This window comes from Callospermophilus lateralis, chromosome 11, assembly GCF_048772815.1.
Source record: "Callospermophilus lateralis isolate mCalLat2 chromosome 11, mCalLat2.hap1, whole genome shotgun sequence".
NCBI lineage: Eukaryota > Metazoa > Chordata > Mammalia > Rodentia > Sciuridae > Callospermophilus > Callospermophilus lateralis.
This window is the reverse complement of record NC_135315.1, coordinates 100,982,636-101,054,724: the sequence shown is the minus strand read 5'-3', so window position 1 is coordinate 101,054,724 and position 72,089 is coordinate 100,982,636. Positions and strand designations below refer to the sequence as shown.

The following is a 72,089-nucleotide window of genomic DNA, read 5'->3' as shown; positions in this document are numbered from 1 at the left end:
GAGGCCCCATGGGTTCAGGGCTCACAGATCAGCACAGGGTGCTCTGTGAAAGCCCATGCCAGCCCAGGCTGGGGTCATCTGGAGACACTTTCTTGGGCCCCTTGCACACGTTCTTGGCAAATTCCTCACCTCCACTCACTGGTGGCACCGAGAAGCAATTGATGACTTCTGGTGCCAACAGGAGTGTGTGCCCACTGTTCTAGCAGCGTCCTCATGGCTCAGGCCATGCTCTTGCTGTGCTCCTCCATAGCTGTCCACACTGAGAATAGAGTGAAAAGTTGAGGTCATTCCACTCAGACCACACACTGGTTTCAGTGTCTAGGTGAGATGTGGAGAGGTCAGTTGAACAGATGGGCCTGAAGTTCAGAGGGAAGATCAGTCTGGAAACAGGCAGTGGGGAATCGTCAGACCGCGGCCAGGTAGTGAGCACAGGTAGGAGGGGAGGGCAGGTAGAGAAGAGGGTAGGCAGCTGCAATGCACTTGAGTGAGGAGACTCACCTGTGTGAAATACTGCTGGCAGGTCACCTCAGAGGAGGACTCTCAATGGCCCCTGAGATTTGCAATGTGGAGTCTTTTAATGAACTCCATAGAAGCAGTTGTGGCAGAGTCATGAGAATGAAACTGATTGAAGTGGGTTTGAGAAAGAATGAGAGGAAAAGAAGTGGAGTCTGAGTATAAATAAGTGCTTTGAAGAGGATAGATATAATATGGTGGTGAGAGGAGGCTTGAGGTTTTGGGTCAAGAAGGTTTTTATTTTTTTATGGGGGAGATTTTAGTACACATATATGATGATTATGGGGATGATTCAGTGAAAAGACAAAAATTGTTTCTGAAGGAGAGACAGAGACAAATTGATGAAGTAATGTGGTTGAGTAGGTACAGGACAGGATCCAGGGTGTGTGATGGGGGCTACACCTAGGAGCACACCCCACTCATCCTTCCTACTAGGAGGAACAGGGGTTATGATACAGTTGCACATAGTTGCAGTGATCCTTGAAGGCGTTTTTTTTTTTTTTTTTTTTTTTTACTTTGTATCAGGAATTGAACTCCAAAGCCCTTAACCACTGAGCCAGATTTCCAGTCCTTTTTAATATTGTATTTAGAGGCTGGGTCTCTCTGAGTTTCTTAGGGTCTCACTAAGTTGCTGAGGCTGACTTTGAGCTCCTGATCTTCCTGCCTCAGCCACTGGGCTTACAGGTGTGTGCCAGTGAACCTGGCTGAAAGTGTGGTTTTAAAACTGGGAGTTTTGTTCTCAAAGGCCCAGAAGATTTTTCTCAGGTCTGAAAATGTATTATCTCAAAAACAAATGTCATTATAATTGTATCTTTGACTCTTCCCTATTCTTCATCTTCCACATCCAGATAAGTCATTAGGTGATGTGATTCCACCTGCCCCAGGGGTCTTGTCTGTAGTGCCCCTGGTTTTCCTTAGCTCAGTAGCATGGAAGGGCTCCTGCTCAGCATCTGGATGACCTGATTAGCAGATACTTGATGCCTGTTTGGGGAGCTTGTGAGCAAGTGATGTAATCTCTTTCCCTCCTAAACTCGGGTAAACTCAGGATAATAATGGTACTTACCCTCTCAGTCCATTAAAAAGATTAAATTAAGTAACAGTGCCCAGTGCTCCGCACTTGGTGGGTATCAAGTTTGAGCGGTCTATATTTTTATAGACCCTCACTCTGCATTTCAGGTTGAATTTGCATAGTGTGAATTTCTGCTCTAGAATCTCTGATGCATCCTGTGGGTCCCCCAACTCTCCTGCGTGGCGTCCTTGCCCTTTTTTGTATTTCAGATGCAGAACAAACCCACCATTCACCAACCCATATATTTCCATTTGCTTTTACAAATTTACCAAAGATACTGCTTCTCACATCTTAACCTGGAGAAATCGTGCACATTCTCTAGGCTTCATTGAAAAATACTGCAATATTTCCCCTGACCTTTCTTCCCAAGCCTGGCTGGTCCCTTCTTGCCTTGCTCCTTATTTCCAAGTTTGCCCCTTACTTCTAAGTTTGCCTGTCTGTACTCCCATGGGACTATATGCTCCTCGGGAGCAGGATGACTGTTTAGTTCCCGTCTTTATTTTTTTTGGTGCCTTGAACTAGTACCAGGACAAATCAAAGCTCGGAGGAATGAAGGGGTTAGTTATTTCCTCCTTGATATCCATCTCTTTCCCAGCTCTTTGTGATGCACATTGAATTACCTGTTGATCATCTATCTTCTCCATCATGCCATGACTGCACCGAGAGATGAGATGTTCATTTTATTTCCCCCCCCAGAAATAACGATCCTAACACACAGCAGTGTCTATAAATGTTTATGCATAAAATAGAATGAATGGACCCTCCTCCCGTGCCACAATATCCCTCACCCCGCCACCACTCCAAATGCAGGTGGGCATCCCAGCAGATATAGCGGTGGCCTCCAGGAGGCGCCCGCCTCTCGGAGGTGCTAGGAATAGCAGGCGCCCCTTCCTGGCAGGCGAGCGGGTTAGTTACAGCCGCACCAGCCCTGAGCAAAGAGATGGGGACCGCACGATTGATGTGCCGCTTCCCCCACGGAGGCGCAACTTGTGTCAGGGATGCATCTCCTTTCTGTTCTTCTAGGCCACGGTGCCAACATTTAAGGAAAGTTAATTGAGGGTGGGATGTGGGAGGCTGCCATCTTCCCGTGCTCCTTGGGAGATGCTAAGCCTATGCTGCGGATGTGACAGCTACAATATGCGCACATACAAAATGTTCTTTATCTGTCATCAGATGATAACAACAAGTGCATGGCATGTCTAGCACTATCCTAAATTCTTTATACATCAACTGAAAGGCACATAGTGAGATAAAAAAGTATAAATTCCCATCTTGTTAGAAAAATTAGATGCAGTGGGATTGAATTCCTCACAATATGGCCCGATTAGCAATAGCTGAGGCAAGGTTAGAACCCCGGCAGTTTGTACCTGAGTGTGCAGCAGGCTCCCAGCTATCCACAGCCACCTGCTGTCTAGCCGAGAGACCACTGAGCTGTCTTGCCAGCTAGGACCCAGATAGCCAGATAACAATTTTAAAGGTCTACTATGTTCCAAGTGGCTTGCTTTGCATTGAGTATCAGCAGGTAAACAAGTGACCCTTCCTGAAACATTCAGACTGATAGGGGAGACCAAAATGTTGGGAGAGTGATGTGGCCAGTGGGAATGATGGGCAGAGCAGTAAGTGCCTGGGAAGGAGCCAGAAAAGGAGGTACCAGCCTTTTCACTGCCTTCCCAGGCAGCCCATCTGGGTTCCTCCCACCACTAGTGCATTATAGTTATACATAATATTGGGCATCATTTGACATGATTATACAAGCATGAAATATAGTTGGCGCTGATTCCATCTCTAGGCTTTTCCTCTGCCTGTCCCTTTCCTGTTTCCTTTCCTCTGTTCTACTGGTCTTCTACTTATTTATAGTTTTTTGATTAGCACTTTAGCGCTTTATGGATATACATAAAGGTGAAATTCACTGCGGTATATTTATATATGTACATAGGATAGTTTGGTCAATTTCATTCTGGTGTTCCTCCCTTTTCCCATTCATTCTCCACCCACCAAATCCCTTTCTTCTACTTCAGTGATCTCACTTCTATTTTTATGGGGTCCCCTCACTATTTCCTTTATTTTTCTCTTTTTGGGGAGCTTGTGAGCAAGTGATATAATATGCCCCCACCCCTTTTGGTAAAATCAGGATGAGAATGATAGCTTCTATATTTGAGAGATAACATTTGACCCTTGATTTTCTGAATCTGGCTTATTTCACTGAGTATGATGACCTAGTTTTATCCATTAACCAGAAAATGCTATAATTTCATTCTTTTTTTTTAATGGCTGAGTAAAACTCTGTTGTGCACATATAATACATTTTCTCTATCCAGCCATCTGTTGACAGGCGTCTGGGCTGGTTTCATAAGTTGGCTATTGTGATCTGTGTTTCTTTAAACATTGATGAGGCTATACCACTATCATATGCTGATTTTAATTCTTTTGGTTAGATACTAAGGAATGGGACAACTGGGCCATATGGTGGTTCCACTCCTAGTTTTCTGAGGAATCTCCATACTGTTTTCCAAAGTGATTGTACTAATTTGCAGTCTCACCAACAATGTATGAATGTAACTTTCTCCCTATACCCTTACCAGAATTTATTATTATTTGTATTCTTGATAATGGCCATTGTGATTTGAGTAAGAAGAAATCTCAGTGTAATATTGATTTGTATTTTCATGATTGATAGAGTCGTTGAACATTTTTTCCCATGTGTTTTTTGGTAATTTGTCCTTCTGTTGAGAAGTGTCTGTTTAGTTCTTTTCCCCATTTATGAATTTTTTGTGTTATTAAGCTTTTTGAGTTCTTTATGCATTCTGGATATTAATCTTCTGATTGAGACATTAGTGGCAAAGGTCTTCTCCCATTCTGTAGTCTTTCTCATTGTGCTGGCTTTTTTGCTGGGCAGTACCTTTTTAATTTGATGTCATCCCACTTATTGGGGTGGTTTTATTTCTTGTGCATTAGGCACCTTGTTAAGAAAGTTGGTGTCTGTACTAAGATGTTGGAGTGTTGAGCCTACATTTTCTTCTAGGAGTTGCAGAGTTTCTGGTCTAATTCCTAAGTGTTTGATTTACTTTAAGTGGAATTTTGTGCAGGGTGGGAGATAAAATTTTTACCCCAGTCTTGTTATTGACCTTCTTTTTGGCAGCTGGTGCTCTGGTCTTTGTGCTGGAAACCTGTCTGTGCCCTAGTCCCTCTAGGGCTTGGATAAACCCCCAGTCTCTACCAGTCCAGTCTTTTTTTTGATATTTATTTTTTAGTTATTGGCAGACACAACATCTTTGTTTGTATGTGGTGCTGAGGATCAAACCCAGGCCGCATGCATGCCAGGCTAGCGCGCTACAACTTGAGCCATATCCCAAGCCCTACCAGTCCAGTCTTGTCCCCAAATCATTGCATGGTGGCTAGAATTCTTGTCCTTGGTGATCAACTTATTTTGTGCTTCCTTCCTGCTTAGATTTCTGAATAACAGGGACTGTAATTTGCTTGCTTATTGGACTGTTACCAATTAGACCCCTCACCCCCGTCTTCCCATGCTTTTCCATCCCCATGTTGGCCCCATCATCAACAGTATGAGCTTGCCTGAGCCTCCACTAGGCTCTGCATTTCTAGGCCTTGGCCCAGCTTTCCCATCTATTCTACCTCTAAAACCCTCCTTACCTGCTGGCTTAATCACACCTCTGCCTCCCCTCCAACAACTGCTGGTGTCTATAAGACCAACAGACTCTAGACTCTCCTTTTCCTCTGACAGTTTCTCAGGCACAAGAAGTCAAGTGTTCCCAGGGTCACTCAGGACTAAAAATAAGAGTCCACAGCTGCCCAGGGTCCCTGGGGACATCTCAGCCCCAGGGCAGGCTAGCAGCTTTTCTTCACCTCTCACAGACTGGGTAGTTGAGGCTTGTTATTGGCTGTTCTAGAGGTGAGCTTTTCAGTCACAGAACTGATGTTACGATGGACTGGGTGATACTTGCCTCTGGGCTCTACCCTCTAGATGCCAGAGGTACCCTTCCCTCAGTTGTGGTGGTGAAACCATCTCACCATTGCCAGTCACCCCATTACCACTTACACAGAACATAGGGCTGGGGGGTCAAGTGGCACTAGAGAAAGGATCATGCCACAGTGACATCCCAGCAAAACTCCATGAAAGGGATATCCTCCCTGTAGCAGGGGTTGAAATGACCCAAGGAAGAGGAAATGCTGACTGAGAGGGTCTCCTTGCAAGTGGAGCTCCATCTTTGAGGACCTGAAGCCCTCTGTGTCACAGTCATTTCCCTATTTCTAATTCTGTTCATCTTGTCCCACGTGGGTTTCACCTCCTCGACTTCTGAGAAATCACAGTGTTCATGTCAAGGAGTCTCAAGGTTTTTCTAGTCACCGAGACACAAAAATTGTTGTGGGTAAAGATTTCAAGAGAAGGTGGCTGAGAACCGGACAGGAAGTTCTGAACCCCCTTGAGTTCTCCTTTCCTTTCAACCCATGATTAAGAGTAGATGAGCACATACAGATGCTTCCAGACCTGTGAAGATCAACCCATCTTAAATTTATTTACTTATTTTTAATTTTTTTATTAGTTGTCGATGGATCTTTATTTTATTTACTTATCTTTTTATATATGGTGCTGAGAATCATTCTCAGTGCCTCACACATGCTAGGTAAGAGTGCTACCACTGACCCAGCCCCAGCGCCCCCATCTTGAATTTAAAATACCCTAAGTTGAAAATGCATGTCATGCACCTGACTTACTGACCATCACAGTTTGGCAACACAGTCCACTGCAGGGTGGGGGCTCTTCCCCCATGATGGCTTGGTTACTGGGAGCTGGGTCTCACTGCCACGGCCCAAATTGCAAGTCTGTTGTAGTGCATATCGCTGGACCAAGAAAAGATCAAATTAAAAAATTGCAGTACCTTTTCTGCTGAATACACTTACTTTTATATCATTGTAAAGTAATATGTGTGTGTATACACACACACACACACACACACACACACACACACATATATATATATATATATATATATTGTGTCCTATGGACTGGGAGGTCACAGTCCTCTCTCTGCCTCTTCAAGGGGCCTTGGGCAAGTAACTCATCTCCAGACTAAAATTGTACAGTCCCCTTGAGCTCTTGTCCTCTTGGGCCCCCTTTGGTTGTTGGAAGAACATACAGATGTTAAGGTGACACATCATGAGATGCTATCTTAGCACCAGGCTAGTGATTGACAGAACTGGGTTGCAAATCTAATGTTCCACCCAGGGGAGCTGGGAGGGGATGTGTCACCAGGTGCCATGCCCTGTGAGTACACATGCCCTTTGCTGGCCTTTGACAGGAAGGAGCCTCAAGATTTCTGTAGTGGCCTCTGCCTTTCCAGGTATTGTATAATATCGTTTTCCTCTATGCCAAGAAGGAGGAATGGAAGAAGGCTGAAGAACAACTTGCACTGGCCACCAACATGAAGTCTGAGCCCAGACACTCCAAAACTGACAAGGCTATGGAAAACTTCTGGGTAGGTGTGTTGGGGAGGGGGAGTTTCCACAGTTTTCACTGTGTCAGCGCTGTCTGTGTCTGGGCAGCCCTGCTCCACGCTCAGCATGAGGCCATTTAAGTTCTTGAATCTGGGCCGAGAAGCCAAGGGCAAGAGCACAGGGTGGCAGAGCCCTTGAATCCCTTGTAGTGAGGATCCTTGGCAGCCTGGCACCCCTGGGTGGTAGGATGTTAGAGGATGAGCAGTGCTGTGAGGGCATAGGCTGCTTGATTTTGAGTCTTAGCATCCTGGCATAAAGCCAGGTACAAATGGCCCTCCACAAAACATATTGATTATAGGAATAAAAAGAAAAAGTAAACAATAATCTGAGCACTTTGGGAATGAAGTTTTAAATAGGATGTTTTGGTGTGACAGGTACTGTGGATTTAATCCAGGAGCACTTTACCATTGAGCTACATCCCCCAGCCCTTTCTTTCTATTCTTTTTTTTTTTTCTTGTTTTTTGTTTTTTTTTTTTAATTTTGAGACAGGGTCTCCCAAAGTTGATTAGGGACTCTCCTTTTCCTTCTATACACCAGTCTGCTGCTGGCTTTGCTTCCTTTCCCATCCCAGATACAATATAGTTTGATCTCTTGAACCCTTTACTTGCTGGTTCCTCAACTTTTCTGTCTCCATGTAAACAGCTGTGCGGGATGACATCCCTGGCTGGATCAGCTTTCTGTCCTTCACCTGGGATGCTCAGGGGTGCTGCATTTTACACAGTTGATGGGTTATTGCCAGGCTGGACTGGCTACCTGACTTGTGGTGTCCAGTGTGAAATGAACATCTAGGGCTCTTGTTTAAAAACTTCAAGAATTTCAAAATGGTGACAGCAGGTTATTAAACCAAGTGAGGAACGCTTTTAAGCATGGGTTCTTGTGCTTGATCATAAATGTGGCCCCCACCTTCACACAGCATCCAGGACTATGCATGTGATCATCCTGGAGTCTCAGAACTGCCAACTCCTCTGTCCTCCCCATGGGCCTGCCACCACTTCTGTCCTTAGTTATCCCTCTCCACCCCCTCCTCACGTGCATGCTGGCAGGCCCTCTCATGTGGAAGGGAAAGATTGGGTTTCCCACCATGTGAAAGCCACCAGGAGCAATGTGGCATTGAAGCCAGATTTAAAATAGGTAGTTAGTGTAATTAGGTTAAATGGGGTCTAATATCGAGTAAAATCAAAAATGAAGGCCAGAATGAAGGCCATATTGAGAATGGAGCCCAGGAAAGCAGAGCAGCACTTGGGGAAATTGAAATGTTAATGTTCCCAAGACCCAGAGCCCATTCTAAGGAAATGTTAATGAAGCAGCTCCCAGCAAACAGGGAGGTGCTAATAGAAAGCCTCCCAGGCCCTTCTTGCCCAGATTACTCCTCTGGCCCATCTGTCCTTCACCTTTGGGCTTTCCTGCCTACATTCTAACACTGCAAGATAACAGAACAAAGGACAGGAATGCTGACAGGAGTGCAGGAAAGCTGAATGAAGACCTTAGCTATAAAAAGAGGGAAGACCTCCCCCTTCCAAGGATTTTACCTCTTAGGTCCCCTTCTTCCTCCAAGAAGTCTTTTCTGCTGTCCTTTAATAAAGCTTCTACTTTCTACTCTAAAGTGGCCTCTGTGTGCTTCTCTGCTGTTATATTACTGCATGTGGGAAGTAAGGGCTCGTCACCGGTAAACAGCGGTAACAGCGTGGTAGACAAGGACCCAGAATCTCTGTTATCAGTGGTCCTTTTTGTGGCTGGATCTTCAGCTGCACATAGTATGATAAAACTACCCAGCTTTTGAGAAACAAAAGTTGCTCGGCTAATCTCTGACAATCCCTTTTTACTTGAACTTCATCATTCTCTTTCTGTGGGCAGGAGTGGGAGAGAATTTTGTTCCTCTTGCTCAGTGCTAGCCCCATGCTCCCTGGGCATGCCCGACTATTTCTTTGCCCAGTGGAACCTTTAACACCCTTTGGGTCCTGGTCTCAAAGGTAAGGTTACTGAGGCACTGAGTTGAGACACACAGTTAAAAAGCTAGTCAGATCCTTGCATTTGAATCCAAGGATCTGACCCGTCAACACCTGAAGTAGGACAGTCCCCAAACTTCTCCAATTGACAGGATCCCCTACCTAGATTCCAAACTGGCCAAAGTGGTGATAGTGGTACATTAAGAGGTGAAAACATCACTCAGAACCCCTTAAAGAAAGGCCTCCTCCAACAAAGAGTGACTTCCAAGCATCTCTCCCTGTAAAAAGAAGGCCAGAAGCCCCTGGACCCAAGGTGGGACTCCCTACATGGCTTAAAGGGTTGTGCATTGATATCGATATCCACAGGTTCAGGAAGGGAGCTGGAAATAATGAGGACAACCACTTCTCCACAACTTCCCCCCACAATGCCCTTTCCAGTATCAGGTCTGTAGCATCCAACTTTCAAAATATCCCCCATCCTTTATGCATATCCCCATGGTGGTGGTGATATGGCATACTTTTTAAAAATAATAATTGTTAGAGTTATACTCTGAAATATTAATGGGGGAATCAAAATGGCACTTGAGGATTTTTCTTCAATTAATATGGTGGATGGTGGCGGAGTTAGATAAAATAAGACTGAATGTGAATGATTGCTCTGTCTTGCTGATAGGTGTATGTGAGCTTGCTGTATTATTTTGCCTATGTTTGCATCTATCTGAGTTTCTCTGTAGTAAAAGATTTTTAGCAGACTGTGGTGGCGTGTGCCTCTAATCTAGACATGTGCTGGCAGGCATGACAGGCAATGGCAAGAGTCACTTGTTTACTCAACAATAAATAAGGCAGATTATTTTCTGCATTGGCTTTGGGACTGCCCCACACAAATTGGATGGCTTGAACAATAGGAATGGGTTGTCTCATAGTTCTAAAGGCTAGACATCTGAAATTGTCATGTTGGTCAGGCTGATTTCTTTTGAGGGTTCTGAGGGAAGGATTTTCCTGAGTTTGTAGATGGCTGTCTTCTTAGTCCCGTGGGATTCTTCCTGTCTGTGTGTCTGTCTCCATTTTTCCCCTTGTTGCAGGGACACCAGTCATATTGGATTAAGGTTCATATCAGTTTTGTTTGTTTACTTTTACTCTTCATTTTACTTAATCATCTCTCTAAAGACCTTCCATGCAAATAAGGTCACATTCTGAGAAACTGGGGTTAGGACCTCAATGTGAAATTTTGGTGAACATAATTCAGGGAGGGATTAATATTCCTGAGAATTGAGGGTAGAGGATTCTCCAACCCCTCAGATAGGAAAAGTCTTCTGGATAGACAAGAAAATCCTTCTCAGTAGAAAAGTGTTGGATTTCTTTGAGTCAAGTCCTGAGTAAATTTATTCTAAGGTCTCCAAAACAGGAAGATAAAATAAAAACAAAAAGGAGTTATCATTGAAGGAGATGTGCTTTGCTAGCTTCTAGTGGCAGCAAGAACAGTGTAGTTCCAGTGGCCAAGGTCACCCTGGCTGCCTTCTTCAGGGGGCATCAGGGCTAGCGGCAGAGGCAAAGTGGGTTCTGAAACCAGAAATACACAAGCATCTTCGCATGATGTTCATGCTGCAGATTTTTTTTTCAATCCTGGCAACTATGAAAATTTTTTTATGGAGTTTTGCTTGCAAATTCTGCTGACAATAAAGTTCTGTAGGAACGAAAGTTTAATGGAAATTATTAGGTAAGTTAGTGGGGGACTGTTTTGTACATTTCCTTGTCTTGGACAATGGACTACCCAAAGAACTGGAGTGGGCAAAGAACCAGGTAGGTGATATCATTTAACTCTCCCCAAAGGGTTTTTCTTAGCTTTTTCTTTTCAATCCTGACCACCTTAATAATTTTCCAGCAGTGATGTTTGTGTGCCCTCTCCCTCAAACTCGTTTGTTGAAGCCTTAATCTCTAATGTGGCTGTATTTGGTGAAAATTTCTTGACAGAAGTAATTAAGGTTAAATGGGTCATGAAGGTAAGGCCCTGATCCTAGGACACTGGTACCCTTATAAAAAGAGATAATGGAGAGTTCTTTTATCCTTTCTCTCTCTTTTTGTCTGAGCATGCACAAGGAAAAGGACATGTGAAGGCAGGGCAAGAAGGTAGCCCTCTACAAACCAGGAAAAGTCCTCCCCAGAAACCAAATTTGTTAATACTTCAAGTTTGGACTTCCCAGCCCCCAAAATTGTGAGCAGTAAATTTCTGTTGTTTAAGCCACCCAGTGTGTAGTATTTTGGGGTTTGTGGGAATGCAGATTTTGCCGGAAGTTCGAACAGAGAAAGGTGGTAGAAAAATTGATCTGTTTCCTGACCTAAAGGTAGTACAGGCATCCTCAATTCAAATTCTCTGTTTCAGCAGTGGAATTTCACGTCAGGAGCAGAGTTATTAGGAAGTATACCAACTTGAATTATTGCTCATTAGCGAGAAAGGAACAAGTAAGTAATTTCTGTTCAATAGTATTTATAATCTTAATCTTTAGTTTTGTTTTTCATCATTATGCACTTGCTACATGGATGTGGTTTGTGTGTGTATCCCAAAAGGTCATGTGTTGGAAGCTTGATTTCCAGGGTGCTGGTCACAGGAAATGGTATGAACTTTTAAGAGATGGAGCCTGGAGGAAAGTCAGTGGGGGTATGCTCTTAGAAGGGATTGAGGTATTTCATTTGGGGCTCTGGTTAGTTCCCTCTAGAGGGTTGTGATGAAAGCTGAGCCTGGCCCAATTAGCCTCTCTGGCTTCCTGTTTGACACTGTGATTTCTCCATCTTGCACATAGGTCCACCATTGCCATCTGCCATGAGGTGATAGGACCAAGGGGGTTCCCTCACCAGAGCCTGCTCTATCCTGTTTGGACTTTCAATATACTAAAACAGTGAGACTCAATAAACCTCTTTTTATTTAAAAAAATTAAAGTTTACTCATCTCGGTATTTTGTTATAGTAATGATTAATATAGTACTTATTGGAAATTTTTTATTTTATTTTATTAAGAAAGCCAATTATTTCCTTAGATCTTATAGACTATATCTGGGTTCTAAGAAATTCAGCAGAGAGTTTTAAGTGTCAAAGAACTGAATAAAAAAATAGTCATATAAGTGCATAAAACTAGAAATTTGGGTTCATGGAGATGGGGTGGGGGGGTGGGGGGGTGGGGGGGTGGGGGGGCTGCGCTGCATGCACACTCACAGTCGGCGGCCTCGCGGAGCAAGCTCAGTGCCGAAATGGAGGCAGCGGCTGGAAGCGGGGCACCCTGGAGGGGAGGCGGAGGGGCCTGGAGAGGAGGCAGCGGCCTCACAGGCTCAAGCTCCGACGAGTATGTGTGTGTGGGGGGAGCCTGGACTCTCCAGGCTGTCTTTGGCTCGAGTGAAGGCTTTGGTGAAGGCAGACCCCGACGTGAGGACCTGACGCTAGCGGCAGAGGAAGCAATCTTCATTCTGGCACGAGCCGCCATGCGACGAGAGCGCGAAGGGGTGGCGGCGCATGGTTCTGGGGGCGTGGCTTCCTGGGGGTGGGACTTGGGGCTATTTGGCGGAATTTGGGGAGGAAGAAGAAGAGGGTCTGAGCGGGATGTGCTGAGCCGTAAAGTGAAAGGGGTGTTTGCAGTCTGAGGCGTGTGTAATCAGGGAAGGTTGGAGAAGAGTGCCACGCACCTTCATGTGTTGTATTGCTTTGTTAACCACTTTAGGAGGGCGCAGAGATCAACTTTAATTTGCACCTCTCCTGGCTCACATACAACTTGCAGCAGTCTAGTAAAGGAACACGGTGGATTTATGAGTAGGGGGGAAGGGACGTAGTGGCCTTCTGGGGGAAGAGGTACTGGAATGACCTTAGTGAAGTCCTGTACCGTCTTAAGTTTCAGAACCTCCCCACCTGCTTGAGCCCTTCACCTTTTTTTCTTTCAAAAACAGGAGTCCATTGATTTTTTAATTTGTTCATTTGTTTGACAGGAACTGTTTTTGGAGACCATTGCAAAAGATGCCTACTGTTGTGCTCAACAAGGAAACAGGAGAACCCTTCAGAGGACAGATTTGGGTAGAGTGTCTCTATAGTATCTGGCAGTAGACAGTGGAGGGCTGGGTTAAGCTTTCCCTTTGCAGGTTGAGAAGGCAAAGCAGGTGTTTGATTTCTGACCCTCTATCCAGCTGCTAACCCTTGCACATGTCCGAAGTTTTCATATACTGTATCTTGTACTCCCAGCTATATTGCCAAACTCTTCTCTGATAACTTTCAGAGCAAAGAGAATAAATTCAAGAGTAAAGCAAAATGGTAGGAGGATTCACATTTCCCCCTCTCATTGAACAGTATTTGCCTGGAGTTGACTTTACTCTATTAGGCAGCTAGTATGTAAGATTTAGTGATGGAACAGAAATAGATCTCAAGACAGTAAGAGACATATTTTATAAATGCCTAAATTTGTATAAAGCCTTATCTCCTTCATTGTGTGGATTGTGCTAATTTGGAGCTGATGTCCAAATGACCACAGTCAAGTGTCTCTTTTCCTTGTGTTTCAGATAATGCAATAGAAGCTGTCAATGAATTTGCTTTTCTGGAAGGTAAGCTTTTTATCAGTAGGAAATCATTTCCACCTGTTTTTTCCACGCTAATGATGCAAGTTCAGCTCTTATAAACAAATGTTTGGTTCTCTCTTATTTGTACAGGGATAGTTTCTTCTCCTTACTTCCTATTAGGACAGTGAAAACAAACTTGCTAACTCTATTTATAGTCAGTTTCCCTTGGGGAGTTAGAACTTCTGGAAAACTGCTAACCATAAAGAAGGGAGAGGGAATATGAAGACACATGGTGGACTCAGATGAATTGGAAAGTTTTGTACCTGCTTGTGTTTTCCATCCCTAAATGTAAATAAATAGAAATTTTGTTCCCTCATCATAATGTTAGCCATCAGGAACTATTGCCAACATTTAAAAGGTTACTTCTGTCCATTTTCTTCTTTAGCAGTCTGTATGTACTGATTATTTTGCATTGAGATTCTGTACTTCTTGTAACTATTTTTTTTTTCTTAGGAATTTTAGGGTAACTCATGTACTAACTAAATCTTGTCATCAAAATAGGAAATATTTGAAGTACCGCATTTTAACTGCTTTCTCAGCTATTTCCTCTACTGAATTCCTAAGTCTTACTCTTCAATCCATATATTCTGATTGAATAGCTTTTCAGAATCCATGTGCCCTCAGTTCATTCTCACCTTCACCCTAACAAGTTGTTCTCATTACCTCCTTTAAGCTTCATTACCTTCTGAAATCTTTTATTCATTTATTTCATTCTTTTTATTCCATGTTCTGCATCTCCTTATCACACTAGGCCTGTGTTGTAGTCTTTTATATGTCTTTGAAGATACCTTTTCATGGCCAGCTTCAAGCCTAGATCTTGAGTAATCTCTTAATTTGTAGATCTTTGTTCAGCCTCTTTTTCAACCTATTTTTTTAAAAAATAATTTCTTTAGATTCATGTGTTGCTATATAATCCAGTATGTAGGTGTATTCTGTGTGTGGGTGCCTATGAATGAAGAAAAAGTGTAGGGTGCAATGTCAAGTCTCATTGCATAGTTTATGTTTTCTATATTCTTACGGAATTTCTTTTGTCTGCTTACTGTATCAATTAATGAGAGTTGTGTATTAATGTCTCCTACTATGACTGAAGAATATTTTCACTTATGGTTCTGGATCTATTTTTCATTATAGATTTAAGACTGGAATTAGGAATATACAAATTTAAAATTATTATATATTGCTCATGATAGAACCTTTAATATTTAAAAATTTACCATTGTTACTTTTAGTAATGTTCTTTTGCCTTAAAATCTATTTGGTCTCGTTATTAAAGTTTGCCAGCTTTCTTTAGTGTTTATGTGTTTTTTTCCCATCTATTTGTTTTTACATTTCCATGTCTTTGTAAGCGCTGTGTAATTGGGGATATTACATTCATACTGACAATCTTTGCCTTTAACTGGAGCACTTAGTTTATTTATGCCTAATTTAATTAGTGATAACAATGGACTTAAATCTCCTATCTTATTTTTCCTGCTCTTCATTTGTCCTATTTTATGCTGCCTTTTGTATTATTATTCCTTTTTTTTTCCTTTCCATCTATCTATCCTTTTAGGGTTAGTCCATTAGTTACTATATACATGATTAATTTATCAAAGCGAAAAGTTAGAATCTTTTCCCTCATCCTCAGCAAAATGGAATCTTAGAATCTATTAATGCCATTTACAAACCCTCATCCCTCAACTTAACATGCTATTATTACCATGTGTCTTTATCAGCCCACATCAGACATTGTTATTGATGTATGATACAGACAATATATGAGTTTATTCACATGCTTACTACAATTTTTGATCTTTTTTGTATTTCTTACCCTCCATTTGTAATCCTTTTCCCAAAAATAAGTCCTTTAGAGCTTTCTTTAATATAGGTAACTGGTAGCTGACTCTCTACTTTCCCTTTTCTTTCTTTCTTTCTTTTTTTTTTTTTTTGAGGGCGAAATGGAAATACAAAAATATTTTACTGCTAAATTCAGAATTCTAGCTGTTCTTCTACTGTTTTTTTGGCTTCCATTGTTTCTGTTGAGAAATCACAGTCTGTCTTTTGAAGGTAGTTTATCCCTTTTTAAGATTTTCTCTTTGCCTTTGATTTTCTGAGATTTCACTATGATGGACAGAAGTTTGGATATGCTCTGGGAAATTCTCAGCCAGTTTCTCTAGACATTGACTCTACTTTGTTCTTTCTCTGCACTTTCTCTGGGATTTTCACTAAACATACATAAAAGCCCAACCCTAATTTTGCCTTTGTATGATGTGTTCTGTGTAATTTTTTGTTTTGGAATTTTTGGTTCTTTCTTCAGTTCTTTTCATTTCCTTTAAACCTCTTTGTTTTTATGTGGATACTCTGACACTTGTCTTTCATTTATTTAAGTGGTGAATGTAGTTGTTTATTATAGAGTATGTCATGTGTAATATCCCATCTAATATCCAAAGCCTTTGAAGTTCTTACTTTGTAGTATGTCCAATCCAATATCTAGACTTTTGAGTTTGTCTTTTTATCCGTTCTTTCTTTTGATACTGTCTTTATATAGTGGCCATTGCACTGGAAAAAAATATTTGTTGGATAATTTGAGATTTTATGGTGATATCTTTCTCCAAAGAAAAATTTTCTTTGCTCCAGCAAGACACATAGAAACATTATCAGTACAGTACCTCCTTAATGAGATCTAAGACTGGAAGATTCCTGCATCATAGTGGTGATGTAACCCTTGGGCTATAAGTCTGTGAGGAGTCTGATTTAATTTTGGTTACTGTGAGGGTATAACATTATGGGACTCTAGCTTCAAAAAGAGTGGGTTACCAGTCTTCCCCACTCAGGCAGACTTTGGGGTTTGACTATTGATTGGTTCCCTGCCTTTTCTAGATTTTAGATTTGCCTTTTCTTGATTTTTTTTAATGTCTTAAAGATCTTCTCTCGGGCTGGGGATGCGGCTTAGGCGGTACCATGCTCGCCTGGCATGTGTGTGGCCCGGGTTTAATCCTCAGCACCACATACAAAGATGTTGTGTCTGCCGAGAACTAAAAAATAAATAATTAAAAAAAATCTCTCTCTCTCTCTCTCACTCTCAAAAAAAAAAAGATCTTCTCTCATTTATACTCATACACATACGCATACACACACACTTGTATACATATATACATGCCCATATTTATATTTATATATTTTAGCTTTATTAGTTGATCTCAGCAAGATGTTGTCATTATCAAAAGCAGGCTATTATCTTTTTAAATTACAGGTGTTTCTGGCTTGTTTTTACTATGTTCTTCGCCTTGAGTTATCTGTTTTATGCTAGAACTTTTAAAATAAATTTTTGTCTCTTTTATTTGTGTAGGATTTCTTCAAATTCTCAGTGATGTTTATTCTTTTTAAGAATGAGAGAATGTGAAGACTGGAAACTGTGTGTAGTATAGTGGGGATGGTTGTTGCCTGGCAGCTTTGCTTTAGGATGAGCAGGGTTGTGGTCAGATGTTAACCTGGGGCTTCCAAAGGCCAGTATACAGAATGCTGTGTTGTGGGAGCAGTGTTGGTAGAGGTGCTCTAGTGTCCCCTGAAGGTCTTTCTGGCTCTTTAGAAGAGAGCCCTGTGATTCTCCCATCCAAGTTAGGTGTAAATATCTTCACCACATAGAAAAAGTTATGAGGGACATATTAGGGCAATAGTTTGTGATAGAGAAACATGGGTCATTATTTCATTTTCCTCTCTGGTCTTTTATAATTCTTGTTGACTGAGTCTAGGTCCTCCCTATGGTTCTAGGCAGATGGGGTTCCTCTTCAGCTGCAGCCCCCTCTGGGATCATTTCCCTCTACTCTATTTAAAAACTTGCTTCAGGCAGATTTTGATAATTCACTTTTTTTGTTGTTGTTGGAATCTGTTAACTGCTCATAGGCCCCTATTCATTGTTGCAGATTTATATATTTTTTAAACCTTTTTTTTCCTTTTGAATGTAATTTTGGGTGGCAGGGCATATAAATCTATGGGCTTGGTACCACATCTTAAGTTGGAACTATCTAAAAGATTATAAACTCTTAGCTTATCTCATTTATTTTATGTCACTTACTCCTTGTATGGTTTCCCTGTATGTTTAGTTACACAACAATTTCTTAAACCTTGTCTACCTAATTCTAATTCTCTAGATTGGTATGCTTAATTTCCAGCTACCAACCCTCTTTAGTATCATATTTTTCCCTGAGGAGCTTTTGGATAGATATTCTTCAAAATTAGAATTGCTGCTTGTACCAACATCCTTTCTATTTTAACTTTGCTCAGTTTGTTACATTAATCCCACTCTCAAGGTACCTTGCTTTACATATTGCTCTTTGTATTTTTAGGAACTTTGGATTGATTGCTGAGCTGGGCAGTTTTTGAGCCTTCACTGCATTCTTCAGCTTGCCTCTCTGCAGGCCTCAGCTTTGGAGAACAGAATCTCTGCACATATGCACATCTTCCTGCTCTACCTTTACTTGAGATGGGATAAGCAGAGCTCTTACCTGATAACTTTTCTTTATAAGGTCTTCCACTACTTATGTCTGTCTTCCACTTTAGCCCTGGATGCAGCTGTTGCTGCTTGGGGCAGAGATGAAATTAATTGCATAGGTGACTTAATGAATGATGAGGACCAGAATAAAGGTCTTTGATCAGCTTCATTCTAGTGTGTTCCATGATCTTGCCTTTGTTCTTGCCCTGTGATTGGAAAGCGACCATGCCCTGGTACAGACCTTCCTGATCTTCCCTGCCAGCCATTTTAAACCACAGTCCTTTTATTATTTTTGTTCTTTGTTCACTTTGGCACCATAATGTGGCGCTCAACCAGTACTACATCTACCTCAGGGGTCAGAAGTACGTGGACATCGGGCTTGGCACCCATGTTGTCAAGTGTCGGGTCCACCCTGACTTCCACCTGCTTGTCATTGAGGAGAAAAATGTGGTGTACGGTCAGTTCCCCATACCCCTCATAAACCGGCTGGAGAAGCACTACCTGGACTTCAGGTCAGTGCTGCAGGGGTGGCAGAAGAACATCATGCAGGAGCTCACGCAGTGGGCAGAGGAGTTCGCTGATGTGAAGGCCCATAAGTTCCTGGCTGGCACAAGTACAGCCCTGCTGATGTCTTTATCAGCTTCCACTCTGACACCTGTGCCTCCGTGGTGCGGCAGGCTGTGAAGAGGCAGGGCCCTGGGGACCTGATGGAGGAGCTGTACCACAGGGTGTCTGAGAAGGCCAAGCTGATCCTACTGAACTGTGTCATACCAGATGCTGTGGTGTGGCTGAGCACCTCGACTCTGGGCTCATTTGTGGTACAGGTGCTGTCACACAAATACTGGTACAAGCAGCAGCACCACTCCTTTGCAGATTTCCTCCAGGCCCATCTTCACAATGTGGACCTGGAGCACCATGCCATCTTCACAGAGGTGACTGCCCCCACAGCCTTTCCTTTTTCTCTTTCACCCATGAGCCCTCTATCTCCAGTGCCAGAAGGTCTCAACTCTGTTTAAGGTACTGTTCAGTCTAGGAAACCTGTGTGTCCCTCCATGTTAGGCACAATGAGGATAAGTCCATTTTGGTCTCTCTTACCTGTTTGTGAGCAGAGCTCTATTCTGAGAGCAGCACTGAGCACAATGTTCAGTTCTCAGGATGCTGGGCCCACCTGGGATATAAGTGATTGGCCTGCTTCTCATCCTTGGACAGCCAAAGAGTAATGGACGAGGATGCCTCCCATTTAGATGCCCTTAGTGTCACAGGTGAAAGCTGTGCAGCCAGGTGGGGGCATGAATCATAGTTGATTCTCCTTAAAAGACATCTCCTGGGCTGGCCATGAGGGCTGGCTGGGTAGATGTCAGAGGCAGAGGGCTCCTTGAGGCACAGGTGTTGAGTCTGAATCTGCATCTGTGCAGGAGTCTAGGAAGGGACCACTGACACAGCTTGAAATTCAGGCTGTGAGTGCCGGGTTGTGGAGATGGGATAGGTGGAGAGACATGTGGAGGGGCTTGTGGACAGCCTTGGACTTGGTCTTGACTGCACAGAGAGGAGCTATGAAGGAAAGTGTATGTACACATGCCCTAATAGCTGGGTGATGAAAAGACAGTGGAGTAAGAAAGTGACATTGAGAGAAGGGATCTGTCAGGAAGTTTCTGGCATGGTGCAAACTGCAAATGGTTAGCAGGCACTGTGGCTGGGCTAATCATCAATTCCATGGAGGAGTGGCAGGAGGTGGAGGACAGCCTTCCTGAGCTCATTGCAGCTTTGTGCAATCATCATGGAGACTCCAAGAAGGAGCAATGGGTTTGGGAGCCAGTGGTGACGTCTGTTTTGGATAGGTTTGGATGTCTGCTGTGTGGTTGGGTGTAGGAATGGGAAGCTTGTCAGTAAGGCCAGGTACACAGAAGGGGTGTGAAGCCAGGAAGAGTGGCATATACCTGTAATCCTAATGGCTTGGAAGGTTGATGCAAGAGGATTGAGAGTTCAAAGCAAGACTCCGAACTTATGGAGGCCCTAAGTAACTTAGCAAGACCCTGTCTTAAAATGAAAATTAAAAGGAAGGGCTGGGTTATTGCTCAGTAGTTAAACCCCTGCATTGTTCCCTGGTACCCCCCCAAAAAAAGGGGGGGTCTGGAGAGCTGAGGTCCTATGTGCCTGGGAATATCTGGGTTTGCACCATGGGATATGGTCCATGGCAGAGAATGGAAAACTACCGAGAGGAAGGAGAGTTGCCAGTGGCTAACTCCATTTGATAGCATGAAGTCAGATTACAAGAAGTAATGGCATTGTGCTGAGCTCTAAAGGATCAGAAGGCTCTCAGTTAGGGTCCAAAGCTGGAAGAGAGACATTGGAATCTCAGGAGGAAATCAAGGCTTCTTTTAGTCAGGGCAAGTCTTCTTTCTGCCATTGTTGACCCTGGAGGTCCTGCTTGCCTCAGCTACTCCTTGTATATAAAAACTGCTCTGGGTTGGGCTTCTTTCTGTCTGAGTGCCCACTGGCCCTTGGTTCTGACCTGGTGTTCTGTGCCCTTGCTTGAATTCCAGTTGATGACTTGTGTGTCCGTGTTACATGCCCATGTTCAGATGCCCTTAGTGTCGTAGGTGAAAGCTGCACAGCCAGGTGGGGGCATGGATCATGGTTCTCCTTAAAAGACACCACCTGGGCTGGCTTTCTCCAGATTGCTGATGAGCCATGACTGCGAGGCCCTATGGGTAGAAGTGAAGGGCTTGGCCCTGAAACCTGTGATCTTGTCACTGCAGCAATTTGACACTGAGTACTCATTCCTCAAGGAAGTTTGGTGAGGTGTCATACCTGCCCATTACCCTTGGCCCCTGCCCTGGGAATGTAGTGTGGCATGCCAGAGTGTGATAACCACTAGTAAGGAACTCTGAGTACTATGAGAGGGTCATTGCTCAGCCTCCTGGTATGCCCCACTGGCCCGAGTTGTAAGACAGCCATGTCCACCTGTCTCCTGAGCATTGTGTGGCCCTTTCCTTCTCCAGTGTATTGCATCCTCACCTTGTGGAGGGAGACCCCACCTGGATGCTGGGTTCTGCATGGCCTATGATTCCCTTCATTTTGTGGAGTGTTGTGATCCATGTTTGTTTTGTTTTGTTTTGTTTCACTTGTGCTGGGGATTGAACCCAGGGCTGCTCTACCACTGAGCCACATTCCCAGCCCTAATTTTTATTATTATTAATTTTGAGATAGGGTCTTGCTGAATTGCTGAGTCTAGCCTGGAACTTTTGACCCTTCTACTTTAGCTTCCTGAGCTGTGGCTGCCCATGTTTTAGGACAGAGGACTCACTTGGATGATTCCCTTTTTCTTTCAGAAGCAGCTTAATTCTTCAGGATGTCCTGGGCACATTTTGACTTCCTATGTTTTTCCAAGAAAACTACAAAGAACACACTTAGCTGATGCAATGAGCTGAGCACTGTGAGTGCCATCATCAAAATCCATCTGGACAATGAGGATTTTACATCTGACAGTCTTCATTAAGCCCCATCCTCTGGCATATGGGTGCCCTGAGACATATGCTCTCCCACTTCCTTCCCCATGGACTTCTAACACCCAGGATTACTTATACCTATTTAAAAATGTTACATAAGCCAGTGTGTTGGCATGTGCCTGGGCTCCCAGTTTATTGGGAGGCTGAGGCAAGAGGATAGGAGGATGGCTTGAGTCCAGGTGTGCAGGACCAGACTGGACAACACAACAAGAACCTGTGTCTTTTAAAATATATTAATAAAAAATAAATAAAGCATTATAAATATATAGATAGATAGATATAGATATAGATATAGATAGATAGATGAACCAGATGTCAGAGCTCCTCTTCACTTCGGTATTTCTGAAAAATGTAAGCCAAATTCTCTTCTGGCTCTTGGTTTCTCATGAACAGAACCATTGCTATCACATTGACTAAGATCAACTTCCATCAGAATTTTTACACCGTCCAGATACTCATGGCCAACGTGCTGGGTCTGGACACTTGCAGACACTACAAGGAGCGGTAGAGCAACCTTCAAAGCAGAGTCAGGAGGCTGCTGGACGAGAAGTTCCACTGTCTTCTCAATGGAATCTTCCATGTCCAGGTACCCGCTAGGACTGGGCTCTGCAGGGAAGGGCCACAGGGCAAGCACAGCTGCTCCTTGAGGCTTCATGATTGACATCTCCTTGGCTTTATTACCCTTGTCTCACTAGAGCACCAGGTGGTGAGGAAGTAGCTCCCAATCCTTCCTGAAAATCCACCATCTTCTTTTCTTAACAGTACCAAGGTCGTAAGGGTTAAAGCCAGGGCTTTGCACATACTATGTATGCACAGCTCTACCTCGAGCCACATCCCAGTCCCTACATCCACATTCAGAAGACTTTCTGGAGGTATCTGGAAATGCCACACTCAAGAAGTCCCAAACGGCCCCCAGTTTTGTTGGTTTGTTTGTGTGTGGTACTGGAACTTGAACCCAGGGGTGCTCTGCCACAAAGCTAACTCACTGGCCCCTTTTAAAATTTCTACATTTTATTTTGAGACAGGGTCTCACCAAGTTGCCCAGGTTGGCCTTGAACTTCTGATCCTCCTGTCTCAGCCTCCTGAGTGACTGGGATCACAGGTGTGTGCCAGTGCGCCTGGCTAATGGCCACCTGTTGGTTCATGTTTTTCTTTCCTCTCCAGTAGAACTGTATAGTGCCAGCCAGCCTGAGCACAGGGTCACTTTCTCCCACAACTGACTGCCCATGCAAACACTGTTCTGTGTGTTCTGTTCTTCCCTTGGCTCAAGGACAGGCAATCAGGGCTGAAAGGACATAAGGACATCCAAGGAGGATCTCCCTCGAGGCACAGGCAGCTCAGTGGTTCACCCAGGGTCACACAGCTGGAAGTTCCTTCACTGTTTCCTGCACTCAGTGTTCTCATAATTTTTCATACAGTTCCCTATTTCTTGGGAGATTTCTGGGATGAGCAATTTGAGAAAACAGAAGCAGTTGGAAGCACTGTTCATGAAGATCTTGGAACAGGTAAGAGCACCTGTGTGTCAGCCACTGGCCAGCTGCCCAAGGGGCTCTGGCTCCAGGAAACATTTGGAAGTACGTGAAAGCTGGACCCAAAAGTGCTTCCCTATCTTCCAGTCTTCCAGCTTTGAGCTCAGAATCAATTCAGAATTTAAATAGACTCAGAGGATTCCCTCAAGCCCACTCCTGGGGCTCGCCTCTCCTGTCTGCCTGACTTCCTTACGTTCCATCATCATTATACCCACATTTGCCAAAATAAGAGTGCATTGGTCGTAACTTATATGAATTGTTAGTTGTTGAAATTCAGATTAATGCAGAGTTATTGAAAAGACAAAGATTCGGTTTGGTTTTTCCCTTCACTGTAACAGACCATCAGACACCACGGATACACCACCTGCCGCAGAGCACAAATCCCTGAAGTCCTGCAGCATTTTTCTTTCTCTTTTGTCACCTTGTCCAGACAGTGAAGGAGGAAAGAATCATTTTCATCATCGATGAGGCCCAGTTTGTGGACGTGGCCTCCTGGACCTTCATGGAGAAGCTCATCCATACGGTCCCCATCTTTATCATCATGTCCCTGTTGCCCTTCGTGGGCCTTCCCTATCGCCCTTCGTGGGCCTTCCCTGTGCGGCAGCCAGTGCCATCATGAAGAACAGGAACACCACCTACATCACCCTGGGGCCCATGCAGCCCAGAGACATGCACAACAAGGTCTGCCTTGACTTCAACGTGCGCAGTATCCCCAAAGAGCTGGAGATGTAAGTCACGCTTTCTGCTGCCCCCAGGTCATCAGATGCTTCAGGATGTGCCTGCAAATTCCTGTTCAGTGTTTTTTTGGCCCTTCCTTTAGAGAGGCCACATGCTGTGCCTGGTGGGGCGGTGCTGCTCACCTCTTCCTGTGGCTCCACGCTGCCCCTTTCCACACCCTGCTCAGCAGGTGTTTCCCATGCATCAAGCTGGACTTGGGTCTACCTGTTGTGGTCTACCCATGATAACAGTCACTAGGAGCACAGTCACAGAAGGTGGTGGGAAAGGCAGGCTGTGGCCTGCGACCCACCATGTCCCCCATGGCTGGCAGGTGTGTGGTCTGTCTGTGGAAGCTGTCCAAGATGACTCTCTGAGCTCCTCAGGATGCCTCCACTGGGGCCTTGAGATGAGCCCCCTAACAGCATGCACTAGTTCTCTCTCTCAGGATGGAACCCAGGGTCTTGAGTACACCAGCCAAGCACTCTAACACTGAACTGCATCCCGGCCCTTTCTATTTCATTTAGAGACGGTCTCGCTAAGCTGCTTCTCTCTGTCCAGTAGCTGGAATTGCAGACAGGTGCTTTCCCACCCAGACGACGACAGCGTCTCTCCTGGGCTGGCTGCTGACAACCCTCCTGTTCTCTGCTTTTGTTCTTTCTAATGATGTTGCCTTACTCCTGGAAGGAAGATGGCTTGGATAAAGGGTCACTTAAAATAACTCCAACCCTATCCTGAAAGAAAAAGAAAAGGGCTGGGGATGCAGCTCAGGTGATAGAGCACCCTAAGGTTCAGTCCCCAGTGCTCAAAATAGAATAACTCCAGTCAGGCATTGGACTCTCTCTCCCCCTCCCTGCTCTCTCTCTATACATATCTGCATTTTTCCTTTTGATGCAGCAATCCCAGTTCTAGGAGACTATCACAAAAATGTGTTGACACAAATATGAAGTAACATATGTACAAAGTTTCTATCAAACTCTATTTGTATTAATACGAGACTGGAAGCTATCCAATGTCCATCTCCAAGGGGACCTAAGTTCAATACACTTAGAAAGAGAACAAGATGAAAGCAATCCCTGAAACTCAAGAGAAAACTGGAGCACATGGAGAATGGGAAGGGAGTCGTCTCGAGTGACCGCAGGTACTCTGCAGTGTGAGCCGCCACCTTGTCTTGATGGCAGGTACCTGGTGGAGGGCAGCTGCGGGATCCCCTACTACTGTGAGGAACTGCTGAAGAACCTGGACCACCACAAGGTGCTCGTTTTCCAGCAAATGGAGACTGAGGAGAAGACCAAGGTGACCTGGAACAACCTGTTCAGTAAGTCTCTTGGGGACTCTCTTTCTCTTGTTTCAGTACTGGGGTTTGAGCCCGGGGTGCTAAGCCACTGAGCTACATCTCCAGCCCCCTTTGCTTTTGGTTTTGAGGCAAGGTCTCACTAAGTTGCCCAGGCTGCCTCAGCTCACCATCTCCTGCCTCGGGCTCCTGAGTTGCTGGCATGACAGGCATGCACCACAACGCCGGGCACTTAGTCGTCTTCTGTCACTGTCCTTACGTGGAGAAAGTGTTGAGAATGGGCCTTCCACAGGCTGCTTCCTGCAGGGTCAGAGGGCTTGAGGGGGTAGAAAACCTTGTATCTGACACCCAAACTGTAATAGGACAAAGAGGTCAGACTCCCTGAACTAGGCTAGCACACACCTGTGACAGCCAGGAAAGCCACCAGGGTCAGACCTGAAGAGCTTGGGCGGCATCCGGAGGTGAAGTGCTAGCTCAGGGAGTCTGCGCACAGGGCCCCACACTTCAGAGTGTGCTGAGGCCTGCAGCGAGGGATGGCATGACCGAGGCCAGCTGGAAACTCAGGAAAACAATCTCGTTGCCCAGAGGAGGAGGAGCCAGAAAGCCAGCTGAGTATACAGTTTGGAGAGTAGACTGAAGCCCCTCTCTCTTTGAGGCTTTTCTGAGAGGTGATTCTGAGCCTCCGGATTCTGCAGCTCCCAATCCGGTAGGTGTGAGGCAAAAGAAACCCAGGAACTCTCCGCCACGATGTTCTCTGGGTCCCAAGGTCCCCAGCTGGTCTTCTCCCTCTCTTCCTTGGTGTCTTCTTGTGTTTGAGTTGTATGTGGCAGGAGAAGAGGGTTAGAGCTCGCCTCTATGTCTTCCTAAAACGGGATCTTTCATTTTTGTGACTTTCAATGAGCGATGGTGATTTGAGGCTTGAACCGCTGGGTCACCACTCAGTCTGCAGGGTCATATTCTTCCTCTGGGGCTGAATTTAGTGGCACATAACAATAAATGCTGTTGAAGATATAGGGGAACATAGGAGCTCTTACACACTGCTGGTGGGAGTGTAAACTGGTACAGCCACTACGGAAATCAGGATAAACATTTCCAAAAAATCTAAAAATATGGACTACCATACGATCCCGGGTCATTAACCAAAGGGATTGAGGTCAGCATACTCCAAAGACACCTGTACTCATGTTTATCATGGCACAAATCACAGTAGCCAAGTCGTGGAATCAGACTAGGTGTCTGTCACCAATGGAGAGAATATGGCAGATACATACACTGGAGTATCACAGAGGACAATCGTCATTTGCAGGAAAATGGATAGGACTGGAGAGCAGCAATCTCTGAGTAAGTCAGTGAGACTTACCAGATAGAAGAACCCATGTCCTGTGCTCCCTCTGTGTGGAGTGAGGGAAGGGGAGCGACAAGAGAGTAAGAGGGAGACATTATAGAGAAGAGGAGGGGATGGGGAGAGAGGACGAGAATGATCAAAGTATGAGATGGGCACGCATGAACACACCGCAGTGAATCCCAGCATCCTGTATGATTAACATGCACTAATAAAAGTTTAAAAGATTAAATGAGTCAAGTGTTTCCCCCCTTTAAAACTTCTCAGCGTCTGCTGTGAGACCAGGGAGCGTGTTTTGGGAACAGTTGAGGACGCTTGCTCCTGATATGGAGGAGGGAATAAATGCATGTTAATGGATCTTGGGGACAAACAGAGAGAAGGTCTGTTGCTGGGAGGTTCCAGCAATGAGAAGAGCCAGTGGGGAGAAAAGGGGATGAGCTGGAGAAGAAGTCCACAGGCGCAGGAATGGCGGGCGCCAGCACATCGTGATTGCACCAAGTGCCCTGAACTGTACCCTTTGAATATGGTTACTTGTAGGTTCCATGAATTTCACTTTAGTTAAAAATATGAAATGAATACATGATCCGAGACTGGATCTTATTTTGGAAGAAAAAGAGATGTTAAAAGACACTGTGGGGTAGTTGACAAACTGGCAGGTGGACAGAGGATTGCAGGAGCCGGTCCACGTCACCTTTTCCAAAGGCTGTAATTGTACTGAGTTCTGTAAAGATGTCGCTGTTCTCAGGAAATACAGTTAGGTGTCTGGGAGCAGAAGGCGTGGGCTGTGCAGCATGTGTTCACACCTTCCCAAAACACCTCTCTGTGCAGGAACCCAGCGCGGAGCACGTGGCCCTGAGTATAAGGTGCCCAGCACTCGCTCTCTCCTCCCATTTACATGACTGAGTCACACCATGAAGTGTCCTGTTAACTTGTTAGCTATGGCCTGTCCATCCCCACGTGAGGTAGGAGTTTTGTAAACTCCAGAGTCTCCAGTCCTGGAAGGGTTCCTTGTGCCTGGAGGCTCCCTGGGTAATCGTGGATGGAGCGATGCAGAGCGTGGCTGCTTTAACAGTGGGTCTCCAGGGAGAGTATGAGCAGCCCAGGGCAGCACACCCGCTGTCCCCTTCACCTCCCACACCGACGTGCTGGCCTCTTCTCAGGTGCTCCCCTCCCTGGGCTTCCCTATCACACCCTCCTCCTGTGCCCTTTCCCTCTCTTGGGCAAACCCTCCTGTGGGGGTCCCGGGCTTCACCCTCACTCTCTGCTTTCTCCCCCCTGATGTTTCCATTTATTCATATTTTGCTGGATTTGATGTGTACTTGTGTGTGCATGTGTGCGTGTGTGTGTGTGTGTGTGTGTGTGTGTGTGCGTGCATGTGTGATCTCCAGCCCTAATCTCACTTTTAATCCCAGGTGCTGTATATTGTCATGTGTGCATTGGCTCTCCCAGGGACCCCCTGGTGTAACACTTGTAAACTTAACACACTGTCCTTTCTCCACCCCGTTTCCCAGCTGAGTTAATGGCACTGGGCTCAGCATTTGCTTTTCGGTGACTCTGCCTCCACTTACCTACTCCTATCCACCATCACTCTTCTGCTTGCTTTTTTTTGCCTTTTTTTGGGGGAGGGGAGGGCACTGGGGATTGAACCCAGGGATACTTTTCCACTGAGCCACATCCTCAGCCTTTTTTTATTCTTCTGCTTTGAAACTCATTCAGTTGCTGAGAGTCTAGCTAAATTGCCAAGGCTGGCCTCAAGTCTGTGATCCTCCTGCCTCAGCCTCTCAGGTTGCTGAGAATACAAGTGTGCTCCACAGTATCTGGCTTAGTCTTTGCTCTTCAGTTCTTAGTCACTTTTCCTGGTGTTACCACTTGCCTATGTGTCCTGTAGCTCTTAAACACCTCAAGGGCTGCACGCATGCAGCATTCATGTTTTATCCCTTGCAGGAGACAATGCATTTAAAATTCGCATGCACACTGAAGAGTCAGATCGTCTGCCATTTGCTGTTTCTGCCACTCATGGGGCCCTCATTCACGACCTGGTTGTCTTGCTGTTGGCGTAGGACTCACCTCTGCAGGAGATGCAGCCTGGGCCTTGCACTGGTGTCTTCCCCTCCCCACCACAGTGTCTTCAATCTGCCAAGTGTGGGAGAACCACGGGGAGGAGCAGGCAATGCATGTTGGGGTACCCGGAGACCCAGTTATTCGGCAAGGTCACTTTCCAGACCTCACTGTTTTAAATCTCTGGCTGCAGTCATGCCCCAATCAGAGCTGGGTCTCCCTCAGGGTGTGCCTGTGCCTGAGCATGGGACTGTAAATGTGCATACTAATGTAGGTTACTGTGTGTGCTGGGAGAGATCCTAAGTCCCCTGTGAACTCTATTCTTACCAAACTGTGCATACTAGGGAAGACACCAATATTGGTGCCATTTATTGTTCTTGGGTGGGAGTTGTCGGGGCAGAACAAAACCATTTTGGGTAAATTTCAATTTTCATAAATCAGTTTTGTTGAAACAAGGTATCTCAGAATATCTGGTGAGGCAGTGCTCCTCTCTTCCTACTCTTTCTCACACAAGATCCACCTCAGAGCTTATGGGAAAGCCAGACTTTAAAGACAGGATTTTAACTCTTGGCTTCCTTTCCTTCTGATCTCCCCACAGAGAATTTCGTTATGCCAAGGGAGGAATTAAATGTGTTTTCTCTTAGAAATGAGGAGGGAAATGAAGAAGTCTGTAACCTGGTCAGTGGTGTCAGACTGAAAAACCTGTCGCCCCCTGCGACACTGAAAGGTAAGGGGCACTCTACCTGGTGCCAGCTCTCTCAGGGTTCTTCCTCCTCTTCCCCTGGGATCACCCCTGCCCCAGGAGGGAGGGGCCAGGGCTCTCTGCCTGTCTGTCCTGCATTGCCCTGGCCTGTCTGTCCTACATTGCCCTGGCAGGCTGGTTCTTCTACTTCCAATTAGGAGCCTCCCTCCCGTGTTGCGTTGTGAGTCTGATTTGAACAGGTTTGTTCAACTGCACAAGAGAATGAGGTACAGCACATTTTCAGTTAAACAGAAACCAAATATGAGAGGGAAAAGTCTAGCATTGAGACACTTCTGCCGTCCACTCTTGTGAGAAAGGAATGACAAGGCACTGGATGTCACAGGGGTATTATTAATTATGCTTGGAAGAAAAATGGCTTTCAAGAAATGTTCTAGTTTGCACTCAGCCCCAATGCATGCCATCCAGAGTGACTTCAGACCTTGGAACTCTGTCTTCAGTTGGTGTCATTTGTGTGTCCTTCACTACTGCGTCTCCTGCTGTGGGAAGGAGGACTAGCTAGGCTTCTAATGTGTTTTCGGAACAGTTGAGGAGTTGACCTTTTGTCTCTAACCTAAGGACATCCCCATGGAGCGTCCAGGGAGCATCCAGGGAGCCACGTAAGCCACGAGATTCCATGAGAAGCAGGGATCACCGGCACTCTGAACTCTGACGCTTGCTCCTGATACGGAGGAGGGAATAAATGCATGCGAATGGATCTCAGGGACAGACAGAGAGAAGGCCTATTGCTGGGAGGTTCCAGGAATGAGAAGAGCCAGTGGGGAAAAGAGAGGATGAGCTGGAGAAGTCCACAAGAAGCAGGAATGGCGGGTGCAAGCCGTGGCCTGCGTGACCCCTGCTGTCTGTACACATTCCTGTCCCACTTTGACCCAAAGTCAGAGCCCTGGAGGCAGCCTCACTCTGCTCCTGTGTGTCTTTAGAGCTGCAGCTGGATTTTGTCTTTTAAATTTGTTTTAGTTGTAGGTGGAAAAATGCCTTTATTTCATTTATTTATTTTCACGTGGTGCTGAGGATGTAAACCAGGGCCCCACTTGTGCGAGGCGAGCCCTCAGCTGCTGAGCCCCAGCCCAGACCTGTAGTGTGTCTTCCTGCACAGGAGAAAGCTGTGAACCAGACTTAATTTAGCTGGGTGTCTGCAAGAGGAGCTGTAGAGCAGGACAGAGCCTGTCCAGGATGTGGGTAGTCAGATGGGTAACTAGTACCCTTCTGTGTTTGGCTTTCCACCTGCAGAAATCTCTCTGGTCCAGCTGGACAGCATGAGCCTCTCCCACCAGATGTTGGTGAGGTGCACTGCCATCATTGGCCTGACCTTCACCTCAGAGCTGCTGTGTGAGGTTCTCTCTTGCTGGAACATGAAGATGATGATCAAGGCCCTGGCCACCCTCATGGAGCTGAACGTTTTTTACTGCTTCGACTGGCCCTGAAGCAAAATGCCACCTCATTTGAGGTCCATCATCGCTCCTCCTCTCTGAGACCCAGCGAGGAGATGGGTGAGTCACACCTGAAGTGAACCATATTTCCCCTTGGCCAAAGGCGCATAGACTCACAGGCTGATCTGTGCTGGGTAGCGGGTTTATCTCTTGCCCACTGCCTGGCTGGAAAGCCCTTCCTGTTCCCTCCTCCTCACAGAGAGGAGGAGGAGCTCTGAGAACTGGAGGGTGAGGTGATTGAGTGCCACATTCTTTGGTTCTCCCGGCCTATAATGCAGAAGACAGCTTACGAGCTCTGGCTCAAGGACCAGAAAAAGGCCATGCATTTGAAGTGTGCTTAATTTTTTGAGGAGAATGCCCACAGGTGCAACCACTGCAGAAGTGGGGACTTCATCCCATATCACCACTTCATGGTGGATATCTGCCTCAACACCTTGGACATGGACACCATTAAGAAGATGACTAAGCCTCGGGAAATCCAAGGTAAACCTCCTTCATTCCTAATGAACCCCAGCTATTCCTGGGAACTCTGGAGACTAAGATCTAGAAGCAGTGTATCTGGACCCCAGGGACTTGCCTTGGGCCCAGGGAGGCTGAGACCTCAGCAGCCTGTGGGGAAGGAGAAGGTGGGGACTGTCCACCTCACTAGCAGAACCCGCCTCACTGTGAGATTGATAGGGCCCAGGTTTGGGGATCCAGATTCTGGCCTGATCAGAGTCTAAACTAAAATGCCTGTATTAGCTCACAGCAATGGCTGGGATCCAAGGGGGCTGAGATGGTCCAACATGATGCAGCAAGAGCACAGTTGTGGCTTTGTTGATCTAGTGTGAAACAATTCCCAGTGGAAAGGAATAGGAACAGGAGATAATCAGGCAGGGAGGAGCAGGCAGGGCTCCAGAGAAGTGTGCTTGGTCTTAAGGCAGGGTTTTCAGACCACAGCAAAGCAAAGGTAGAGAGGCCACACACTAGCAACAAACCTGGGGAAATAGCAGAGCGCTCAGGGTCCGCAAGGGACTAAGGACTCAGTTCCCACAGGCATGATGCCCAGCAGGGTCATGGTAGCAGCACCAAGGTCAGCCGGGAAAGGCCCAGCTCACAGGCCCTAGCGGGAGGGCCTCAGTGCGTATGGCTGGGTCCAGTGGGAAAGCAGGGCTATACGGAGAGGGTGCTTTATTATGAGAATATCAAACCCTGGGAAGAACTGCAGCAGGTTCAAAATAAATATTCATTCCCATTTATTTTCTATTTTGCGTGTATTCTCACTGGATCAAACTTCAAAGTGGGGGGTTATTTTCCCTTTATGGATAACAAAATTGAGGCTCTGGAAGCTTCAGTAATTTAACACAGAAAAAAGTGAGGGATGTTATTTAGTCTCCTCTTCATCTGATTGCTCCCCCTATCCCAGCTTCCTACAGCGAGGGGTTGGGCTTTTAGGGTCATGCTTTACCAGAGATTGCAAGAGGCTCTGCAGCGTCAGGTCCATCACTTTTAAAAAAACAATTCTTTTGTATATATTTTTCTTTGTTGGTGGACTTTTATTTTATTCATTTATTTATATATGATGCTGAGAATCGTTAATGTTCTGAGCCCCTGGGGCTGTGGCACAGAGCAGACTTCAGCAGGAGGACATCAAGGGAACTCAATTGCGGCTGAATCCAGAGTCCCTCAGTAGCATTTGTTAAAATTCTTCTCAGATGCTATATTTTTCCAAGGCCATCGATGCCTTTTTAATTATTGTTATAAAGGTTGTATTATGTGACATGATGTTGACATTGACATTTGAACCAAGATACAAAGACACAATGAATGCTGAGATCCAAGTTGGGGTCAGAGGTGGATCTGCAGAAACTGTCGAGGAAATAGCAGAGTCTTTCGTGGATAAGGAAGAGTGTCTCTGGGGAGAGGTGGGGGTCCTCTGCACCTCCAGCTAGCTGTCTCTCCACCGACTGCCTAGCACAGAATTTAGGCCACCTGCCCACTCAGGAAGGCTAAAGCAAGGGACCTGGACTGCACTGGGATCAAGCTGCCCTTTCAGAGTGTGGAAAAGTGGTGTAGGGTTTCCCAAAGGTCAGACATAACCCGGCTTGGAGAAGAAGGCAGTCTGGGGAGTCTTGGCCATGTGAGAAGACCTCCACAGAGGTCTGGGGCAGGGGGAAGGCAGTGGAGAAGGAGGAGGAAGCATTGCCTGAAGGAAGGAGGACCTCGGGCAGCCCCTGGAGAGATGGGGGAGAGGGCATGAACCCAGTGACCCCTCCCAATGTCCTTAGCAGAGTGCCATTTTATTTGGGGGAATAAGATAAGCTGGCAGCTAGCAGATAGGTTCTGAACAGCTGGCCTCCAACAGGTTGGTTCAGAGAAGAGGGTTCCAGTTATTTTTGGATCCTGCAATAGACCTTGGCCAGCTAGCCTGTGTCACATGAGGCCACTCTGGGAAGTGCTGCTGGTGATCTTTCACCAGCACCCCCCACAGGAGTGAGGCCAGGGCCTTACCACTATGGTCAGAACCTGCTGTATGTACAAAAGTCTGTCACCTACACAGACTTCACATAGAGCCTGTGTGATATTTCCTGCAAGTCTGATCGCAGACGTGGTAGTCCATGACCGTCCTCTGTACTTTCAGTGGACCTTCTCAGGGTCTTATATTTTCTACATATTGCTGCCTTGTACTGGTTTTCAAAAAGTCAAATTGTGAAATTTATCTGTCCCCCCCCCACCTCCTTGCCACCGTGGTAGATGAAGATTTAACTCTTATACAACATCCCACCATCTCTTTCCCTTTCCTGTGTGTGTGTGTGTGGGGGGGGTTGGCTGTGTGGCCCGGGCTGGCCGTGAGCTCCTGGGCCCTAGTGCTCCTCATGCCTCCCCATCAGCTGGGACACAGGTGTGTGCCACAGCTCTGGCTGCACCTCCTAGTATCTCGTCACTAGCACCCGAGGTGAATCAGTGAGTGCTTCCATGTCGCCTGTAGAGATTTCTTAGTGAATGTGTATTTGTCCTAGAGTTTCCAGGAAAATCTCTGAGGCAGTGTCTTCCTCAAGGACATCCTGCTTTGGCCTGGGGAGTACCGCAGTCCCTGACCTTCCCACAGGTGGAGTCGGTCCACTGGACCTGCTGGCCAAGGCCTTACCTGGGAGAGACTTAGGAGGCTGATGTGAGTCAGAGTGAGGAGTGGCTCCTTCTCCAAGCCTCCTTTGAGCCTCACATCCTTAAAAATGGTGTTTTCTGTGACTGACTCAATCCATTTCAAGGGTCCACAGCTCCTCCTTCATCCCTCCCCTGGCTCAGCAGAGTCTGCCACCCCCTTCAGCTTCCAGGAATGCAAGGGCCTTGTTGGATATTTCATTTACTCAACAGATACCATTGCGTCCCTACTGCGTGTCAGGTACATTAGTGAGCAAAGCAGCATTCTTTTAGGAAAAGTGGATATGAAGAAGAAGTAACCATGATGTGTGTGTGTATATATATATATATATAAAATAACAAATCTTGGGCTGGGGTTGTGACTCAGAGGTAGAGCGCTTGCCTAGCATCCATGAGGTACTGGGTTTGAAACTCAGCACCACATAAATGTAAAATAAACTAAAACTAAAAAAAAAAATAATAAATATTAAAAAATAACAATAATAACAAATCCCACAGACGGCAATAGAACTTTGGGCAAGGGGATTAGGGAGAAGGTCATTAGGGTAGCCCTCAGGAGACTCATGTAGAGACAGAGCAGGGGTTTTGTCATGTGGATGGCTAGGATAGAGTGTGCCAGGCAGAGGGTCAGCCAGCACAAGGTCCCTGTCAGGAATGTGGCCCCTCCCGTTCTCCACCTGAAGAGTGTACACCTTTAAAAAACATTTTATTCTCATTTAATGGGGTAGATGTCCTGGGGCTCAGGCTGGGGAGGACCCAGAGGCAGAGTGTTAGCCTGCTCAGGGTCCTTCATTCACTCTGAGCACTAGAAACAGTGTCTTGGCCTGGAGGAGCAGGAAGTACAAGGAGGAGACAGTCTGACTCTTCAACCTGAAGTCTTATTCCAGGACTTTGAAACTATAAGGTGAGCAGGTAGTATCTTTCCTTCCTTCTTCTTTTCTATGAGCATTTAGTATCTTTTTTTCTTTTGATTTTTATAAATAGTCCTTGGAGTAGGAAGCTCAATATAATAACCTTTATAAATGAAGAAAATAGAAAACTATAAGTAATATGATCCACTCAGTGGGTAATAAAGGCAGAGAGGATATCTCGCATACTCTGTTTTCTCTAGCAAATATTCTTTTCTCTGCATCTAATTCTTGCACCGTTATGTGTGTGCGTGTGTGTGTGTGTGTGTGTGTATACACCCACACCCCTTGCAAAGCATTAAACTGAGGGCCTTGCACATGCTAGACAAGAGCGCTACAACTGAGCTCATCTTCAACCCCTACCATTACAATTTAAAACATTTAAAAACAATACATATAATAATATAGGACATTGAAGGAGGAGGAATACCTTTTCATTTCTACTCATCAGTTTTTTTTCAACAAAAAAAACTGAGCCCTGATTCATGCAAGGTAGTGGTGTTCATATTGGGACCGTAATGGTAAAAATGATGGGATGGTCATGTGTCCATTCACAAGTTTGAATTTCAGTGGAGGCCAGAGGACAATAAAAAGATGAATTAATAAAACCATCCAGGGGCCTTGTGGGACTAAGTGAGTTGGGACAAGTTGGAGACGATTGCTCAGAATTATTGCTGGCTGTATACTACAGGAGTTGGGCTAGAGGGACTTAAACTTATTATTAAGTTCGTTTTGCTCTTATGTAAAATGTTCTTCTCACAAGATACTAGCACATCAGGAACCAAAATAGCTGCTGGAACTGCAGCCATCATCTTCCCATTTAGTGCCAGGAGAAAGAAGAAAGGAGGAGGAGGAGAAGGGGAAGAAGAAAAGGATCCGTCCCCTTTAAGGAATTCTCTAGAAGTCCTACCCAATATTTCCTCTACAACATATCACAGAGTTTGAACTCATGACTGTATTCAGCTGCAAGGGAGGTTGGAAAATGTAACTATTTTGAATAAAATTGAGTTTTGTTAGTAAGGAGGGATAGAGGGAAGGAGATGGAGCTGGGGACCAGCAGCTTCTGCCAGAGATCCAGGTCAGGTTGTTAAAGACCCACTCCATCTTCTCTATAGAAACAGCCTGAACTGCTGGGCTCCGCTCCTGTCCAGAGAAAGTCTTGGAAATGCAGGAGGGCAAACAGGAAGGATTCAGGTGTGTTCCTGGGTGGGGTCCACCGGACATGCTGCTGGGCTGAATGAGGAAGGGTGGGGACAGCAGGGAATCTAGCCTCTGCCTGGGTTCTTGCCTCGAGGCAATGAAACATGGCAACCAGCAAATGCTAAATTAGGAAAGATGTGTGTGGGTCTAGGTGTGTGGAGGAGAGATTCAAGAGCTCTGTGTGAGCATGGTAACTTTGCAATGCCTGTTAGGCATCCAAGTGGCTCTGGCCAAGGAGGATTTTGGATGTGTAGGCATGTAGCTAGAGTAGATGTCAGGGCTTAGGCATTTGAAATTGAAAGTCACTGGCACATAGATGGGATTTAAAGTCATGGGCAGATGAAATAACCTAGGGGGAAATCAGGGTGGGAAAGGAAGCCCCGTGCCCAGCTGAGCCTTAGCAGCATTTAGATGATGGCTCAGCAGGCTGTGAAGTGGTGTGGGGACTGAGGCAATCTGTGTTGTCAAAACTGGTGAAAAGAGAGAGCAGTAGCTTGTCCTGAATGCCACTGAAAGGTGTGATCAAATGTGGGCAAATGCACAGCCCTTCCATTCAGCAATGCAGGAGCCACTGGTAACATTGACCAGAGCAGTTTTACTTCTTCTGTATTTTTTATTGGTGCTCTATAATTATACATAATAGTGGGATTCATTGTTACATATTCATGCAGATGACAAGATAATGATGTAATCTGGTCAGTATCACTCCCAGTATCTCCCCTTTCCTTCCCCTCTCCCTCCCTGGTCCCTTTCTTTCCTTCTACTGGCCTCCAAGAGAAGCTTTCCAGGACCAGGGGAGAGAAAGCCCAACGCATTCAGCCTCTACTTCTGAGGACAAGTGGGAGAAGTCCTGAAGGAGAGTGGTCTGTCTGCAGGAGGCCTGATGGCATGTACAGGGTGGGGCACTTGCTCCGTGGTGGAAGGGAATAAAAGACAACTCCTGAGATGCTCACAGGCATTTCTAGAAATTGGGATGTCTGTGGAGGGAGTCCGTGGCCTTGGAGCTAGCCAACCCTGTTGTAGCCCTGCCTCTGCCACCAGCAAATCTGGACAGGAGACAGTTCCTCCCTGGCTCTAGGGTTTTTCTGCTCCCTGAATGGAGTCGGCTGGATTAGACAATCCTCATTTGTTTTCTATCATAAGATCATCTCTGCTGACATCTGGTTCAGCAAAAGGCTTTTACTTCAAGATTCTCCATCCTTGAGTCAGCATTTTGGGGCATTTCATTTGAATTTTATCTGTATTTTCCCACTTGAAACTGAGTCACTTTGTTCAGGATGGTTAAATTGCTATTTCAATTAGTGCAGGGTAGAGGAGTTAGGGTACCGTGGTCAACTATGACCAATAGGAAATCTCAGAGGCTTCCTGAAATGGAGGGATGGTTTATGTCCTGCTCCTGTGATAACCTGGTAAAGCTTAACAAGTGGCCTGGCTGCAGTTAGTCTGGCACTCAGACTGCTCCTGGGTTGCTGTCCCTTAGGTCCTCAGAGTTGGTTGCTTTCCTATGTAAGGAGAGAGTAGAGCATACACATAACCCCTCTCAGCCCAGAGGTGACATCTTCTGTGTAAAAAGTATTCTCAAGGCTTCTCATGGTGCAGCAGGGCTGGGGGATGTGGCTCCTGACTGGGCAGCAGCCCTCTGTGGCCAGAAGGGAACCAGAGTCTTTGAGCACCACACAAAAATAAATAAAATAAAGATATTGTGTCTCATCTAGAGACCATACCCCTCTGCTACAGGGAGCATTACAATTATACCCACAACTCCTTTGTTTATTTTCCAGCTAAAGAAGAGATCAACTTAGCTAAATCAGAGGTTCCTAAGAGACCTGAGTTACTTCCTGAAAATCTCAAGTACAGCTATATGTAACCATTTAGGAGATAAGAATATAAATCATTATCAGTAAATTCGCTGTTAGACTCTTTCATCTGGTCAGTCCTTTTGGCCTCTGAGATACAATGGGAAAATGTCCAGGCTATGTGTGATGATTTTGGTCAGTAGTATCTATAGTAGGTTTAACTGCCTTGTTCTTGTTAGTTTTTAAAGATATTTTTATATCAAAGGAGTACACTAGCCAGGAGAGGTTGTGCATGCCTGACATCCCAGTGTTTCGGGAGTCTGAGACAGAAAGATTGTGAATCAAAGCCAGCCTCAGCAAAAGCAAGCCACTAAGCAACTCAGAGAGACCTGTCTCTAAATAAAATACAAAATAGGGCTGGGGATGTGGCTCAGTGGTTGAGCACACCTGGATTCAATCTCCGGTTACCCCCACTCCCTGCAAAAAATAAATAAATAAATAAATAAATAAATAAAAAGAGCATGCTAAGCTAGATGTGGTGGGTGCATGGTTGTAATTACAAAGAACTGAGAGGCTGAGGCAGGAAAATATCAAATTTGAGGCCAGCCGGACCTTGACTCCAAATCGACTCCCCCTGGAGTCCTGCCAGTGTGGGGAGGTACTGGAGATCGTCATCCTGCCTCTGGCCCAGCATTTTGTGGCTCTGGGAGAAAACAACAAAGCCTTATATTACTTCCTGGAAATTACTGCCGCTTATCTCATCCTGGGTGATAACTACATGGTAAGCTGCTCTGGGAAGCTCCCAGAGGCTTTTTTATCTCACCATGTTCCTGATTCCTGCCATTGCCCCTTTCCTCTGAAAACCACCTTGCTCAGAGGCAGTGTTCAATTGAGAAAAGAGAGTTGGAACAAATTGCAACCAGGATCAAACATCGATCAGTACGCTGCTCCCTTTGAGTCTGGCATGGCCTGTCTCCCTGTGTGGGAGGTAAGTGGCCCTATTCCCAGCTTGATACAGCGAGGACTCTGGGTATCAGAGCTGTGGTCCAGCACAGCCTTCCTCAGTAATATCCTCAGTGACGTTCACCCTCTGGTACCAGAATGCCTTCGAGCATGAAATACCTAGAGGTCTTCTGACGGTGCAAATCTGGTTTTAATCTCATCTCCAAAAAGGCCTCCTCAGGCTGGGGTTGTGGCTCAGTGGCAGAGCACTTACCTAGCATGTGTGAGGCCCTGAGTCCGATTCTCAGCACCACATAAATAAATAAAACAAATATCCTTTGACAACTAAACAATATGTTAAAAAATATTTTTTAAAAAAGGTCTCCTCCACTTTTTCTTGATGCAATTTGTGCTAAAATCATCACATATAGCTTTAGGCCCCAAAGCACAAAAGAATGTGTCTCCAGGATAATTATAAATAAGGCTCCAGGGCAATGTGACCCTAGAATGACATTGAAATGATCCACTGCTAAGCAACTTGGGTTGAGCTGGGCTTGGCTGAGAAGGTTTTTTACTGCAGACATTCCAGGTGCTCTGATATGCTGAGACACCTGTAGGCCTCAGGAGGATGGGGCAGGGCAGGCAGGCTGGGCTGAGGAACCTAGTGTTTCTCCACCTGTCTGACCTTAGGGCCTCCTGGAGCTGCTAGCCGACTAACCTTCCCTGAAGGAATTTGAGGAAAGGTCTCTCTGGGCCTTGCTTCATCTGCCTCCAGCAGCTGCAGAAGCTCCACACACCTGAGCAGCTGTGTCCCCAGTCCTTGGCCACAGTGCTGGTCTAGTCTGTTTTAAAGTTGCTGTCCATCACAGCAGTCCAATCAACATTCATACCTTGGATTCATATACAATTTTAAAAACTAAACCATTAAGAATGTCTATCAGCCCTTCGAGTGTTTAAACATGGAAGTCTCGTATGTATTTCAGGCATGTAGCTGGGGTGGCAGTGAGGAGGTGGCCAGTGGGTTCCAGGAAGCAGAGGTTTAGGTAGCCTCAGAGACCAACTCACTGAAGCCTGTGGGTTCCCCTGTCACTCCACACGGAGTGGTGACTGAGGAGGAAGACAGTGACTGACAGCAGGGGCCGGGTGCAAGGTCCCAGTGCACCCTGCCAAGGAGAACCTGGCTGGCTGGCTGGACTGCAGCTGCCTCCTCACGTGCCTCCTGGCCTCCCTTGGCTGCAGGAGGCTGGCTGTGCCGCCTCCCCCGTGCTCCTCTTCAGGTCTGATCTTATCTTGGTGTTTGCTCACGCCCTGGAGGCTCGCGATAAGTGAGGAGAGCTGCTTGGGCTCACCTTCCTCTGCTGCCTCCCAGAGATGGCCTCGGAAGAGGCAGTGGGGGCAGTTAAAACTTGCAGCATCAGGAGGAAAGTCGGGACTGCTAGTGGGTCCTCTTGGCTGAGGGATCCTGCAACCAGGAGCATGCGACAGGGAGCTCTGCCCAGCAGCTGCTGCCTGGAGCTTGCTTGCCAGTCATTGTCCTCAGTGGGGCTGGGGACAGGAGAGGCCCATAGTGGTGCCTGCCTCCTCTCCTCCGCCACATACTGCGGGGGTTGTGGGGGGGCTTGTGTCCCTTCAGGGGTCTGTCCCACTGGCTCAGGGCCACTCTCTCTGTGCTGGTTGCAGGCATACATGTACTTGAACGAGGGAGAGAAGCTGCTGAAAATTCTCAGGCAGAAAAAGTCCTGGAGAAGGACTTTTGAGTCTGCCACATTTTACAGTCTCAAAGGCCAGGTAAGAAGCCACTGGAGGCATGACTCAGTGGTCATTGGCAGAAGTCACCTTTGAGCTTCCCAAGTCCTCCTGCCACCCACACCAGAGTCCCGCCTGAGCCCCGAGCCCCCAGCCCTCACTGTCGCTTACCGCACAAGCTCGCTGTCCAGGGCCGACAGCTCAGTGAACCCTTTCAACAACCTCTAGGAATGAACGTGAGCTCATGATACACGAGCAAGACGCCAAATGCTAAACCTAGGCTGCAGCTTCCTTCACGCAGTTATCCAGCCAGCAGTTACAATTTACACACCCCATGCACCCCACCCCACAGGAGGTTTGTTTCCGGGCCACAGAGGAGCTGTGTTGTAAGCATCCCGCCATCTGTGGCTGGAACCTTCAGGCCCACCCAGACTCCTGGTTTCTCCTCTTCCCTCTGGCTGCCTCCAGGTCTGTTTTAACATGGGCCAGATGGTGCTTGCCATGAAGATGTTGAGGAAGGCGCTGAAGCTCTTCAACCACGTGTTCCCCTACAACATGATCTCCCTGTTCCTCCAAACCCATGTGGAGAAGAACAGACACTTCCATTACCTGAACCAGCAAGGCTCGGACAGCTCCCCTCCAGGGTAAGGGGGAGCTGGGGGACCGCAAGGCAGACCCCACACCACACAGGTCAGCCCCCAAGCCCCGGCCTCTAGGGGGCGCCAGGACCCCTGTTTAGCTCTAACTAGTGGGAGGAAGAGCGTCTAGGAGGGGCTTCTAGACCAGGGCTGGGTCCCACAGCACCTCACAGGCAGCTTTTGCAGAGGGAGTTTAGATGACAAAAGTATGAGGGTCCCTCTGCAGAGCGAGCTCCAGTGGCCTCCTCTGCTGTAACCTCTCACCACCAGGCCACACTGTTGAAACCAGCACCAGCCAGCCAAGAATCTCAGTCTCAAGCCCACTTCCATTCATTACTGAGGCTCTGGGCATTGTCCCAACCTAGGGACATCTGCCAAAGAGCAAACTACTGCCCATCCAGGTAGTCCGATGAGGACACGGGGTGCCATGGTCAAATTGTACTGGTAAGATTTGTGCTTTTGCTCCCTCTAAAACTGGAACAAGACAGGGCTGCCCTCCTTCACCACTTCTACTCAACAGAGTCCTGGAAACTCTAGCCAGAGCAATTAGGCAGGAGAGAGAAATTAAAGGGATGGGAATAGGAAAAGAACTAAAACTATCCCTGTTTGCTGAAGACATGATTCCTCATGTCTCCACTAGAAAACTTCTAGAACTCATAAATGAATTCAGCAAAGCTGCAGGATACAAAATTAACACCCATAAATCAATGACATTCCTATACATCAGTAATGAATAAACTGAAAGAGAAATTAGGAAAACTATCTCATTCAAAATAGCCTCAAAAATACTTTTGGGAATCAATCTAATAAAAGAAACATAAGACCTCCACAATGAAAAATACAGAACTCTAAAGAAAGAAATTGAAAAAAATCTTAGAAGATGGAAAGAGCTCCATGTTCTTGGATAGGCAGAGGTAATATTGTCAAAATGACCATATTACCAAAAGTGCTATACAGATTTAATGTAATTCATATTAAGGTTCTGATGACATTCTTCACAGAAATAGAAAAGGTACTCGTGAAATTTATTTGGAAAATTAAGAGACCCAGAATAGCCAAAACAATCAGCAAGAAAAGTGAAGCAGGAGGCATCACAATACCGGACCTTAAATTATACTATAGAGCTACAGTAACAAAAACAGCATGGCACCCAAACAGACATGAAGACCCATGGAACAGGAATAGAAGACACAGAAACAAACCCACATAAACAGAGTTATTCATACTAGGCAGAGGCACCATAAACATGCATTGGAGAAAAGATAGCCTCTTCAACAAATGATGCTGGGAAAACTAGAAATTCATACATAATAAAATTAAGTTAGACCCCTATCTCTCACGCTGCACAAAACTCAAAGTGGATCAAGGACCTAGGAACTGGAACAGAGACCCTGTGCCTACTAGAAGAAAACATAGGCCCAACTTTCCATCATGTCTGCTTAGGAACCAAATTCCTCAATAAAACTCCTAAAGCACAAGAAGTAAAATCAAGAATCAATAAATGGGATGGTATCAAACTAAAGAGCTTCTTCACAACAAAGGAAACAATCAAAAACATAAAGAGAGAGCCTTCAGAATGAGAGAGAAATCTTTGCCACCTACACCTCAACTAGATCATTAATCTCTAGGATATATGAAGAACTCAAAAAACTTAACATCAAAAAAACAAAACAAAACAAAATAAAACAAAAATAACACAATCAATTATTGGGCTAAGGAACTGAACAGACACTTCACAGAAGAAGAAATAGGATTGGTCAACAAATATATGAAAAAAATGTTCAAAATCACCAGCAATTAGAGAAATGCAAATTAAAACTACTCTGAGATTTCATCTGACTCATGTCAGAATGGCAATTATCAAGAATAACAATAAATATCATGAGTAACAATAAATATCGGTGAGAATGTGGGGAAAAAGGTTCATTCATATATTGGTGGTGGGACTGAAAATTGGTGCAACCACTCTGGAAACTAGTTTGGCAATTCCTCAGAAAACTTGGAATTTCCATTTTCCACCATTTGACACAGATATCCCACTCCTTGGCATATACTGAAAGGACTTAACATTAGCATACTATAGTGACATGGCCATATCAATGGCTCAATTCACAATAGCCAAACTATAGAGCCAACCTAAGTGTCCTTCAGCAGATGAATGGATAAAGAAAATGTACACAATTTTATCCACAAAGAATGAAATTATGGCATTTGATGGTAAATGGATGAAACTAGAGACTATTATGCTAAGTGAAATAAGCCAATCCCAAACAACAAAAAGCCAAAAAGTGTTTTCTCTGATATGCAGATGGTGACTTGCAATGGGGGTGGGGGTGGGTGGAGAACCCAATTGGACAGGCAGGAGAAGGGGACGGGAGGGGGAATGGGAATGAGAAAGACAGTGGAATGAATGGGACATCACTTCCCCATGTTCATATATGAATACAGAACATGTTCAACCACAAGAATGGGAAGTTATACTCCATGTATGTATGATATGTGAAAATACACTCCACAGCCATAACTAAAAAGAACAAATTAAAAAAAAAGAAAACTATAAGTAATTCTGAACACAGTCCACAGAAAGCAAAATGCACTATAATTTTAAACTCTTAAAAATAAAAGATTTGTGCATTTCAGTGGGTGGAAATTTTGCATTATAAAACATGATAATGGGGGAGAGAGAGAGTGGGTGGAAAGATGGGTGAGGCAGGAAGATTGACCATTGTGGAAGCTGGGTATTGAGCGCAGGTAGCTCATTATACTCTTGTTGCCAAGTACAGGTCTGACAACTTCCATAATAATAAGAGTGTCCAGCGTCTTCCACCTGTTGGCAGTTCATACAAGGAGGCTGTCACTGGGTGGTGGCCTGAAGAGCCTACAGAGGACTTCTCTTCCATTTTGAGAGAGACCCTAGTGCTATTCTTGTACCTTATGCCTAAGATGCAGCATGGCGGGTTGCTCCAGCTCTTTTAATCTCACCAAGAGCTGCTTTCCCAGCTTCCAGAGTGGCCCTTAGATGTGGGGTTCCCTGGGTGGCAATGAGATGAGCCAGCTCCTTTACAGAGATGGAGGTGGGCTCCTGGAGGCAGAGGGGAGGGCAGGAGCTTAACAGGGATCTCTGAGAGGCCTCAGGGCAGAGGTGGGCAGCTGTGCTGGAGTCTCTGATGACAGTGTGTGTGACATGAGCTACTCAGAGCGTAGGCATTCTAACAAAACTCAAACGTACTGGGATCCTGTATTTTCGTTGGCTAAACTTAATGACCCAAGTTGGCAACCATGTTTAATAAAAGGAATAAGAAATACCTGTACAAGGAGAAAAAGTAGAGAAGCATTGGGAAGAAGGAGCTGTGGTCGCTGTTACCTTGCCACACCCACCAGGCGACAGGGCAGACAGGACCCTGGGTCCCGGCCACCGCTCCTCATTACTGACGAGTGCCCCGCGTTAGCGGTAGAGGGATCCTGCCCTGTCGTCCATCCCTGTCAAAAGGAAAGGACCCAGAATCTCCCATCTCTACCCCGCATCTCTACCCCTCTCCCCCCCCACACCGTTCTAGTGAATGGTGAGACCCATGGGAGTTGCAGCCTTGGCCCTCTGCGTCCCACTGCTGGAACGAGGGTGTCCTGAGCGTCCTTGGGCTCCGTGGAGCAGAGCCCTGGCTCCCGGCCGCGGGGTGCGGTGGAGGCAATAGCCTGGGAGCCTGTGTGGCTGGTCCAGAGCTGGGGTTTGTCGTTCCTTCCTCAGCTAGAAGGGTGGTCATTCCAGACCCAAAAGTGATGAACAACGCGCATGTCCCTTATCCAGCGAGCGCCCACCCAGACCGGGCTGCCCACGGGGCCCCTCGGGAGCCTGCTCCAAGCCTCGGCCTCACCCCCTTGCCCATGCCCTGCCCCCTCCACTGCACAGGAAGGGGAGGCTGGCCCAGCTTTACCGGCAGACCGCCTGCTTCTCCCTGCTGTGGCGGATCTACAGCTCCAATTACTTTTTCCACTACAAGTTCTATGGCTACCTGGCGGCTGTAATGCAGGTGAACTCCGCGCTGGAGACGCAGAACGGCTTCCAGGTAGGGCGCTTTCCTAGCTGCTCTCAGTCGCAGGAGAGGAGACTCCAAGTCAGGAGAGGGTTGGAGAAGCTCTGGCCGGGAGTGCCCTGCCCTTCTCCAACTTCACACTCTTAGAAATGATCAAGGATTCCAAGTGGCTTTTCTCTATGAGTTGTATCTGTTGATATTATCATAAAACAAAAATTGCCACAATTCAAAAATACTTTAATATGTGATTCTGCAATTTGTATTTGGGGTAAAAATGGAAGTGCATAACTCACTTGAATCGAATGTATGAAAGATGGAAAAAATAAAATAAAATAAAATAAATAAAAATAAAAAAATAAAAAAATAAAAAAATACTTTAAAATAAAAGTAATAAACTCATTACATATTAACATTCTTTTTTTTCCTTTCTTTTGGTACCAGGGATTGAACCCAGGGACACTCTACCACTGAGCCACAAACCAGCCCATTTTATTTTATTTTTTTTTTTGGAGAGGGATCTCACTAAGTTGTTTACAGTCTCCTAAGTTGCTAAGGCTGGCTTTGAACTTGGGGTCCTCCTGCTTCAGCCTCCTGAGCTGCTGGGATTCCAGGTGCGCCACTGCACCTGGCAACATTTTTATTTTTTAAAAGAATTCTGTTTCCCCAAACAAACAAACAAAATACAACGACGTTGTATTAAAATTTGGCAAATAGCTTAATGTCTGGATTCACAGAAGATACTAGATTCTGACACTGCTTCAGCCTTTATTCTGGCGCAGGTTCACACAGGTTACCTCTGGAAATGTGCACAATATACCCAGAGAATGAGGGCAAAAGGGAGAAGCTTAACAGGTGATTCTCTTTTAAAAGACCTTTTCAGGTTTTCTGTTGTGCAATCATTTACTTAGATTTGCTATTGCTTTTATGTTTCACAAAAATTAAACATTTGCCTTTTGTTTAAGGGATGTAGGCAAGAGGGGCCATGGGGCTTGCCTTGGATGCCCCAGCAAATAGGTGGTAGAAACTCAGTTTGATTTCGGGAAACCCATGGCTTTGGCCTGTGACCAGCTTTATTCCCAGGCTTGATAACCCATGGTTCAATGGCAGGTGCCAGGTGATGTGCCTGGTCTTGGGTCTGGGGACCACCTTAGGCTTTCTCCTCTCCCCTGCCCTGATGCCATTTCAGATCATTAATGATTACCTGGACTATTCACTCTACCACCAGCTGGCTGGCTGCCAGGGCATGTGGTTCAAGTATGAGTTGATGGCCATAGAGCACATCGTGAACCTCCCGCTGAAGGGCGAAGGCATTGAGATCGTGGCCCTCGTGGCTGGTCGACTGACCCACATCAAATACATAATGGGCCACCTGGACCTGGCCATCGAGTTAGGTAAGGGCTGGTGGGTGAGAAGGGAAATGAAGACACAAATAATGCCCCCAAACACCGGAATTGTTTTCTTCCCAGGCTCTCGAGCCCATAAGTTGTGGTCACTGCTTCGGAATCCCAATAAACACTATCTGGTCCTCTGCAGACTTTGTAAATCGCTCTTCCTGAAAAGCAGATATTTATCTTGAAACCTATTTATTTTCCAAAGTCAGTCATATTGCTGAATGTTCAGGGCTCATTTTTATCCTGGTCCATAGGGCAGGACAGGGAGTCCAGTTCCCAATAAATGGGACAGTTAGTGTTCTTCTTTTGCCTTTGGATACATCTGTTTAACAGAATTTATTCATAAGCATCATCTCTAATTTGGTTGCTCTGGCCATGAGACTGATCATCCCTATTTTGGAATCAGGACTCCAAGCCCTGACAGGTGGCAGGAAAGGGAAATGTCTCATAGGAAGGAAAATGCCCAGACAATAGAAACCAGGACTGAAGGCCAGTTTGGCCTGACTATGGTCACCCTGGTCTCAAAATCTATGAAAAAATAGGCTGGGGCTGAGGTTCAGTGGTAGAGCACTCGCCTAGTGTGTGTGAGGCCTGGGTTTGATTGTCAGCACCACAAAAAGATAAATAAATAGGGCTGGGCCTATAGTCAGTTGGTAGAGTGCTTGCCTTGCATGCACAAGGCCCTGGGTTGGATCCCTAGCACCCCCAAATAAATAAATAAATAGAAAAACAAATAAATTAAATAATAAATAAAGAAAGAAAGTTATTGTGTCCATCTATAAATAAAAAATGTATATTTGAAAAAGAAGAATCTATAAAAAACAGATTGGAAAACAAAACAAAACAGATGGCAATTTGGGTTTAAGGTTTGTTTGGTTTTGTTTTACTGGGCAGGACCAGGACTAGACCAGGGCTCACTTCTCCCCATCCACCACTTGGTGATCCTACTGCCTTCTCTGTTCCACAGATACAAGCAGCTGCTCCAGATGCTGGGTGGCTGTGGGACCTTTCTGTGGTGGAAGAGCACATCTTCAGCAAGGCATTTTTCTATTTTGTCTGCTTGGACATCATGCTGTATTCTGGTAAGTGCAGCTCTGGAATTGAAGAGAAGGTGGGTGTGGCCCCTGTACTGTGTGGTGAGGCAGCCCCAGGGCTGAGGCCTTGAGACTGCAAGTTTTCAGCCTGCATGGATATGACAGGGATGGAGAGGTTGGTGGCTGTGCTGACGAGCAGTCTGGCAGGTGGCAGGATTGTTGAGGAACAGCAAGAAGGAGAATCCAGTCTGGAGGAAGCCTTGGCCTAAGCTGTCAGTTACACTCTCAGCTCAGTTTACCCTGAAGCTGACAGGCCTATCTGGCCATGCACATTGTGCTGGGAGGGCTTCATGTTTACTAGGGTATTCTTAAAGACTTTGTGCTTTAGATTAAAGGACTGGGTTGCTAATGATGAGAGTGGCAGGCACCAACAGCTGTTGGTGAACCTGAAGACCTTGTGTTGACTGCAAGTGGGCAGCCCTTGGTGCACAGTTCACCAGCAGGATCAGCGGGGGGCTGTTCTCCACACATGCATTTTAGAAAGGGCTGCACATATTGCTGCCAGTCTGGAAGCCTGGCTGGGAAGGTTGGGGAGAGGCCACACTAAGGTCCTCTTTGTGCTCAGGCCAGGAAAGGTTGGTTTAGAATCTGCTCTTGCCTGGTCTCTGCTGTGGAATTGCGTTGTGAACCTACAACATTCCATGATAGCAGGGACTCAGCAACACAGCGGGTGTAGGACTGTTGTTCTTGAAGTTCACAGGACCCTCTGGCTCATAGCAATCAGAAACAACTGTCTCCACAGTGTCTGTGGAGACAGTTGTCCTTGCCAGCAGGACAAGCACCCCCACCTACCCGCCACGCTCTCCTGCTGCTTTCTCTTTTAGGCTTTACCTATAGAACATTTGAAGAATGTGTGGAGTTCATATGCCAAAATGAAAACAACAGAAATTTCAAGTTCCAGAGTGGAATCCTCCTGGGACTTTACTCCTGTGTTGCTATCTGGTAAGTGTCTTAGATGTCACTAAGTTTCTAAGGGGAAACGTCTCCTGGAAGAGCTCCAGGGAGTATTTCCAGAAAAAAGCAAAAACCTGTTTAACTTATACCCGAGTTGGCTGGAGGGTGTCACAGAGTATCCACCCGGAGACAGGGAGGGGTTGTCTATTTCATCACCTCAACCAAGGACAGGGAAGTGGCAGTCTCAGGTGTCCTGCAGTGAGCAGTTGCTACACACACTTTGCTGGAGAAACCAGAAAGGGCATGGCCCGACGGCCTCTGTGTCCCTGGTTCTTGTCTGTGGATTCAACTGAACCCAGACAGAGACCTGGATTGGGGGATAGTGGTGGGATTGCATCTGTACTGAACATGTACATTTTCTTATCATTTTCCCCTAAACAATACAGTAAAACCATATTTACATGCATCACACTGGGTTAGGTCTCCTAAGTCCTCTGGAGGTGAATTTAAGTCTTCGGGACAGGGTGCCTACATTATGTGCAAATCCTGGCCATTTGCTGTAAGGTACTTGAGCATCCACAGGTCCTGTCTGTGGGGAGAGGGGTCTTGGAACCAGGCCCCCAAGGGGAACGAGGGGCGGCCACACTGCTTCTGAGGAGGGTGGAGCCTCCAAACCAGTCATGAGTGGTGCTTGCCCACCTGAACCCACCCATATCAGAGCAGACAGAAACCACGTTGAAGAAGCCGGGACTGCAGGATATGGCCGTAGGACTCCATGCACCCTCAGCAGCGGGCAGTCCTGGGACCTGCAGGCCTCTTCCCCCTGTGCAGAGAAGATGCACACCATGCCCGGGACTGCTGCCCTGGCTCTCAAGACAAAGGATAGAGACAGGGACCCCGTGCACTTGCCTCATTCTTTCCCCAGACCACCAGCCAACTGCAGCACTTCTTGCTGGAGGAGTGAGGAAGCAGGCGTAACCTGGGGCTTCACCTGTGGAGGCCATCATGTGGAAGGAGATGGGAGAAAACAAGACTCTCTGGTAGCCCACTCCCCAGGACCCTAGGCTCAGTCCCATCAGCTTGCTAAGCCTTTGACCAAGCAAACCTCCAGTGATGGCCACACCTGTGCCTGATGAACTGCAAGCCTCCAAGATGGGTCACAGCCAAACATTCCTTAAATTCCAAAGCCACCCACCCCTCAGCTCAAAGTCTTCCTGTCTATTTCCCACCCACCTTCAACTACATGCAGCCACATTGTCCACTAGAGGTCTTGAGATGAGAGTCAGTGACAATATGGAGACATTCTTATATAAAATGTCACAAATCAGAGCAGCTTAAATTTGAATCAAAATGCCTTCTTATTATAAAATTACTTGGGAGAACTCAAAATCTCCAAATTAATTACCCTTGCTAATTAATGTTCAAAGTCAAATTCACTTGCCAAGTGGGTTGAAGTTCAATAATAGTCCAAATGTCATTCTAATTTTTTCTGTTTTGACTGGAGAGTTTTTCAACAGTTGTGTCCTAGGCCAATGCATCTCACATTTAGTGGGAATAAGAGTCACCTGGAAAAGGTGAGCATGGTGGTACACACCTATGCCAACCTCAGCAACATGTCAAAATGCTGCCTCAAAAAAAAAATCACCTGGCCCCACCTGTCTATTTAGTAGAATCTGTGGACCTGAGAATTCACATTTAAAAGGGGAACCCAGGTGGAACTGAGTTCACCAGTCTGCTTACACCACTCAGGAGTGCTGGCCCCTGCATCTCTCTTTGGAAAAACTGTGGGTCTTCCTAAGAGCAGCCCCCTGCAGCCAGCGAGCAGGGGTCCACACCTTGCTCATGTTCAGCTAGCATTTCTCCAGCATGTTCCCCTGTGTTTCCGAGAGCCTCAAGGCTTTGTTCAGGAACAGGTCACAGTTCTGCCCATCCCCATCAGAATGCAGACATAGGCTGTCAGGTAGTAGAGTCCTGGGTAGAAGACTGGGCCAGTACTCAGAAGACAATACCACAGCAGTGAAGTAAAACGAACAGTAGCTAAAGGCAACTCTAAGCTTAAAAGTAAGCCTTCATTGTTCATACTTGTTTGCAAACAAATCAACAATGTTCTAAAAAAATAAAAATTTAAGTAGATGATATTTAAGAATAGAGACTATATTTGGGATCATAAAGCAAGTTCCAATAGATTTTTAAAAAATCCAAATCATACAACCAATATTCTCAGGAATTGTGTTATCAAAATACAACAGAAAAATCATTAGAAAATACCCAAGTATTTTGAACCTACGTAACACACTTCTAAATAAGAAGAATTAAAGAAGAAAAGAAAAACCAAAAATATATTCAACTAAATGAAAATGAAAATAAAACTGTTTCAAAATAAAGGAATTTACTTTGTGAGACCATTAAGAGAATAGAAAGACAAACCTGGAAAAATTAAAGTTACCATACGATAGAAATACAAAAAAAAAAATCCTCAAAACTCAGTAATAAGAAAACAACACAAGTAAAGAAAATATCTGAGTTTCAACAAATAATATATACCCATGAAAAATAAGTACATGAATTCATTCTAATAGAACATAACTGAGTTGTGAAATGCATCCACCAATTTCTAAAAAATCAGACTTTACTTCCAAATTAGAATATGCCGATGTTCTAAGATATTGTCAATAGCTCCATTCAGTTATCCTAGGGAAACTGTGTGCCATCAGACTGAATTTTGTATCAGCAAAGCCAATCAATACAGTCATGAATTTGTGCGTGATTTGGGAAAAGGCATATATAATTTACTCAAGAGTGACAGAGAAAGGTGTGTGCAGTTTTGATTTTATTAAGTTAGTTAAAGTGGATCTCACTGAGAATGAACACACACATACACACACATGAAGAAGGCAAAGGAATCAGGCAGATACAGTGGAGCAAAAATACCAGAGGCAGAACAAACTCAAAGTACAAATGTTTGAAGAAGAATGTGAATGTACTACAGGGATAGCAAAAAGGGCCAATGTGGCTGTAGTTGACAGAGCTAGGGGCAAGAGTTACAGAGGATGAGGTCAAAATGTGGAAAGAAGGGATTATAGTCATATTATATAGTGCTATATCAGTCCCTAGAAGGTCCTTAGTTTTTATTTACATGACTTTAAAAAAGCAGAAGAATGAAAAAATGGGAACTATGAGTAGACTATCCCTATACAGGGAAGACTGACTCTTGGAAAGCTGAGGTTTAGGAATTGATGTTGTAAACAAACAGCTATTATTATATTCACCATGCTATACAATATATTTTGAAAACTATTTTGATAATGTATTTGAACTAAAGCAACAATATACTTAAAATGATAGAATGCTGAAACTTCAAGAAACTATAGTTTGTCTATAGCTTTTGTTCAATATTAGGAACTTGAGCCAGGAAAGGTCATGTAACTAGTAATTGATTAGGGTAGAACTACAAATAAGTTTTCAGAGACTTGAAGTGTAGTATGGCAATAGTATTATGAACAAGAAGAAAAGATTAAATTTATAAAGTACTTCTGCAAAATTGGTTCAAGATAAGTTTTTGTCATATTCACTTGCTTTTATGATTTCCAAAGATTTCCCTATCTGAGGGAAGGAGTGAAAAGCAAACTTATATTTATGTTAATAAGTAAATCCAGTGAATCCAAAGACAGTTTTCTGTATTTTGATAAGAAAAACATTCAAAGATTTTCATATACAGACTATATTTTCTTCTAACAAAAATTATTTTCTGGGATTTCTTGGGAAGTAAATAATTATTTTATTTGTTGATAGAGCTAGGTTCTTTCAAATCAAGATCAAACACCACAAACTGGTAAAAATTAACATCTCCTACCAAAAAGTTCTCTCACTGAAGTAGTACTTTTGACATACCCCCAGATCATATAGATTATATAGACAATATAATTCAAGCATATACTCCAAATGTTCAACACTTCCAACTCAATTTATTTTTTAAAATTTTTTTATTATTAGTTGTTCAAAACATTACAAAGCTCTTGACATCATATTTCATACATTTGATTCAAGTGGATTATGAACTCCCATTTTTACCAACTCTTTATCTTTAAACAAAGATATGTTACCCAAATAAGCATGTAATGTGATTACAATGGTATCATCTTTATACATGCAAACAGGGCAAATAATCACTAAAGCAGTTTTAAACTACAAATGTGATTTAAAGTAAATTAAATGTTAAAATATTAATACCAATATAACAATTCCAATGTAAGAGTGTGTCAATAAACAATCTTCAACAAGTTTTTACACAATAGATTGAACCTAATTATCCAACTGAAAATTTAAATAATTACTGAATAAAGTCATACAAAAACATTCTTTTAATGCCTTCACTAAGGATTTGCTATTTTAAAAATTTTAAAAGTTTCAAATATGTAAAAGATCATAAAGTTTAAAAATTTATATCTATATATGATCTCACCCTATTATGATTTAAATTTTTAGCTCCAGATCAAACAACAAGAAAAAAATAAATGAAGTGAATATAAATTATATACGCTCATATAAAATAAATTGGGCAACCCACATATGCACAAAGAGCAGTAAACTTTATTTAAAGTCTCAATTTTTACCCTTAGCTCTTCTACTCCTGTTATGGCTTGGATCTGTCATATCCCCCAAATGTCATGTGTTGAAGGTTTGGTTCCCAATGCATGAATGTTGAGAAGTGGGGCTTTTAGACAGTGATTGATCATGAGGATTTTAACCTTAACAATGGATTAACCCATGGACAGATTCACAGATAAATGAACTATTGTGGAGTGGAGGAAAACTACAGGAGGTAGAACCTACTTGAAGGGAGAGGACTCTTAGGGAATGTGCCTTTGGGGACTATATCTTTTTTTTTTAGAAGAGGAAAAGTTTATTTAGGGGTTCATGGTTTTATAGGTCTCAGTCTATAGAAGGCCAACTCTATTCCTTGGGGCTCCAGATGAGGCATGGTGTAAGAGTATGGTGGAGATGAGGTTCATATGATGATCAGGAACCAGGGAGGGAGACTGAACTTGTCAGATACAAAATATATACCCCAACGCAACACCTCAATGCCCACCTCCTCCAGCTATACCCTACCCACCTTCAGTTACCATTCAGTTTATCCCCCATCAGGGGATTAATTCTCTGATTGGGTTAAGGCCCTCATAATCCAATCATTTCTCCTCTTAACCTTCTTGCATTGTCTCACACATGAGCTTTTGGGGGATACCTCACATCCAAACCATAACACTGCTGAATAATATTCTACATTGGATATGTGATATTTTGGGGGACTATATCTTGTTCCTCACTTCCTCCTCTCTTTCTCTCTACTTCTTGGCCTCCACAAGGTGAGCTGCTTTGCTCCACCACACCTTCCCTGCCATGATGTTCTGCCTCACCACAAACCCACAGCAATGGGGCCAAGCAACTATGGACTGAAACCTCTGAAACCATGAGTCAAAATAAAACTTTACTCCTTTAACTGGTTTTTCTCAGATATTTTGTCAGAGTGATGCCAAAGCTCACTAACACTACTTCATGGATTTAGAATCTTAAGTATGAAATTACTTTACTGAGATCTAATTTTCTCATCAGTGAAATGGGAATAGCTGCTGAAGCTAATATAGAGTTGTTGAGAAATACAAAATTAGCTTAAGACAATGTGTGCAAAACCCCTTTGAATCTATAAATTATTATACAAATTTAAATTATATAAGGAAATAATAAATATAATACAATGACACTATTTCAAATCATGGCAGCCTTTACAAATTTCTCTAGTTGTTGTTTTCTTTCAAAACAGTAATGGTTCATAAAAATGTTTATGTTATCTGGGCTAGTGCTGTAGTGCAATCATAGGATCACTTTCCTAGTATGTATAGTGCCCTGGGTTCTAATTCCCAGCACCAAAAAAAAAAAAAGAAAGAAAAAGTATGTGATCAACTGGACATATGTTTTGATAGAGGTAAATAACTACAAACCAATCTGTCATCAAGTAACCTTTTTTCTTATTGTTATCATGACAGCAATATCAAAGAACATGACACATTTTATTGAGTATCTATTTATATAACACTCTGAAGAACTTTTAAAAAGCAAAAAATACCTCTAAGTAATTTTCAGTGTACATGCCATGATGCTGTATACCCATAAATCATGTAAAGTGTTAAAACATTTCACTTTTGGTCATGAGATAGTAAGCATAAAGTAGTTAGCTAACTGTAAAAAATGTAAAATAAAATAAAACTTCACAAAATATTTGAAACAAATGTTATGAAATAAGCAAAGCAAAATTCTGGTCCTGAGAGAAAGAAATTACATGAAATGAATACTACTATCTCCCTGGCTTTCAGCTTTGAGGCATTTTAGAACTACAGCACACAAGCAAAGAACAGTAGCCATGCTGAGGAGAGAAAGGACAGAATCAAGTTGTGGAAGGCAGCAAAATTAGTAGGAAAAGCTATCAAATATTAGGAGCTCCAGAAATTTGCATAAAGGTCATAATAAGTCAAATTATTAGGTTGCAATGATCAGGATGACATTCTACAAAGTCTGGCAGTTAATAGCCAAGTGGCATGCATATAAAACCATGAAAATGGGAAATCAACTAATACTACCCCAGAAATGTCACACTGTTGGGAAAGAATCCCAGGAGTCTCTCATGTTTCCTTACTCTTTGAGAGCACAGGCACTAACTGGGTTTTATTCCAGACTATCTGATCCAACATGCTTTTATAGGGCAAGAAATCATTAAAGCCATTCTAAACTACTAGCATAATAGTAACTTGATTTAAACAAACAACCTTGGAAAAGACAATCTGTCTCCATCCAAAGCAAAGGGCAAATCAGCTTATATCCTTAGAAGATAGAAATGAGCTCACCCTCCAGCAGTAAAGGGCAGGCATACTTATTGTACATTACATGCTATTTGGGTTCTCTAAGCTCAAGGTTCTTCTCTGGTAATGCAACCAATTACAGTCATCCATCTAGTCCTATTCACCTTATATTTCTGTGATTTAGGGGCAAGGAATAGTGATGCAAATATGTTGATGCTCATGCCACTTGCTGTGCCATGTCATGAAGTTCTCTGTATCTAACTCTGCAAACTCGTATCTTCTGATAGTATTCATGAAACTCTAATAGGGTAACTGGCATGCAAATAGAGTAAAAGGTAAGACTCTGCCCAGTTCTTGATACAAACCTAAAGAGTATGAGAACCTAAAGAGTCAGCTTCTGTAGCCTTAGAGTAAAATATTCTAAATCCACCCAGAGATTAAAAATTAATCTTGTAAGGATCAAACTGATCCAGCACAAAATTGCACTTCAAAACTTACTAAAAGAAGGTAAATTTTAAACTGTCAATAATATATCCTCAATATTCAGCACACAACAGAAAGTCACTGGACATGAAAATAAGCAATAAAGTATAATTCATAATCAGGATGGAGGACAGGAGGAATGAACAGTAAATAGAAATAAATTTCGACATGAAACAGATACTAGAATTGGTAGGCAAGAATTTTAAAATAATTTCACAGGAGACAGAATAGTGACCTCTCAAAGATGTCTATGTACTAATCATTAAAACCTGTAACTATATTAGCTAATATGGCAAAGGAGAATTAGAATTTCAGAGATAATTAAGTTGCTGATTAGGTGACTTTTTAAAATAGGCAGTATATCCTGGATTATCCAAGTGGTCACAATATAACTGCAAGGATCCTCATATGTTGAAGAGAGAAGCAGAAGTGTCAGTGATGAGATGTGAGGAGGGCTATTCAGCCATTGTGGGCTTGGAAGATGAAAGGGGGCCATGATACAAGGAATGCAGAGAACCTCTAGAAGCTTTAAAAAACGGTGAGAAATAAGATGATCTCCTAGATGTTCCAGAAAGAAACATACCTCTGCTGATTTTTTGATTTTACTGACTTCTGAATTCCAGAACTATAAAATAATAAATGTGTACTATTCTAAGTCAGGATATTTGTTTATGGTATTTTGTTACAAAGCAGAAAGAAACTAACACAAGTTATTTCAAATATTTCTAAGAGTTCAAAGGAAGTGATAGGAAAAAAAATGAATGACCAGATGAAGACTCTCAGTAGAAAAATAGAAACTAATAAACAGGACAAATAGAAAATCTAGAACTGACAGAGTGGCAGCTGTTATGAAGACAAACAACAATAAGTGTTGGTGAGGATGTGGGGAAAAAGGTACACTCATACACTTCTGGTGGGAGTGCAAATTGGTGTAGCCAATGTGGAAAGCAGTATGGAGATTCCTTGGAAAACTGGGAATGGAACCACCATTTGACCTAGCTACTCCACTCCTTGGTTATACCCAAAGTACTTAAAAACATCCTGCTACAGGGACACGGCCACATCAATGTTTATAGCAGCACAATTCACAATAGCTTAACTGTGGAACCAACCAACATAGATGCCCTTCAACAGATGAATGGATAAAAAAAATGTGGCATATATTTACAATAGAATATTACTCAGAAATAAAAGAGAATAAAATCATGGCATTTGCAGGTAAATGGATGGTGTTGGAGAAGATAATACTAAGTGAAGTTAGCCAATCCCCAAAAACCAAATGCCATATGTTTTCTTTGATATAAAGAGGCTGATTCATAGTGGGGTAGGGAGGGGGAGTATTGGAGGAATACACAAACTCTAGATAGGGCAGAGGGGTGGGATGGGAAGGGAGGGGCAGGGGGTTAGCAAGGATGGTGGAATATGATGGACATCATTATCCAAAGTACATGTATGAAGATATGAATTGGTATGAACATACTTTATATATAACCACAGATATGAAAAATTGTGCTGTATATGTATAATAAGAATTGTAATACATTTCATTGTCATTCATTTAAAAAAAATCAATTTTGAAAATTTAGAAATAAATAAAAGCACAAAGTAAAATTTAAAAAAATGTAGAACTGAAAGACAAGTTATTTGAAACAAAAGTCACTGTATGGGCTTAATGCAGACAAGAGAATACAGAATACAAGGTCAGAAAATCTAAATACAGAATAAATACAACTATACAAAATAAAGCAACACAGTGAAAAAATACTGAGAAAAAATAGTCTCTTTAAAGTAATATTAACAGTCTAACATAAATAAAGTGTAGTCCTAAGGGAAAAAGAGTAAAGAAGCGGGTGAATAGAAAAATAGTTTGAAAGAAACAATGATTGACACTTTTCTTAATTTGACATATGTATAAAATTAAATTTATTTAATTTTTAATTTGTATAAAATCAAATCTGTGGATTCAAGAAGTTCAAAAAGTCATAGGCAGTATAATTACAAAGACAACAAAAGCTAATTAGACATGATAATGAAATTTCTTAAAATCATAATGAAAGAGAATCTTAAAAGCAGCTGGAGTAGAGTGGAGATACACTGTCATACAAAAGAATAACAATCAAAAATTTCTGGTGCAATATCACAAAAAACTATGCAAGCTAGGGGCTGGGGTTGTGGCTCAGCAGTAGAGTGCTCACCTATCATGTGTGAGACACTGGATTCAATCCTTAGCACGACATAAAAATATAAATAAAAGAAAGGTATTGAGTCCAACTACAACTAAAAAATATATATATTAAAAAAAACTATGCAAACTAAAAGACAATGGAACAGCAATGTTAACATGTTGAATGGTAAAGCTCTCAAACTAGAAATCTATCTCCAAATATTTTTTTAAATTAAAGTATAATAAATACATTTTCAGATATAATGTATTTATTATTTACAATTAATATTCTTTTAAAGTTTTCAGGGTATACGAAAGTAATTCTAGACCAGATTGTGAATCTACATAAAGGAGATTGCCCAAGATGTTAAATGAGTAGGTAAATACAAGATTATTCTTTTATATCCAAATTTCTTTTAAAAGTAATTTATTTTTTAAAGAAAATTAAGGATTTATTGAGAATAATTATAAATTACATGATAGAAAAATGTATGAAAACAATACCACAAAGGAAGGAAAAGAATAAATATTGATTACTGTTGAAAAGTTCTCATATTAGCACTGGTATGAGTATTTAATTCATGGTAGATAGGATCATTATTGATGCACAATGTTATTCTTTAAGTTTCTAAAAACAAACCCAACAGAAGAAGAAAAACATAAGTACTAAAAGGGAAAATCCATTAATCTAGATCTATCTAATGTATACAAGACAAAAACAGAAGAAAATAATGACACCACTAAATAATGATCAACTTTTCTGCTAATCAAAGACAAAAAGTACAGCACAATAGGGAAAAATGTTATCAAAATTTTAAAACAGAGATATTTTTGGAAAAGGCAAAAGTGTGAAAACAGTAAAAAGATCAGAGGTTGGGGGAGGAAAGGATAAATATGTAGAATTCAGAAAATTTTTAGGGCAGTGAAATAACTACATATGATACTATAAAGGTGGGTACATACCTTTTAAACTGTCAGAACCCAGAGAATCTATATACCAAGAGTGAACCCTAGTAACCATGAACTTTGCATGATACTGATTTTACCATGCTTATAATGAATGTACCACTCCTGTGAAGAATGCTGACAGTGAGGGAAGTTGCATGTGTGAGAGAAGGGGACATATGGGAATTCTGTACTTTACACTCAGTTTTGCTACGAAACTAAAATTGCTCCAAAACATAATACCTATTTTTTTAAATACAGAACTTCAAAGACTAGAAAAAATAGTATGAATTGTTTGTGTAATGTTTTTATGTTGACTGCATATTAAAATAGTGTTTTGAGATGCTGAATTGATACTGTTAATATTTTTAAAAAGGATTAATAGTATTGTTGAGAAGAGTGGTACACAGATGCTCTCAAACAGTCAATAGTAAACACAATTTTTCTGTGAAGACAATTGGCCAATACATACCAAAAGTTCAAAAATGATATTATTAAGAAACTATTCAAAGTAGATGATAATACCAGTGCCATAAGATGTATGCACAGCAGACTCAAAACAGTGGAACTCAGAGAATTATCAAATTTGAGTAGATCTCCATTTTCAGACACAAAATGATGTTCATGATAAATTGTCAACTGTTAAAGGTAAAATTGCAGGATGCCATGGGCAGAGGAGCCAGTTTATGAAAAAGAATATAATGTACACATATTCAGAGTTGTGGAAGATTATTCAACAAAATATTAACCACAACATTCTTTAGGGGATAGTATTTATGATGATTTTTGGTGTCTTCATGTTATTTTTTTTCTTTTGTTTGAATTTTTTCCAATGGGCTGGGATGTTTTTTCGTAAATCATGAAGGCATTCCCACTCACATATAGCTAACACATAGTATTTGGCTACTTCAATTTAAACTTCTGATTTATAATTTATCAAGAAAAAAGTTCATTCTACCTAAAAAAATAATTTATGTGATCCTATAATTTGGAATAATTCTCATAATTTACCACACTTATCTGAAATAGAATCAAAGTGTACTGGAAAAAAAGTAAGTTTTAGAGTTGAAATCTTGGTTTAAGTCTGTCAGTTATCTGTGTAAGCCTGATCACTTCACTTTCTGTTCTTCAGGTTCCTCAATTTTAAACAAAAATATTAATATCCATCTAATGATTGATATGAAAATCAAATAAGTAACTCATGTAAAAAATACTTTCTGAAAATACTTTCTACAATATTAGTAGTGGTATATCCTTAAAAGCAATATATTTCAAAATGGAAAAGATACAATATGAAACAACAAGGAAAAGCAGACTTTTTAAAATGGGAAGAAAATTAGGAAGAGGTAAGCATTATCATCACTCATTATTATACTTTCATTTAAATGCCTTCTAAACACAGAGAACTATATTAGGGAATAGAATTCAAAGATAATAGGTGATACATATGTCATTTCTTGCTTTAGAAAAATTTATAATTTATTTGAAGAATAAACTAGAGTACCAACACAAATATAAACCCAATTATCAAAACAAGGATACACATGGAAAAGAGTAGCAGAACAGAATTATAACCCAGGAATAAGAAAGATGCTCAATCTTCACACCTGTATCTGAGATTTATCAGCAGTAAAAGCAGCTTGATGCTGAAACACAGACCTGGAGACACAGCTGGCCCAGTACCTCCTATCCTAGTCACAACCAGACCTGGGAGCTGGAATTAGTTATTAAATGTTACTCTGCTAGCATTAATATATTAAACATTAAATAATTAGTCACTCAGTACACCACCTAGTCAATGTTGGATTTTTATTGCAAATGTTACCAAAACTGACAGGAAAAGTAAGCCATTAATCATCAGGAAATAATACCTGTCTATCACCTCAATGTTGAGTTCACCCAGTTGTTAGTTAATTAAAAAAAATGGAAAGGGTGATTTTTTTGAATCTGAAGAGCTTCCTAGAAGTTATCTGAAAACCTTAGTAAAATCAAAGACCTAAGACCAGTTGTGATCCAGTATTATTTAATGACTGATTTTGGAATAGATCGTCCCTGTCACCTCCTTATTAATAATTGAATCTTCAAATTAGAGGTGATCACATTCAGAGAGGATATTAATAACTGAGATACTTCAATAAATTAAGAACAAAATCAAAACTTATTTCATCTGGTTATAATTACTGGGTTCTCAAACATTGAGTCTTTTAACGAGAGTAGCAGTTACAGATGGGGCTTGGAAAAAATCTAAACTCTAACAACTAATAACCCCTAAATACACTTTTGTTTCACTAGATTGTAAATTCCTTTATTGAGTAGGCCCCAGTATCATCTCTGCATTCCTTCTAACATCAAGGAGCCTTTTTATATTCAGGAGGATAGATGGATGGATGGACAAACAAGCAGTGGAACAAACAAATCTGTGTGCCATGGAGATCTGAAGTTTAATAGAATGTCTCTTAACATTTGAGAAACAAACAAACTGCTTATTAAAGACAGGATCCAGGAATGGCAGAAGTTGACAGGGAACATAGGGGCAACTGGAAGGGAGAAAGAAGGGGTGATGACTGCAACACTGGTTCCCCACAAATGAAATGGGACTGGGATGATACAAAGGCCAGCTGGAATGTCAAAGAAAAAAAGTGAAGTTAATGGTGGAAAACAGACAAAAATGCACACAAGGAGAGACTAAAAGCAAACTGAGCAATATTGAAGTCTAGGCAGAATCAGTAATGGCTTTTTAGGACAGAAGTCATGCTTTTTCTTTTTAATCATTCCTTAAGAATTTAATAACATTTCTTTCAATAAAAAGAATACACTGTATTCACAAATGGAGAAAAGAACTGGCATTATTAAAACGTTAAATATAGTATATAATACAAACTCTCTTACCAAATGATTTCCAAAACACATGGGAAAACAAAGAAAGCAGATTAAGAGTTATATTGGCTATTACCAAAAATAAATAAATAAATAAATAAATTTTGTAAAAGTTGAAAATAAAGGAAAAAATATATCTACAGATACTATTTTGACTTATTCTAGGGGAAAACCTTGTTAGATGACAAACTGGTTTTAAGGTCTTATCATAACATTTGTATATGATTTCATAATTTGCAATTTAATTTTCTCACTTGACAGATGAGGAATGAGAAATACAAAAAGGGTAATTTGCACAAAGTTATATGGTAGGTCATGCAAATGTATTTGGAACTCATATTTTCCAGATTGCATAATAATCTAATGCTATTATTTACAAAATTAATAAAAATGCTACAAATGAAAAAAATTTATATTTTCAAAGAGTAATTTCATGGGTTAATAATCTTCACAATATGTGCCCATATCATGATGAAAAGAAATTAGATGAAATACGCAAATGAAATTTTCTGTTCACTAAAGGTAATATATATTCCACTTCATAGAATCAATAACATTAATAATTACAAAAATAAGAAAGAGTAAGCATAAAAGCTTTAAGGTATTTTAATACATCACTCACATCAAAAATGACCTAAAAGATGGAAAAGCAACAGAAAATCTCAGGAAAAAAGTTTGAAAATTAAACCAGTTCACTATACTGACATTGGACCAGCACACTTCGCCGCAACTCAAACTCTATGTCAACACAATCTGATGTTAAAACAATCTGAAAACTAAATTAAGTAAGGCAAAGAGAAAAGAATCTTCATAAAATGCATCCACTTTGGTCCAAGAGGATGTTTATGTAAACATGCAAGCAAATACACTGAAAATTTCTGAGGAAATGTAAAAGAAACAATGAGTATACTCTAGAAAGAGGTGGTAAGGAATTTTGATTTAAGGTAGGAAAGAAGACATGTTTTTCTTTGTATGCCCCTTAACAGTAATGTTATTTTTTACCGTTTCCATTAATTACTTTCTGATTTAAAGACTGTTACTTAAAAGTATGTTTTAAATAATTTCCATTAAGGCAAGCATAAACTTTAAAGAATTACCATCAAATAAATTATGTAACTTGATTATAGTAATTTAAATATACTAACATGCATTTGGAGAGGACTGACATATTATCCTGAAGGCAGGATTTGAAAGCTGAACTTTCATGATGAATACAAATCGACCACATGAAAATGGAAAATAATAACACTCTGCACAGAACGGAAATTATGCATGATTACCTAAAATTTGTTTGAGTGGTGAGAAGTGCAGGTAGTGAAGTAAAGTCTAGAATGATTATCTGAATCCACATCATGGAGGATCTAGAATATTAGAATTAATTGTGGCCAGGTAGGGTGGTGCACACCTGTAATCCCAGCAACTCAGGAAGCTGAGGCAGAAGGATCACAAGTTCAAAGCCAGCCTCAGAAACTTAGCAGGGCCCTAAGAATTTAGTGAGATCTTGTCTCAAAATAAAATTTAAAAATAAATAAATAAAAGGGCTGGAAATGTGGCTCAGTGGTTAAGCACCCCTTGGTTCAATACCTGGTACCAAAAGAAAAGAAGAATTAAATGTGGATACATGCTGGAGAAGAGGCTCACTTTTTTATGGAATTATTCTCTTTTTTATTTATATGAGACATCGGAATGCATCACAATTCTTATTACACATATAAGAGCACAATTTTTCATATCTCTGGTTGTATACAAAGTATATTCACACCAATTCCTGTCTTTATACATGTACTTTGGATAATAATAATAATGATCATTACATTCTACCATCATTTATAACCCCATGCCCCCTCCCTTCCCCTCCAACCTCTCTGCCCTATCTAGAGTTCATCTATTCCTCCAATGCTCCGCCTCCCTACCTCACTATGAATCAGCCTCCTTAACATTTGGCATTTGGTTTGGAGAATATAATGCTAAGCTATTGTGAACTGGGCTGTAAATACTGATGTGGCTGTGTCTCTGTATATGCTGTTTTTAAGTCCATTAGGTATAAACTAAGGAGAGGGATAACTGGATCAAATGGTGGTTCCATTCCTAGTTTTCCAAGGAATCTCCATACTGCTTTCCAGATTTGCTGCACCAATTTGCAGTCCCTCCAGCAGTGTAAGAGTGTACCTTTTTCCCCACATCCTCGCCAACACTTATTGTTGTTTGTATGCATAATAGCTGCCATTCTGACTAGAATGAGATGAAATCTTATAGTGGTTTTGATTTGCATTTCTCTAATTGCTAGTGATGATGAACATTTTTTTCATGTATTTATGGACTGATTGTATATCATCTTCTGAGAAGTGTTTGTTCAGGTCCTTGATCAATTTATTGATTGGGTTACTTGTTGTTATGGTGCTTAGCTTTTTGAGTTCTTTATATACCCTAGAGTTTAGTGCTCTGATGTGTTAGGGGTAAAGATTTGCTCCCAAAATGTAGGCTGTCTATTCACCTCACAGATTGTTTCTTTTGCTGAGTCTGTCCCATTTATTGATTCTTGATTTTAATTCTTTTGCCAGAGGAGTCTTATTAAGGAAGTTGGGGCCTAATCCCATATGATAGAGATTAGGGCCTACTTTTTCTTCTAATAGAGTCTCTGGTTTTATTCCTAAGTCCTTGATCCATTTTGAGTTGAGTTTTCTGCATGGTAAGTTAGAGATTTAATTTCATTTTGTTGCATATGGATTTGCAGTTTTCCCAGCACCATTTGTTGAAGAGGCTATCTTTTCTCCAGTGCATGTTTTTGGCACCTTTGTCTAATATAAGATAATTGTAATTTGGGGGGTTAGTCTCTGTGTCCTCTATTCTGTACCATTGGTCTTCCAGTCTGTTTTGGTGCCAATACCATGCTGGTTTTGTTACTATTGCTCTTTAGTATAGTTTGAGGCCTGGTATAGTGATGCCACCTGCTTCACTCTTCCTGCTAAGGATTGCTTTAGTTATTCTGGCTTTCTTATTTTTCCAGATGAATTTCAAGATTGCTTTTTCTATTTTCAGGCCCCAGTTTGAGAAAACCTTTAGTTAGCAATGGAGATCAAAAGCCTGTTGGCAGGACAAGATTACCACATTACTGGTCTACATAATCAGAATGGCCATCCCACTATGGTGAGTATGATGATCTGTTAGATTTCACAGGAACATTACTGATGAAGGTAAAACCAAAAATCTCATCTTCACCAATTGTATAAGACTAATTCCTCAATAAAAGTCCTAGGAATTATCATAAACATACAGTTTAGATGCTTAAGAAACAGAGTATTTTGACAGAATTAATATACTTCCCTGATGCTCTGAAGATTGTAATGTCAAGACCAAAGGCTACTGTTAGGTGTTTTCCAACAATTAAAACATGCTCCCTTTAAGATAGGTAGTTTTATTTCTTATGGTGAAAAACTGGTACCAATATCCCAACTTTCAGTAAGAATGAGTCACTATTATCTTTTTTTTATTAGCATAGATTAATTTAGGTTTATTCTATTTGGACTTCACTCAGTATCTTTTTTATTATTTATTTTTTCTTATTTGTTATCCATGATGGCAGAATGCAATTCATTTTATATTACACACATAGAGCACAATTTCTCAAGTCACTGATTATACACAAAGTATTTTCACACCATTCGTGTCTTCATACATATACTTAGGGTAATGATGTCTAACTCATTCCACCATCATTCCTATCCCTTTGCCCCCTCCCTCCTCTTGGCCCTATCCAAAGTTCCTCCATTCCTCCCATGCTCCCCCTCCATTTCCATAGTATATGTAAAGCACTCACTTAAAAACCTTAACACCAAAAAACAAATAACCCAGTCAACAAATGGGCTAAGGAACTGAACAGACACTTGTCAGAAGAGGATATACAATCAATCAACAAACATATGAAAAAATGTTCAACATCTCTAGCAATTAGAGAAAGGCAAATCAAAACTACTCTAAGATTTCATCTCACTCCAGTCAGAATGGCAGCTATCAAGAATACAAACAACAATAAGTGTTGGTGAGGATGTGGGGGAAAAGGCATGCTCATACACTGCTGGAGGGACTGCAAATTGGTGCTGCCAATCTGGAAAGCAGTATGGAAATTTCTTGGAAATCTTGGAATGGAACCACCATTTAACCCAACTATCCAACTCTTCAGCTTATACCCAAAGAACTTAAAAACAGCATACTACAGGGACACAGCCACATCAATGTTTACAGCAGCACAACTCACAATAGCTAAATTGTAGAACCAACTCAGATGCTCTTCAGTAGATGAATGAATAAGGAAACTTTGGTATATATATACACAATGGAACATTACTCAGCATTAAAAGAGAATAAAATCATGGCATTTGCAGGTAAATGGATGGAGACAGAGAATATAATGCTAAGTGAGGTGAGCCTATCCCAAAAAACTAAAGGCTGAATGTTTTCTTTCATATGAGTCATTATTATTGAGATTTATCTTTTTATTTTAAAAATACATGAAAATAGATGACAATGAGATTGTTAACTATAAAATTTATCAGAACCCATAATTAAAGTTAACTATTATTAAAAGGACTTAGCCTGAAATGGAAAGAAACACAGTCATAAATGTAATACATCTCTTATAATATTTACTTTTTATTGTCATTGTTAAATCTTGCAATTCTCCTTCCTAAAGCCATCCCTGGTGTACACTATACCACTGTTTATTAAAATATAGACACATTATATATATATATATGCTCATATATATGTGCATACACTAGAAAGTTATGAAAAGCATATACTTGCAGTTTTCTTGAATTATAATTTAAAAATTTATTATTAAGTTAAAATTATAACTAAAATAACCATATGTTCAAAAGTGTATGCATGCACTTTACTATCTTGATTGAACATCACAGCTTTATGGTTGAAAGAGAAGGGATTATAATTATTTTCATTTTAAACAACAAAAAGAAAAGAAAGCTTAAGTTCAGAAAGCTTAAGTCAGAACTACAACCCAAATTCTTCTAACTCCAGCCAAACTCTAGAGTTTTGCTGTCCTCTTCTAGGATAAATAATAATGAATAAAAAGTAGATTTTCACCAAGAACACAATGAAGAGAACATTCTAATCTGGGTCATTCTAATGGGTAACAGAAAGAAAATAATGACCCCTTTAATCCTAGGAGCCCCGAGACCAGATACCTCCTATCATTGCATGAAGTCCATTTGCTCTGAAGCATTATACACATATTGTCATTTTCTATGTGTCATAACATAAAGTTAAGAAACACTATTCCTGAGAACTAAGTAATGTAAAGAAAAGTCTTAAATAAATTAGTTTAACAAAATATAAGTTTCATAAACTTTATTAAATCACTTATAAAGAGACAGAATCTCACTTGACAAGAATCTTGCTTCAAGTATAATTTCTAAACCCAAATTAAATATTGTGCTGTATATGTGTAGTAATAATTGTAACGCATTCCACTGTCATTTATTTTTTTAAAAAAATCAATTAAAATTAATTAATTAATTAATTAATTAATTTCATATTCTTTCAAGAAAGCTATAGAGGAATTCAAATAAATGAGAGTAATTTCCTTACACGGATAGACTTGTACTTGCTATAATTTTTTTCATCCGAAAATTGCAATATAGGATAAACATTCCTAATCCAAAAATCCAAAATCCAAAATGATCCAAAATCTCAAACTTTTTGAGTGTCAACATAAGGTCACAAGTGGAAAATAACAGTCATAGTTAAAATGCAGATGTGTCAAAAATATATAAGCTTAAAAGTTTTATATATTATATGTAACCTGATAAATAAAATAAAGTTACCTTCAGGTATATATGAAACACAAATGAATACTGTGTTTGGACTTGGGTCTATTTCTCCAAATATCATTATGTATACAGAAACATTCTAAAATCTGAAGGAAAAAAAATCCAAAAGGCAAACATGCCCAATATGAAGCATTTCAGATAAGGACTACTCAACTTGTTCTCGGTATCTGCTTACACAGCTCTCACAAGCCAACTGCACTGTACCTCTCAATTGATATGTCCTTTGAGAAGCCCTGCACTTGTGTAATGCTATCCTTAATCTTTTCTCATCCTTATTCCTTCAGAGTCATGAACCCTTAATGCTATTCCTGTTCTAATAATGTTCTAGCTTGCTAATATTAACTCTTAGAATTTTGTGGAACTTATACATCTGTGGAACTCCCATTTTGCTGTTCAAGTTTGTGTATATGAAGAGTTCAGAAGAAAGAAGTGCCAAAGAAAAGATATGGCTGGGGATGTAGCTCAGTAGAATGAGAGGGCTTTCCCAGCATGTCCAATGCCTTGGATTGAATTCAAGGGAAAAAAAAAAGATGGGCAGAAAAGGGAAAAGGGGAAGAGAGAGGAAGGAAGGGAGGGAGGGAGGGAGAGAGAGAGGGAGGAAGGAAGGAAAGAAGAAAATATTGTCTAAGTCTTCCTTGATTGCTCTAGAAGCTATCAAGTCTTGAAGTGTATACTATCTTACAAATGGAAAAATTCTACACCTGACTTCCTATGACATTCATAAAATGCAGATGTGCCAAAAATATTGTATAAGATTACCTTTAAACTAATACATATATACATATATAATATAAAATTGCCTTCACATATATAAAAAACAAATTTTGCATGTTACAAATTTTCATACTCTGACAAATATCCTTTTCAAAGTGAAACTGACTCATTAGCCTCAAATACGTTAATGTCTTCCATCAACCTTGTTTCTGATACTACTGTGATATTAAATAGGGGACTTAGAAGTTACTATGCAACTTTCCTTTAAGCATTCCTTTCTTACAGACTGATGACACACATCAAAAGAGGAGAGTTTAATCACTGATGTTTCCTTTCTGTTGAAGTGATTATGTCCTTTTCACACGGCTAAACACAATACAGATTAAAAAAACAATAAAAGTTTATGTACAGATAGTGTTTAACAGTTCAGTTTACAAAATACTTTCAGACCAGTATATGTACTTGACTCTTAAAAATATTGAGATATGCTGTGCAAAGATTTTTATAAATGTGAAAAGTTAAAGGACTGAGCCAAAGTAAAACATTTAATAAGTCGTGAAGTCAGAACCAAAATCTGTATTCCAACTCTTAGTCCAGTATCTTTCCACCTGATGTCAATCAGGTAAGCCATTCTATTTTATTCATGAGAGGATCCAGGTTTTATGTTTTAAGAAAATCATGGTATCTAACCCATTTGTTTATATTCACCCTGAAACAGAGATTGAATTATCTATTCATATTTAGTCAAAGTATAAGTATAAATTTAGAGTGTTTTTACGTTTTGCATCATATTTTTACTTCTCTACTAATTGTCCTTTTCTCTTCATTAGAAAAAAGTTATATTTCTAAAAAAGAACTCAAAGGGTTTGCTACTTATATCAGATTAGGAAAGAGCAAAACTTTTCCAAACAATTAGAGTATTTCATTAAATAATTTTTTTCATTAAATAAATTTTAAATAAAAAGAATAAAAATTTTAAAATATAATAAATAAACTAATATAACATAATAAAAATAAGCAAAGTACAACTAAAAACCAAAGAATCTAAAACATTTCAAAGTAATATAAAATATTAACTGTCTAATCAAAGAAAGAATAAATACTGAATACATCAAAAAAGTAAAAACCACAAGTTCCTAAATGACGGTACATGCACCACCTTCATGTATGTGGCTCAAGATGATGCAACCAGCAGGCCTCCTTTGGGCCATACTGGTCAGAGATCCCAAAAGAAAAAAACAAGACCTCTGGAGAAGACTCAACACTCCTAATCAGGATTCTAGGTTAAAAACAGCTGTGTGGGAGGAAAACGCCTCTCACTGAGGGCTGCCCTTGGCTTTAACCTCTCAGACTCCTAGGCAAAAGCACCCATTATGTACTCTTCCCCAAACCTAGCTTCTAAATGAAGTTTCAATTCTGAATCTAGTTTTGACATGCCCCTTAACAGAAAAACAAAAACAAATATTTTATTTTGACAAAACTAGATTTAATATCTAAAAAAGATCAATTCTAATCATATTTAAAATTTGTTTGAAAAGTAAATTTAAATTATTTATGGTCATATGTAATAAATATAATTATACATTTTTGAAGAATTAAAATACCTTAAAAACAAACTGTCAGATATCCTCAATGCATTTTAATCTCACTTTAATGACTGGGAAGGCAATTTGGTAGTATTCAGTGACTTCAAATGTTTTTAACACTTACACCACTATTTTGAATATTATAAGGAAGAAAGCAGTAGTAAATTATTCAAGGATTAAGGTATAACATTTGACATTAAGGCTATATCCTGTCTCATTTCCAAGTCCATCTACAAACAAAATTATCATTGCCAATCTCCTAAATGGAATAGACTATAAATAAATTGATTGAATAATGGGCTTAATAAGGAATTTTGGATAGTAATTTCTACCTCAAAGACCAAATTTAGAAAAATGACACATGTTAAGCTTAACCCTGTGTATGTTCATCACATTATGTCTTTAATTCTGCAGCTAAATATTTCTAATATTTAAAAATTCAAATTTTGTCTTACAACTTGAATTCAATTTAAATATTTTAACTTCTTAGGGTAAACATTCAATGTCACTAACAACACTATAGTAACCAATAAAAGTTGGAAGCTAGAATTTTTGTATATCACAAAACTCAGCTTACAATTTCTTCTTTAACATGTATAAACTTGTGCACAGTGAATACAACCAATACATAATCTTGATGAAACTGTGCTCTCCCTTTTTGTCAATGATTCCTCTGCACATATTCATCACCAAAATTGCACCAAAATTTTATCATAAAATAAAAACTTCAAAACTTAATTCTCACCAAAGTATTCTGTGTGCACATGAATATCTCACAATGAATTCCACTTTTATGTATGTACAATTATAATGTAACAATTTATAAAGTAGATTGATAATAGAAGGAAGGCCAATAGAGTAAAGGAAGGGGATCATGGTGTAGGAGAATAGAGAAAAAGGTAGTAATGAGGATTGAAATGGGGTAAATTATAAAAATATCAAAATGAACCCCACTATCATATATAACTATAATGCACTAATTTTTAAAACTTAGTTCTCAAGTCCTGTAATAATACACAAGTTTTAAAAGATAACACACTATTTTCTAAAAACTAAATTAATTATCCATATTAACTACTTGCAAAATATTAAACAGAAAATGCTATTTTAATTTATTTAAAGGGTAAAAATGACCAAGATCTTGAAAAAATTTCCTCCCAAAATTATACAACTTCCTCTTCCAAACATCATCCCAGATACATGGGAATCTTAAAAGTTTTTTAAATTTTTTTAATAACTCACCATTTAAAACTCCATTCTAAACCACTTCTATGTCCATTTAAGAGAAACAATACTTTTAATGCATACATCCTGAAAAGACAAAAATCTAAAGGACAGCGTAGTTGAAGAAAATGCGTTTCAGTGTATTAAAACACATTTGGACTCACTTGGATTTCATTACAACCAATGTTTTCTACATAAATTAACAAGTTAATTTTAAGTATCTTATAAACATAATAAAGTCATCTAAATTTTACAACTACTCAGGTAACACAGTTTTAAGACAGCTTAGCATTAATTAAATACTAAATACACCCTTATGTTAGTGAATTTCTGCTAACAAACCAAGACAAAATTATTTTTGAAATGACTAATTTTTAGAAGCAAATACATCTACAGAAGACCATCAGATGTACTAAACCGATAGCTACAGGCTTTTTTATTTTTCAGATTCAAGTGATAAATAAGAAGGAACTGAAAGAGGAATAGGTTCTTTCTATCTGATCTTCACCAGTTCTGCCAAGCAAGTTACAGTTTGCGGTTAATCAACAGTTCTTTTTAAAAAATCTTCTTTTAAATAAAGCACCCATTGCTTGTGAGGATTAAAAAAAACCTGCAGTCTTTCAAGTCCTCTACATAAATTAAAAGAGTTAAGAAATCTTCAACAGATATTGGTACTACAGGACAATCTTTTTCTAATTTTGTTTTAATAGCAGAATATAATTTAGCAAGTAATTACTGAACACCATCCATATACAAGACACCTTCCCAAAGTCTGCACAAAATTCAGCCTCAAAAGCCTAAAACCTAAGAGACAGCATAATTCAGGAAAATGAATACCTAGTTCACAGCAGAATATAACTGCCACAAGACAAGCACC

At 41.8% G+C, this 72,089-nt stretch overlaps 1 pseudogene; it reads left to right on the top strand.

Annotated features, from left to right (window-relative positions):
• Positions 1-19,815: 19,815 nt before the first annotated feature.
• On the top strand, positions 19,816-48,571 carry LOC143410725 (adenylate cyclase type 10-like; annotated as a pseudogene).
• The last annotated feature ends 23,518 nt before the right edge of the window (positions 48,572-72,089 follow it).